This window comes from Mastigoproctus giganteus, chromosome 6 (assembly GCF_048544385.1).
Source record: "Mastigoproctus giganteus isolate SK-2022 chromosome 6, ASM4854438v1, whole genome shotgun sequence".
NCBI lineage: Eukaryota > Metazoa > Arthropoda > Arachnida > Uropygi > Thelyphonidae > Mastigoproctus > Mastigoproctus giganteus.
This window is the reverse complement of record NC_143580.1, coordinates 1,381,941-1,454,029: the sequence shown is the minus strand read 5'-3', so window position 1 is coordinate 1,454,029 and position 72,089 is coordinate 1,381,941. Positions and strand designations below refer to the sequence as shown.

At 40.2% G+C, this 72,089-nt stretch overlaps 1 protein-coding gene across 1 annotated transcript; it reads left to right on the top strand.

Moving 5' to 3' along the window:
- The first annotated feature begins 22,524 nt into the window (after positions 1–22,524).
- On the top strand, positions 22,525–41,793 carry LOC150083788 (uncharacterized). The gene is made up of 7 exons (XM_090374880.1): positions 22,525–22,621; positions 23,487–23,639; positions 27,589–27,852; positions 28,355–28,480; positions 36,445–36,774; positions 36,991–37,113; positions 41,689–41,793. Exons 1-6 carry the CDS (start codon positions 22,534–22,536, stop codon positions 37,104–37,106), a joined length of 1,077 nt encoding a protein of 358 aa, XP_090231006.1. The 5' UTR covers positions 22,525–22,533; the 3' UTR covers positions 37,107–37,113; positions 41,689–41,793.
- The last annotated feature ends 30,296 nt before the right edge of the window (positions 41,794–72,089 follow it).

The window sequence follows — 72,089 nt, the reverse complement described above, 5'->3', positions numbered from 1 at the left end:
CTGATACGCCTGAAACCCACCCACGACGTAATATATCCGAAGAGTGAATAGATGAATTTCCTTTCTTTAAGCAGAGATCAATAAAAGTAAAACCCAAAACGATCAAAATTCCACATTTACTAAAAGATTCCCTCTTTCAGATCACGATTATTATTGAGGGCTCGTTCTCTGTAACAGCACACGCAATTAAAGTCGTTTCTAAAATGCACGATCACACCAACAACGATTGCAGTAAAAGTTTAATGAATGCGGTAAATTTCATTCCATCTTCTTTCTTTCCATCATTCCATCATCTCATGGTTTGTTCCGCAAACAAGCCGCACTCAAAATTAGTTACGCGATAAAGAAACCCCGAAAAATATCCTGTTTCCTTTTCTTCTTTTCGTTAAAATCTACACGTGACCACTCGATACTGGAAAACAGTATTTGATTAAATACTCATCAAGGTCGTAGGGGATATCCAGTCCCAGAAAGATTGATTCGAAATCTCGTAGTAGCTGGTACACAGATGTTTATACTTGAAGCCATTTGCTTCACCTTTAGACTCCACTCCACTCCGTGAGGAGCTGCCTGCATTTTTCTTGGCTGTCACCAATTTCTGTACATCTATTTCCATTTTTTTTTTTTTTTTTTTGGAGCTCTATACACATGGACGTGTGTTTCAGCCGGTAATAATCGATCAGACATGTGTAGTTCCGTTTTATTTTGATTTGAAGACACGATCACAGAGACTGCGGTCGGCATGCTACTCATATATCTCAAATATTCGGGGCATTTATCTCACAAGTAAGCATTTTTATCACCATCGTTGTACTCTAGTAGCGAAGAAGTTTGGCAACCTCGGGATGTTCAACTGTTGTGGTCCCAGGACCACATATCTGTGATCCTACACTGAAGAGCGTCCATTTCAAGCTCCAGTATTCGGAACTGAATATTAGTTTCTGCTAGGAGAGAGATGCTGAGGGCCGGACTTCTGCAGCATACAGGATTCCGGGATACACTGTAGTGTGATGTGTATGCTGCTTGTTTCCCTACCACGAAGCCAGGCTTTTATTGTGAATGTGGAGTAGGTGCTGCTTCGCTCTCTGTCGAAGGCAGTTGAACCGTTTTAGGAGGTGCTCGATGTGGACGGCGAATCTGAGCTTCTGATAAAGTCTTCAACAGTTCGGTCAGGTCTCATCCAGTAAAGGTTCCTTAACCTGACGAACTCCAATGGAATTCCATCAATACCTATAGCCTTATTTCCCTTCATTTCCGTTAATTGCTTACCTTTTAATCCAAAGCGGGTAATCATCCCTACCTCGTAATTCATTATCTGTTCACTATCAAAAGGTAAATCAAATAATTCAATAGTAATCCAACAATAATTCAATAGTACCACTATTGAACGACAAATTCATTCTGTGAATACAATCGCGTACAGGTCAAAGGTTAATAGTTTAACAGCCAGCAGTCTTTGGTATCCCCACAATTTATCAAAATTTACTTCTAAAGCCATACAGTTTCTGCTTTTAAGTAATATTAATGAAACAAAAAAAAAAAAAAAAAAAAAAATGCAACGAAGGTAGGCTTTTACTGCGTGAGCCAAAAAAAAAAAAAAAAAAATTGTCTATACAACCCGTGTCGCTCACACACAGATCATACTCTTCCCACCAACAAAAGGTTCTGCTCCAGTTGTCCCTTAAATTTGACCAAACGTGTAACGCCCACCACAATGGAAGAAGTTTGTTCCAGTAGTAAATAACACAGGCTAAAATAAACTTCCTCCAAATCCAGTATTAGTTCTCCCCGATAATTTATACTTTTAAGCCCGCTGGTTTTTATCGAATTCAATGTGAAAATTCTGCCATCTTTCAATTTCGTCTTCCCTTCTTAGTGCCTCATATACATCTCAATCGGATCGGCTCTCCTTCCCCCCTCCCAAGTTACCTCGTTTTCTAGTTCTGTACTCACACCTTTCTAATCTCCCTATTTTCATATCAGTGCGCTTTGCTGCTTGCCCGTCTCTGTTCCTTTTCAAGAAGCTCAACGCCTTTTCTTAAATGCAGCCTCCAGACCGAATGCAGTCTCATTGCATTTAGAATAGCGATTTGTGTAACGGAAGTACACCCTCCTACTCCGCACGTGCAAAGGTATGGTAAAGCATTGATTGGCCTTCCTCACTGCGTGCTGTATTCCATCCAGTGTACAGGTTACGTGGATTATTATTATACACTTACAACAACGAGATGGGTGCTCTGAAATGCGCATATGTGAATACACGCCGAATAAGTAGGTTCATATAATCATTAAAAGAAATCGCACTTTAGGTGAAGGGATATTTATTCAACAGAAGGTGAACATTCTCGTAAAGAAAATAATAATGACAAAAAAAACCTGCGATGGATTGTTTCAAGCTTAGGCAGGATAAATGAAGATTCGGAGTTTAGAGGAGCTCTCAGAACTCCCAATCTAAGATCATTCCTGGTTTTTTAGAGCACGTCAGCACACTATGCCTAGGTTTCGTAAGTTAATAATGAAGACCCAAAAGCAGCTCACAGAGGAAAGCTCCAACATTCGACCAGACAACCAACAACCCTCCCAAATTCAGGAGGCTTTCGAGAATTCCTGCACTTTCCAAAAGCCAAAACCTCTGTAACGTAGCAGAGGGGACTGATCTAAAGTACAACAAAACGAGCTAACACTCTTGATTTTGACTGACATTTCTTGCATAATGGTTTTTCGGTTAATTAACTCAAAAAAATAACAAATAAAATAAACTATTACGCTTTGCAAGTACGTGCGTATTCTTATAACAAAAAAGCGTTAAATCCACTTCAGCATTAAATAAATTCAGCAGCGCCAGGGATCGATACATTTCGTTGCCAACAAGAAGATTCCGAATATTCTCAATAACTGTCCGATAATTCGCGAAACAGTTTGAAGGGTTCAATCGAATTCCGTGTGTTGTAAGCGGAAGCCACTCTCGTGTGAGGATTTGAGGGCCACAGGTTAGATTAGAGAGAGAGAGAAGCTGCGGAACCTGGCTCCTTAAGTAAATTTTTGTGCCCCCAAAATTTATTTTCATTACTAATTATTATATATTCTTACAAACTTTATTTATTTTGTAAAAAAATATCGAAAAATAAATTACTGGAAGATTTAAAAACAAAAGAATAATTCTTAAATTTAAAATAAACGACGTACAGTAAAACCTGCTCGTATGTAATAATGGCACGCGCAGAATTACGTTAATCTACCACCCAATAAAGTCTAAATTTAAAATAATTCCACGTAGTCGAAAGAAAATCGACTCCCGGCCCTGAAGAGAGCTTAAGTGAGCCCAATAATTTTGTGCCCATCGAAGTTCAATAAGCAAATCTGAAGGGTTTTGGTAGGGACGGTAGTGGTGCAGCTCGCCGGCTTCGTCAGCTACACCGCCAGCACTGCGCATGCGCAAACTAGCAATACTTAAACGAATGTCTCCTACAAGAAGATCAATGCGCGCAACATCTTCTCGCTTACACATTTTCAGGGATGCAGTCGCCCTCGCTGATGGGATTCGGCGTTTCGTCTATTGTGCCGCTCCTTAACAACCCCAAAAACCGAAGGGCATTTTATGCCCCTCTTACCGTGCCCCCCCACACATCTGCGCCGATGTTGGCGGTTTGGATTTCGTTCTTTGTCATCAAACTCAACCCGTCGTTGTCATGGCAACGGGATCGATGTCGGTAGCCGCCATCGTAGATCGTTTTCGCCCCATCGATTGCCCTAAATTTAATTTCGCGTGCGTCGCCTCCGTTGGAGAGGTGACGTGCTTCCGAGCGAGCTTCTCACGAGACGTTAAATGTTTCCGATGCCGCTTCTTCTTTCGTCGTATTTTATTCACGAGCACGGGGCCGATCCGTTAGGTGGAATGAGAGATCGCACGCCCATCCACAAACGCATCCTGTTCGCGCTCGCTGCCAACATGGCGCAGTCCTCGGTCGTGAAGCAATTTCAAACGCGATTTCTGTATTCTGCGCACGGGGGTTTAACAGAAATGAAGTCGCGATTAGGGGACGTTTCGGAGTCAGAAAAGAGCCGATCCGCTCTCTCAAAATTCTGGGTCACGTCGTTATGGATCGGCAATGGTGAAGAGTGACTTAGCTTGTCGAGGGTCAAGCGGCACGTACTCGATGATTTGTTAGCGACGCGAAACGTCCCTCAGATTTTACGGGTCTGCCAGAAGCGAGTGACCGTTGCATAGCAGTCCCTACTGTCGGATATAACGGAACGTAATGCAGATGCGTACAAATACATCTGGACGAGTTTCATCGTCTTCCGAAATTACATTGGATTTAAGGGGCGTGTTTACTTTTCTCTTATGAGTCTATGCACACTCTTCTAGCCAACCAGCTGTACAGGGGGTGAAATCAAGCTTAACAAACTGAATAATAATAAGAAGAAGACACTCCGTGGCACACACTACAGTAACCTACATCAAGATCACGTAGGTAAAATTGCTTCGAATCCTTCAGCGTCTTTCCGAGACTGAAGGATTCATGCTCGCCATCCACGACCAGGTGATCAACACCAGAAACTATAGAAAACACATCGCCAAGGAGTTCGGAGTGTCAGATGACACGTGTCGACGATGCCACGTGGCCTCATAAACGATCCAACACATCGCTGCGGGATGCAAAAGGTGATCACCCAAAATTCTGGATACAGTCGTAGTCGTGTCCACTGAGTACACTCGTAGGCACGACCAGGTAGCCAGGATAATACACGAGAAGCTAGCGAGAAAATGCCGGCTGATCAAAGAAAGTGTACCGTACTACAAGTACGAACCCCAGGCACCCACAAGCTGTACTGGGACCACGCCATAATTCATCACTATGTGCAGAGAACCTAATATTAGTGGTTGTCCGCCTTCAGTAACATTTTCAGAAGTGGATCTAATTTTGCATTGACTGTACGTACTCCTTCGCATTAATTGTTTTGTGAAAATTAAATCTCAAATTCTTCTCGAGATCTCTTTCTAATTTAAACAGATTTCAAGATACTGTCCTACGAATATTGAACTCTTACGAAGTTTTGAAACAACGGATCAAAAAACCCGACCAGGAAAGAGAACATCTCAGATTTGACCCTTTTTAATAAGGAATTCAATATGGACACGCGGCTGTACATTAACTCCGTCAGGCATTTAATACTTATGCAAATTAGTCCAAGATGCGAGTATTAAAAACAGTGCGCAGCAATTTTTGTAAAAAGGTTCTTAATGGGACGAAATAACTAGATTTTCGTCGGGGAATCAGTAATTAAAGCGGATTCAACGGATAAATCGGTGGCAGAATGAAGAGATCGTGTGGCATTCGCAACACTAAACGCAGCGGGTTCGTTGCAGATCTCAAATTAAAACTGAAACAAAAAAATACGCGATGAAACAAATATGTTGTTCCTTTACGAAGATTAAAACAGTTTGAGTCACTTCGAAAAAGAGAAAACTAAACCGAACAAAACGTATCTACAATATTTAACCTAAATTTCTGCGTTAATTTGGTATATTTGTGTGTCTACGAATGGGGGAACCTGTCTCGAGTATAACCTGGCCAAAAAGTGTAGGTACAGATACAGAAATATTTAATCGCAAAAAAATGGCGACAGACAATTCTGGAACAAAGTGTAAACTTCCTTAGCCAACTTAAAATATCACGCAATAACTACAAATTACAATCAGAGTAAGAATTGTAGGTCCACTGAAATGGCAAACGGATTAACCGATTACGATTAACCTTTTTTTTCTTTTCTCTGACCCAACAGACAGCGTGCCGACGTCATGGTTCACATTCAAGGAGAACATTCAATCTCAACATCAGCCTTCAGTCATTTACGCAATGGATTACGGAAAGGGGGAGGGAAAGGAGTCTGACAGAATCCCTCTTATATTTTGAAAGCCATGCGGGGGCGAAGAGAACTTCTTTTTCTTCCTGTTGAAATCCCTTTTTTATTCGAGGACCTGTTCTGATGAATCTACTTGTTGTCTGGAAGACACGAAGATTGGTTAGAACTCTCGCTACTATAAAATATTGGTCAGAATTCGCTATTATGAAATTGGAAATGAAATTATCTCTCTCTCTCTCTCTCTCCTCCCCCATCTGCCAAGGGCCCTTGATTTACTAAAATCAAAATTACAGATTCGTGGTATTTGAGAAACTCTATAAAAGTAGTTTTATAATTACAATCAGTTTGAGAGAGTGACAGATATGCCCTGTATACATATTCTTACTTATTTATTCACTCTTCTTTTAACTTTATTAGATGTGAAAAATCTCCATTCATTAAACCCACTGAAGGAATTTATGGAACAAACTTAAAAAAATAGAAATCTTCGAGTTTTTAATGTTACTAGTAGATATTTAATATTATTAAATAATAATGATTTAATATTAATAAAAATCTTCCTAGCCTAAAGGCAATAAAGGTTCTGGAGTGGCCATAGACCCAATATTTTGAAGGAGGCGGCCAGAGAGGGCCTCGAACAGTTGGGGCTAATTATGAGGGCACCACCGGACTGGGGAGAGATTCCTCTGAATTGGAGAAATGTATCAGTAATATATGAACGCCACTCTAAGACTGAAGAGTTTAACTACAACAAACCAGACTAACTTCGATACCAATGAGAGCAAATTCGATGCCAGTCATGATAAAGGGTGAAGTGCAAGGATTTAGATGAAAAGATTCTGAAGGCTACACAATATCATTTCGTTAAGGGAAAATCGTTACTTATTATTTGCTGGAATCTGAAGGGTTACTCACAAAAATAATTTCCAATTATTTTCGTGAGTGACATTTTTTGATTTCAGCAAAACATAGTTAGATTTGAATTTTAGAAAACATTTCACTCAGTCCCTCTGAGAGGTTAATTCTCACAGCTAGAACATGTCATCACAGGTAAGATTCTTAGACGGATCACAGCTTGGCTACTGGGCGGGAAGCAAAAGATTATGATAATATTTACTCTTCGGATTGGTCCAAAGTCCAGACTTTTGGGGTCTCCTGCCGAAGGATCGGTTCTGAGACCGCTGCTGTTTCTGATTTTCATGACATCAAATAGAGGGTGCGCTGTCAATATATGAAGATGATTTAGACATTGGAAGAGTGGTTAATGGCCAGCGCAGAGTAGCGCTCCTTAAAGATGTTTTGAACAGGATTGTCGGAAAAGGCTTCAATGATGGTTGGAATGTACCAACTGTGTTTTGATGCAGCGAAAGGCAAGATCATTACACTTAAAGAACAGCAATCCCAACATAACTTATACACTTGACAGCGCTTGAATTAAAACGAGAGAAGAGGAAAGGGATTTAGGAGTTACGATACGGCCGGATATGAAGTTTTCCGAGCAGTCTAGAAAAGCGTAGGCCCGTGGTATGCAACGCAACTGTAAGACCGCACTTGAAATATTGTGTCCAAGAGTGGAATTCATATCCCCCCTAAAAAACAAGAAGACATCGAGCTTCTTAAAAAGATTCAAAGACGCGCATCCCACTTAATGAGCTCTGCAAATAAGGATAGACTTTGATTGCCTACAGCGCTTCCAATCGGTAATTAAAGGGTGATTACTCCGGTTTATAAGGACCCCGAGAGGGAACAGGAAAGTGAAGGCGTATTTTCACTCTTATAAAAAATTCTAGAACCACAGTTCATAATTCTAATTACGAGGAAATATATTTAGACTGGACTGCATTAAGTTTGCTTTTGGCCAGCGAGTCAGTTGTTCATTACCGGGAAAAGTTTCTTCCACGAGTGGTTCAACCGGACAGTTACCTACTGAGGGAAACACATTTTTGTTGTTGTTTATATGTTTATTCTTCAAGTTTTATTTTTATTAAGAATTTTATTATTTATGTTTATATATTTTAATTAAGTTATTTGTTTTTGTGAGGGGTTGCAGCAGAGAGGCGAATGGCTTCCTGCTCTACATCATCTGCTAACGCAATACTAAATTAAAACTGGCATTTTTGCAAATCCACTTGTGCTAATCCCGCTATCACATATACAGGATATTGAATATTCAACTAATATATATGGGCAGAGCTGCCTGCAGATTTCCTTATTGTAAACACTACTTGCATATCTGTGACGTTGTAAACAGATATCATCTTTTAAGGACAGAAAATTGTTGTTGGCAATAACGATATTAAGACTAGGTCTGAAAGCTTAAATGGTTGTTAACAAGTAAAGGGAAATGCTGGGAAAAAGGAGGGAGTATATGAGGAGAACCTTGTCAATCAATTCGGTCATGGAGAGATAGCAAGGCTCATGGGTAGAAGTTTTTTCAGCGGGGTCTGTGCTTGTTAACAGGAGAGACTGCTTCTACACGGATGGGATACACTTAAATAGAACGGGAGGGTGCTGATGCTATTGAGGCAGCATTAGATGGGTCCGAAAACTGTTAACTTGGGGGGGGGGGGGGGGAGGAATCGCGGACTTAATATCCATTCGCAGTAAAAGCGAACTCATTGATTACACCCCAAGAATTACGACTTCATCCAAAAACCAGTAGTAATACATTGGTGTGCAAAACTTAAGGACTACCACTATTTCTAACGGTTACAACTACAAATCTTTACTTAAGGTACTCTTTACTGATGAAAGTAGATTTAGTCTTAGCAGCGATTCTGGATGTCAGCTAATCTGGTGAGAGGTTGGCACACGGTATCACCCCGCAAACATCACTGAAAGGGGTCGATACGCAGGTCGAGGTGGTCTGGTCTGGGGAAGCGTTATATTGGATGCACGTACACAACTCCAGATACTGGAGGGAGGTACTGTAACCGGTGCACGCTACTATACTGACGTAATCCTTCCCCATGTGCGTCTGTTCCGAGTTGACATTGGCCCAGAGTTCCTGTTTATGGATGATAACGCCACACCCCATCCCACTGCAGCTGTTGATATGGGTTTTGAAAGTGCGGACATTGTTCGTATGGATTGGCCTGCCCATTTCGCCGATCTAAATCCTATCAAACACATATGGGACGCTCTGGGATGACGCCTAGCGGCACGCCCACATCCACCAGAAAACGTTCAACAGCTGAAGATAGCAGAGCAATGGACGATGTTACCGCAAGTACTTATCAACAACATCGTTCTAAGTATGGACAGGTGGTACATCGACATTAGGGGTGATCATATCTCCAATGAGGACTACCTCTTCCCTTTGTTCCATTTTTGGCAGTGATGCATCTCTATCATGGCAGCCAGTGCCCTTTTTGAATAAAGTCCCTCTGTACCGTTTTGTTTCCGTTGTTATGTCGGTGTTGTTTCCTTCATCATTTCTGTACCTCACGAAATTCCTTTGGTATGCTTTTCCCATTTACATGCCATCCCTTTGAGAAGCTACAGGTAAAAACCTGACTGGTCTTTAAATTTTGCACAGCAGTGTACTTTTAATATTACCATTTAACAATATCCGCAGGCCGAGGTGAAAGTGATTCTTGCACTGTTTCTATTGGAACTAGCAGCCAGGAAAGCAATTTTTCAGGGATTTCAAGCTTTTCTGTGACTCATCATCAAAAAAAGTACTTATATGGGTTGTGTTAGGATAACTAAACGTAAAAACGGATGCATCTATACCAATGCTAGGAGTATAGTTAATAAATTGGACGAATTTGAAGTGCGTGTCAAGACATCAAAGGCAGACATTGCAGGAATAGCGAACAGTGTCACTCAAATATTAGTATTAGTATTAGTATTAGTAACGGCCGCATGGTGCAAGAAAGCCTATGGCTTATGCTGTACCAGCCAAAAAAAACCGAACAAAACAATGATAAAAACAAAAAAAATAATAGTAATTAATTAAAAAAAAGGAAATTAAACCTATCACCCTATGCGCTTCCCTTACCCGAAGGTACTATCCAGATGACCTTTGAATTTCCCCAAACTGTCAGCCTCTACCACCCATGAAGGCAACTTATTCCAGTAATTTATAACTCGCTGGCTAAAATAAAACTTCCTGCAGTCCAATCTAAACATTCCCCCCCCCCGTAACTTGAAATTATGTCCCCTAGTTCTAGCATCATTTATAATCTTGAAAATTTCGTCCTCATTCATTTTACTGATGCCTCTCACAGCCTTAAACACCTCAATCAAATCTCCTCTAAGGTGTCCAAACTCTGCAACCCACATATTCGAAGTCTTTCTTCATAAGGACGCCCTTTTACCGATCTCACCAGGCGAGTTACCCGTCTTTGCACCCTTTCAAGAAGCTCGATGTCTTTCTTCAGGTGCGGTCTCCATACTTGAACACAGTATTCCAAGTGTGGTCTAACATAAGTCTTATATAATGGGATTATCACGTCCCTATCTCTACTTGCAAAAGTTCGATAGATCATCGATAGGACACCATGGGCCTTCCTTGCAACCTGTTTACAATGCTCAGAGAATTTCATGTCTGACCGTATCGTAACACCCAAGTCCCTTTCCTCCAGTACTAGCTTTAGTTGAACTCCACCAAGTGAATAAGTTTTTTTGGGATTACTGTTTCCCAGGTGTAATACCTTACACTTTGTTAGATTAAAGCACAGCTGCCATTTTTCTCACCATTCCTGAAGTCTATCTAGGTCTCTCTGAAGAAGCTCAGCTTGACAGTGATCATTAACTACTCTACCAATTTTAACATCATCTGCAAATTTAGACATCACGCCCTCTATCTCTTCATCAATGTCGTTTATGAAAATTAAAAACAACAGTGGTCCTAATACTGATCCTTGGGGAACCCCACTTCTTACATCAACCTAATCTGAGGAATAGCCATTTATTACAACCCTCTGCCTCCTGCCCTGAAGCCATCCTTCTATTCATATAAGGATTTTCCCAGTGATTCCAACCTGTTCCAGCTTATAAAGCAACCGCTCATGTGGGACTGAGTCAAAAGCCTTGCTGAAATCTAAATAAACAATGTCGAAATTATTCCCTAAATCCAGCTCGTGAGTGACCCTTTCGAAATAGCGAACCAAATTTGTTAAACATGATTTTCCATTTACAAAACCATGCTGAGTATCCTTGAGAATTTCAATTCGATCCAAATGATCCTGAATTCCACCCTTGATCACTGCCTCCATGATTTTCCCTACTACTGAAGTGAGACTGACAGGTCGATAATTTCCAACTTCACTCTTAGAGCCACCCTTATGTATGAGAGATACATTTGCACTTTTCCAATCCAAGGGAATCTCCCCAGAGTCTAGTGATGCTCGCATAATTAGCCTCAATGGTTCAGTGCACTCGCTTGCCGCCTCTCTTAAGATTATAGGGTATATTCCATCAACTCCAGGAGCCTTACTGATCTGCAGGCTCGAAAGTTTTTTCATTAATCTTGCGAAATTTCAATATCATTAATTACATATTTTTCAACTTCGCTCCCGCAATTTCCCATTTTTTCATTTGTAAATATCGATGCAAAATACCTGTTGAATTTATCTGCAGTGGCAGTTGCAGATAAACTCAACTACTGATCCTTGTATTTAATACTATCCAATTTCCCTTACGTAAAGGTCCGATCTGGTTTGTCCTGCTCTTCTTGGAATTTATATATGTGAAGAATTCTTTATTCCCCCCCCCCCTCTTTGCTCTGTTTGCTAGTGATTTCTCATAAACTGCGAGAATATGATTTCTCATGTACTCGCAAGAGATTCAGAATTTGAACAAGGGAGGTACAAATGTACAAAAATGACAGACAGAATAGGAGAGAGGAAGAGCAAAATCTAAAACAGTGCATCCAGTTGACACAGGTGGACAGTGCTATTTTGAGTCAGTGTGCTATGACGTAAGTAGTGGGAAAGAAAAAAAAAATGAGAGTAGATGTGTGTTATAGGCCTAATGAATGTGATGACTATAATGAGCAATTGTGCAGAGAAACAGTGGACCAGCTACTCAGAGTGTCTTATAATGGGGGATTTTAAATTTCGAGATGTTGAATGCAATTTATGGGTCGGTCACTCGCACGCTCGCAAGGCTTCTCTTGATTGATTGGATGACTTTTCAACAGCATCGTTTTAGAGAAGCAGTAAGAGGAAGCAATGCTATTGATCTGTTTATCAGCAGCGATTCCTCATGCATAAGGAATCTGCGGGTAAATATACCCACTTGGTGGCAGTGATCACGGTGGAATTTAATTAATTAAAGGTGACTACGTGGCCTCAGGCAGGTTTTAAATTCTTTGCAGTGGGACCAACTGATGATGCTATTCTTTAGTGAAGGGGATGCCAAAAGTTTATCAAACTCTAACGGGAGCTAATGAAGAAATCGTTGAAACTAAATATAAAAAAAGGCGCTTGGAGTGGATGTAAGCAAACCCTTAGCCATAATTATCAGAGCATCATTGGATTCAGGGGAGATACCTATGGACTGGAGATGTGCGAATATATCCTTGATTTCCAAAGGGAGGGATCAAAAGGTGACATGAGTAATTACAGACCCGTTAGTTTAACTTCTGTTCCCGAAGGCAATAATGTAGTCGCTAGTTAAAGAAGTAATGCAGGGCCCTTCTCGATAGGAATGCAACTATATTGCGCACTGCGTGGATGTTTTAAAGTTCAATTGCCATTTCTCAGCCCATCAGCCCAATTTTCATAGATATTATTGCAGTATCTCACCCTGATTACTATCATTAATCACCCTAACAACCTTTGTATCATCTGTAAACTTACACATTTAGACTGATATACTTCATCGATATCATTGATAAAAATTGAAAACAACAATAATCATAGAATCTAATTAGGGTGGTCTTTTCTAGCCACTCTGATTGCATTGTATGATGAAAGTGACCGGAACTGGATGCAGAAAATAATTTTGATATCATATACGTGGATTAGGAAGGCTTTTGATACTGCTGCACGTAATGGAGTACTGTGCAAACTGGTGCAGTGGGGGCATTAAGGGAAAGTTACTGCTATGGATAAATGGCTGGTCGAATGGAAGAAGATTATCAATCGGTTATCAATCGGAATTGTCGACTAATATTATTAGTGGAGTTCCCGAGGGTTCAGTGTTGGAACCATTCTTGTTTTCAAAATGTATTAATGATATCGATGAAGGTATATCAGCCTAAATGTCTAAGTTTTCAGATGATACGAAAGGTTGGTTAATGACAGTAATCGGGGTGAGTTACTTCAACAAGATCTACGAAAATTAAGCAGATGGGCCGAGAAATGGCAATTGGAGTTTAACATTGACAAATGTAAAGTACTGATTTGGGTAACAGTAATCCCGTAATCCCAGAGTAACTTATCTACTGCGTGGTTGTACAACTCGGGACAGTGGCAAATATAAAAAAGCTTTTGGGAATAATTGTGCAGACAAGTATGATATTCTCTGAGCGGTACAAACATGCTTCCACGAAAGTCATGCGGTTTTGTCAGTGATATACAGAAACTTTGCTAGCAGGGATAAGGTGGTGATTATCCCTTTGTATAAGGCAATGGTTAGGCCGCATCTTGAGTACTGTATACATGGTGTGGAGGCTTCACTTTAGCAAGGATGTATACCTGCTGGAACAGGTGCAGAGAAGTGCAACCTGATTGGTGAAGGGAACAAATGGGTGCTCTTACCTATAAAGGCTTCAGTTCAGCAAATTGCAGCTTTTCGAGACCGGGTAACCGCGGGGGGATCTGATTGAGGAGTTGAGCCTTGGTTTGAGTAAGCTGAATGAGTTAATGGTATTCTTCCATTTTCTGAGAGTACACACATGAGGGGGAGTAGATTCAAGTTGAGGAAGGATGGTTGCAGAACAGTTGTGGGGAAGTTTGCTTTCAGTCAGCGGGTAGTTGATTGTTGAAACAGGCTTCCATCTGTTGTTGGATTGAATAAATTCAAGGGAGACCTAGGCAAATTCTTGGAGGGTACGGATGGGTGAACTTTTTTTTTTGGTTGATGCTGATTAAGCTTGGTTTCTTGCGTCATTTGCCACTACTAATACTAATTCCAAAAACAGACCCTTAAATCGTTACTTGCATAAAAGGCGATACAAAATGCGATTCCATACTTCTCGGTACACAGTTTTACAAGTTTACTTAAGAGCGTCATGCGTTCTATTTCAATACGTTTTTTATTTTATTTTATTTTCTTTTGCCGAGAATCTCTTTATTTTTGTTAATGGTGCTCCGAGTGAAAAGGTCAGTCCAGTTTCTCCGCCGAGATCTCCTGAGAGTAATTATCGTGTGTTCAAATTGCGCTAAAAATTTTCGAAGTCGGACATTTAAAAGTATTAAAAATTAATTTCAAAATGTTAACGACGTCATTTCATCGGCAATGAACAATATTTGATTAATGAAAAGCGTTCATAGGCAATATCACGTATTTTGTCATATTCGGCCAATTAACAACTGAAGAGCAGCCTGCATTGTGAAAGACAGGGGCTTTGTAGTTTAAGGCCAACTAACAATTTCTATTCTATTCACTTCGTCTATTCTATTGAAATTCACGCAATTTGTTAGCATAACTCTTAGACTCAGCCACAGAGCAAGCAAGCAAGCAAGCTTCAACCTTTTGCTGCACGGAAAAAAAAATAATAATCAATAATAATAAAAAGGAATAAAATAAAATAAGAAATACTATAAATATAACGGAAGAAAAAAATCAAAGCTATGTTTTAATTTTAATTTTAATTATTTAATTATGCGCTTCCCTCTCCACGTGAGTCACTACGCAGTTGACCTTTCAATTTGTTCATCTGTCAGCTTCAACTACGTACGGAGGCAACCTCTTCCATTAATGATCGCCTCGATGCTCCAAATGTCCACAATCTTGTTGGGGCCCCTGATGTCCCTCGTTCTTTGCAATGACACGTGGATTCCCTTAAGAAGCTCATTACAGAATTTAACCATGCTTCGAAGATTTTTTCCTGTAACATCCTCCAAACGTACAACACCCTGAAGATTGGTCCCCACAAGTTCAGTAATGATAAAGCGTATAGGTCTCAGAAGATACAGGACATGTACCACTGCCACATACAGCTGTAACAGTTTCCTCATTATTCTCTTCAGGATGGGATCTCTGTTAATTAACACTACTTTGGGAGAATTATTTTTTTTAAATTATTTGTGTGTATGTATATTATGTACATGTGTGATAGTTGTATCCCTGCACCCGTGAAGGCTGTTCAGGGGTGAAGCGTAAGTAATAAATTGAGCAAATAAATAAATAAAATAAAATAATGAACAGTTCGCTGGCTGAAAGAAAATGTGGTGTTTGTTGGCGAGCACTGATTGGAAGAATGAATGGACAATACTGAGGATGCGCAAAAAAAAAAAAAAAAAAAAAAAAACACGTTATCGGTTTATAGCAGCGAACGTATGATAAATCATTTGCTTTGTGAAGAGTTCATTTTTCATCCATCTATTAAGATGGATAAATGAATCACAGATTTATCCACCTGTGAAGAGTTCATTTTTCATTTATCCATCTATTAAATATATAAATAATGAATTTATTTAGATATTTGTTTATGTGAATCACAAATGTACGAAGCTTTTGGCAAGCATGTGGATACTTAGACACACTTCTCCCAGTGTTGTTATATATTGGGTCTCGTTGCGAGAAGAGCCTCCACTGCAAAGTCAACCCAAGCTTAAAGATAACATTCCTGCACGGTGTGCTTTGCCAGTGCCTGATAGAAGTATTGTGGGTTTGTGACTCTTGAAGACCGAGCGAGATGTTCTTTTAACCCCCCTTTTAAGATTAATGTATGGCAGCAATTCCTGTTCAAGGACAGAAATTTTCCAATATTTTTTAAGCACTTTAATGTTTACGTATTGCTGAATGGGACAGTCCGAACTGGACTGACTCCGTTCACGCAATTATTTTAAATAACCAATGGAATTAACGCATCACTTCACTTAATTTACTGCGCCTTGTTTCATTTATAACGTTGGCATTTATTTAATAGCGCAAATTTCAGTAGTAAATTCATTATTTTAAAGATATAATTGTTTCATTTATTCAGAGAAAACGTTTACTTCGCTCGATTCATTTGTAATATTCATATTAATATGAATGGGTTCGTTAAGGGAAGTCTTGTCTGACAAATTTGATTGGATATTGGAACTGGATACAAAAAATAATTTTGATATCATATACTTGGATTTCAGGAAAGCTTTTGACACTGTTGCGCTTGGAAGACTACTGTACAAATTGGAGAGGTATGGCATTAAGCACAAGCTGCTACAATGGATAAAAGGATGGTTGAGTGGGAGAAGACAGAGGGTGGTAATCAATGGGTGTTGCTCTTCGTGGACTAATGTTGTTAGTGGAGTCCCACAAGGTTCGGTGTTGGGTCCACTGTTGTTTTGTATATTTATCAATGATATTGATGAAGGTATATCAGGCTTAATGTCGAAGTTTGCAGATGATACAAAGGTTGGCAGGGTTGTTAATGACAGTAATGGCAGTGTGCTACTGCAACAGGATCTAGATAATTTGGGCAGATGGGCTAAGAAGTGGCAACTGAAGTTTAACCTTGACAAATGCAAAGTACTGCATATGGGTAGAAGTAACCCCAGAGAAAAAGTACCAACTGTGTGGTACTACACTTAAGGTGGTAGAAAATGAAAAAGACCTGGGAGTAATTGTGCAGTCAGATATGAAGTTTTCTGAGCAATGCAGACAGCCTGCCAGGGCAGGTCATGGGGTTTTGTCAATGATATACAGGAATTTTGCTAGCAGGGAGAAGGAGGTGATTGTCACTCTGTATAAAGCAGTGGTCAGGCCACGCCTTGAGTACAGCGTACAGGTCTGGAGGCCTCATTTTAGGAAGGATGTAGATTTACTTGAGCGTGTACAGAGAAGGGCAACAAGATTGTTGAGGGGTATGAAGGGATCTTCTTACCAAGAGAGGCTTAAGTTCTGCAAATTGCAGTGGCTGGAGACTAGGCACCTGCGCGGTGATCTGATTGAGGTGTATTAGGCCTTGAATGGGTTGAGCACGCTGAATTCTGATGGGATCCTTCCACTTGTTCAGATTACGAACCTAATAGGGGTTCAACCCTTAGGGGGGCATAAATTCAAATTAAGAAAAGACATATGTAGAATAGATGTGCGGATATTTGCCTTTAGCCAGCGGGTGGTTAATTGCTGGAACAAACTGCCATCTGTCGTTGTGGAAGTTGATAGGTTGAATAAATTTAAGGAGGAACTGGACAGGCATTTGGAGGGAATGGTGTGATTTTTTTTTTTTTTTTTTTGGCTGATGCTGCATAAGTTTATACACTTGCTTTCTTGCATCACATGCCACTACTACTACTACTACTACTGCTACCATTTATACTCCTTACAGCAGGTAAGGAGTATAAATGATAGAAATACCACTGAACGTACAAGTTTGAACATTTTTTTTTTTTTTTTTTTTATGAAAACCGCAGACACGAGAGGTATTAGAACCTATAGTACTTAGTACCGTGCTTGGGTTGGAGGTTGAGAAGACGAAAGAAGATATTTGTTGACATTGGACTTAATCTTCTGTAGACTGTAATTTTCAGGAAATACGTGTGAAGGAAGGTTGTTCCAGAAAACGGCAGCTGAAAAAATAAACGAGGAAGATGAAAAGTTGGTTCTGTGGGTTTGAAGTTGGACAGTAAATGGATGTTAGCTTCGGACTGTTTCGAAAGAATTAGAGAAGCCAATTGAGAAGAACAGTGTCCATGGAAGTATCTGTAGAAAAGGCATGCGACAGAAACAGAATGTCTATGAGACAGCGAGTGGACAGACTCTATATATCACTCTGTGTACAAGTTTGCGTTTTAACTCCTATGTTAGGTGCAAGTTTCTGAAAACCACTCAGCCTTAAAAAAAAGTACGCAAAGCACGCAGAGACTTTCAACGGAGAAGGTCCTGGCCTGAACCGGAAGCCACCAGACTAAAAAATATCTATGAAGGCCAGCGGAAAGAATACGTAAATTCAATTGCAAAACAAAAACTTGCCTCCTGGCAACACTTAGTTCACTCCACAGGAAATTCTGATCCCTGGGGTCTTTTATATAAAATTAGCAAAAACAAGTATCACTCTCATGAAGTGTATAACACTGTAGTGAACAAGGACAGAAAAACCACTAACTGGAATGACTCAGTTAACGCCATCCTGGATCGCTTGCTTCCCCTGGACGATCTCACCACAGAAACTCCAGAACAAATATCTATCAGGAATAGCAACTCAACTACCACTCCTCGTATGAAACGGATCTCTTCACTCTTCCCGAGCTAAAGCTGGCCCTAAGCAAAATAAATATCCATAAATATCCATGTTCAGATCTTGTGGAAAATGGTGTAATTATCAAATTTGCAGAAATCTTTCCAGAAATACTTCTACGTACAACAAATATCTTACTGAGGGGATATTTCCTAATCTCTGGAAGGTAGCTTTGATCAAAATTATTCACAAGCCGGACAAAAATAAATCTGATCCCAAAGCATACAGACCCATCTCTCTTTTGGCAACCTTGGCAAACTATTTGAAAGATTCCTAGCATCCAGAGTAGCAGATTTAATTGAAGATCAAAACTTAATGTCTCCATCCCAATTTGGCTTCAAGAAGGGAAAATCCTGTGAAGACGCCTTGGTCTCTTTAGTTAACCACATATCAGCTTCGAAGGCTAAATATGAAATGGCCATATTCGTTTACTTCGAGGGAGCTTTCGATTCCTTCTGGTGGGAGAGCGCTCTCAATCGTCTTACCAAAGCCAAGTGCTCTCAGCAACTGTTCCAAGTTATTAGAAGCTATTTCCAAAATCGACTCATCCAAGTAATCTCGAAACAGCAGTCTCTCTCAAGGACCATCTCATGAGGATGCCCCCCCAGGGATCAGTTCTGGGACCCCCTCTTCTGGAACATAGTTTTGGACAGCTGGCTCACGCAAAAACCTGACAATATCTCTGCCTTCGCCTACACCGATGATTTGGTTCTTTTAATTCCAGGTCGATCACGTCTTCAACTAAAACAATCAGCCAATATAACTCTTTCTTAGGTAATCAAGTGGTCAAGTATACAAACTGCGAATATCTGCCACAAAAACAAAACTGATGGTTTTTAAGGGCAAGTCAGATTACAGAAGACCTCCAAATATAAAGATCGACAGAAAGCAAATCCTTTTTGTTCCTGAATTAAAACATCTTGGCGTAATTTTAGATGACGGGGTTAACCTTCTCCTCTCATATTAATCACCTCGCCTCGAAGATTAAGAAGTTCACTGCAGCAGTTATCCGAATTTCAAAATTGAACTGGGGACTAAATAGGAAGACTCTCTTACTATATTATACAATAGTATTCGTACCAATAACAACATATGCTTCGGGAGTCTGGTTTCATAGAGCCGTTAATGTTAAACTCCGTTCCAACCTCATCTCCATTCAACGGATTATGCTGCTTGTCATGCTCCGGGCCTGCAGGACAGTGTCCTCTGTTGCTCTGCAGGTCCTTGTTGGAGTCTTACCACTTGACCTACATGTCATCTTCAAAGGACTATGCTATCGTCTAAAGCACGGAGTTCCAGGCGAGATTCTCGGTATCTCATGCAACTTAACTGCTAACATCAAAGACGAGAAACGGAGAATCTGGAATGAACTTATCAGTGTGTGGCAATCACGATGGGATTCCAGTACTACTGGTCAAGTCACCCACTCTTTTGTTCCTGCAGCTACCTTCCCTCTCAACAAGAACGTCCGCCAATGGTTTTCTCCCAGCCTAACAACATCGTATATACTTACTGGGTACGGCTCCATCAATTGCAAACTATTTCAATTTGGCTTGTTTGACACCAATGTGGCGTTGAGGAAACCTGGACGCACATTCTGTATCGCTGCAGCCTGTACCACGATGACAGACCTACACTACAAGCTGCTGTCAGCAACTTCTCTGAAGGAAATGAAGTAGCGCTGACTGAAAATTCTCAATCGTTCTCATCCCTACAACAGTTCTGCTTTGCTGTTTTCACCAAAAGAAAGCAACTCTTCTCAAGTTTATAACATATCAACAAGGAACCAACCCAACACCTGTCTGTCGATATTTCTTAAAACTGATATCGCCTACCATCTACTTTTTTTTTAAGCTGGTACCCCAGTTTGGGCAGCTGTGAATACAGGATTAGCTAACACCAACTGGTATAGCACTACATCCAGTGGGTGCGGGTTTCGTTCTTCCTATGACATAAAAAGGCCGCTGTCTTGTGGTCCCTGGGCCACAATTAATACTTCTGATTAGTTGCGTGATGCGATTTGCTGTGTGAACATGTTACATGTTCATTATACTTATAACATTCTAATTCTGTATGTACATAGCGGATGGACAAGCGGCCCCTAGCCAGTTTCTGGCTAGGGGCCGCTTGTTGTTTTTGTTAATAAAGAAATAAAAAAGCCTTAAATAATGACTTCGAACGGGTGTTTCGTGGGAGTTATCCACTGAGAATAATTCAAATTTCTCTCGCTCTGTACAGCACAATAAATACTTTTTTGTTCAGAAGTACGTTACAGCACCTTTCCCGGAGTTTCGATCACTTGCATCCCCAATTAAAGCCTGATAAGAACAAAATAATTCTCCGTTACCCCTGCTCTTAAAGCTGCGAAGGGAAAATTCACTTTGTATGTTAGCAAGCAATAAAATCTCTCTCTCTCTCTCTCTCTCGGTTGTGACATGTAAGAATAGTTTCTCACTTAGCGAATAACTTCGTAAGTGCGTTTGGAGTGGAACGTGGTTCAAGCTCGCGTGACTACTAAATACAGTTGATGATTGTATTCTTTGTCAAAATAATTGACGTAAAGTGGTCGTGTTGTGCTGGAGTTTAAAGCAAGGCCATTTTTTAATTACTCTTACTCTCCTGTCATGCAGAAGTTTCTAGTTATGTCAGGTCCAAGCGACTGCACACACCTGAACGTTGGAACCTTCCTCTTAATGTGTCTATTCGAGTCTGTAATGACATCCCCTCCCTATTCAAAGGGGATTTCTCAATTCGGAAAGGAAGTAAATACTTATAACATTCTTGCATCCTCATAAGCAGATTTTTGCGTCACGTTGTTTTCACCAAAATAAAATAAATAAATTTTCCGTTTATATTCCAGGACAACCACATGGTGAGAGGGGTTGCGCGTTGTTTCTGTTCACACAAACGTAGACAAAAATATTAGTATTTAATTGTTTCAGGCGTTATAAAATGTCTTCGTATCACACTTCGTCCACCAACCTCAGACATGTTTCCGCGGAACCCTTCACTCACTCACTCACTCACACTCACACACACACACACACATTGTGCTGTGACTCTACTTCACAACAAAGATCTATTCATTTATAAATAACTGTTTTTAAAACGGTGCGCGTACAATTTAATTATAAAAATCAAATTGTTGGTTCACCGAGGGCTTTCACCACTTTCTTAAGGAAGGTACAGATTAAGGAGACGCAGATTTCTATCTGTCTGCAGGCTGCGGTTAGTTTGTGAGTTCAGATCTTGGGAAGAAGTTTAAACGTCTGGAAGTGGGGATCGGAATACTTTTCTGTAGACTACTGTACACAACTTTTCAGAGTGGGAAGGAATGAGGGAAAGGTTTGAAGAGAATCAAAAGCATTTCGATTCTCTTCAAAGTGTTCTTGTCGAAGAGGGGATGCATTGCAGGTGGGTTCGGACTTTTGTGTCGGATAACATGGACAGAGTGCGTTACATTTTAGGGCCGTTAGCAAATAATTCATGACTTTTTAACCAAAAGGGGAAAAAAGCACGCGGCAACGACTTCTATGTATTTCGTGTTTGCTAATCTGCCACACTGCCCATTATTCCTTCAACCGACGCGTGGCAACTAACATAATGTCCAATGCTTAAAAGCTGCCACATACGGTAGATGGATAGCCTATGCGATACGTAAGAAAAATTTAAATAACTTTAAATTTTTCTTACGTATCGCATAAGCTGCCTTTTTACTTTCACTTTCAATAAAATGTAAGAAGACTCACTAAATCGCTTCAAACGATCTAAATATAAAACTTCTTTAAAAGCAATCAGCGGAGAGTCCAGTTATTACATGGAAATGCAAGAACGGTCAAAGAGATAATGATTAGCCGATTTCTATTAGTGAGATTTTAATAAAAGTTGACTCGGCTCAACAAATCTTTCTAAAAGAGTTAAATATGAAATTTTAGGAGTCGAATTATTACATGAGGACGGATGGACGGACGGACATGATGAGGGCAACATCCGCATTACGCTTATATGCGCTTAAAGAAGAAGCAAATAACGCAATATTAGCAACGTAAGAAATTTTACAAGGTTTTTAAGAAAGAAACAAAACGGATGTTTATTATTTGTTATTCTGATGAAGCCAGCACAAATAAATTAAATCGTCTTTTGATTAAAAGGTTAGTTACATTATAAAATAGTTTTGTTCGATAAAGTTGCTCACGTCTTCCTCAACCCCCACACCCCTTAAAAATTAACAAATTTATATTACATATTTTACACGTTTTCTTAGGTTTCGTTAACTTGTATTGCAGGTTCCTCTTCAAGGACAAACAGACAGACACGAAGGCATGAGGCAGTTCGGCGTGCTGGTGCTCTTCTTCTTGGCAGCTCTCCTCGTGGTCAGCATCTATGGCCAGAATCGACCAACGAACCTCGGTAAGAATGTTTCCTCCTCAATGAATCTGAATGCGAAGCCAACTTTTAAAAGTTGGCTTCGCATTCAGACAATTTCAAATTTAAGTCGCTTTAAAGTTCAAAACTGGATTCACTTGCATTTGTTAATGCAGCGTGAAAAATTGAAATAAGAAATGGTCCTTTGTTAAAAGTCGTTGTTAGAGCATTTTTATCGAAAATACTAATTTCCCGTTTGATTTCAGAGGGATTTTTCTCACGAATTCATCCCGAAGTCGCTTCCGCTAAATTCAAGCGTGATCGAAATTTAAAATTAAATACAAATTAAGTTACATTAGGATCACGAAATTGGAAAGTGTTTTACAGACTGTTTCAAACCCTATCTTATAATAAAAAACAAAGAGAAAAATGTTTTCGGTGAGAATTTTCAACACAGTCCACCCGCTTAATTCTTTTCATTTCAAGGATTAATTGCGAGCATCTTCAGCTTTCTGGCCCTCGTGGTTAGCACAGTTGATGGAATCGAGGGAACGTGGTTTTTTTATCCCGGAAACTGGGGATTTTCATAACAGTGCACACACGCAAATTACAGACATGTTATATACAGTACAATGTGGCCAAGTCACTGATACGCCTGAAACCCAACAACAACAACTTTCAGCTTTAAAACCGAGTAACTGACCGCTACTCGTCGGTGCGGCTTTGTAATGGTTGCATGGGAAACGTTTAAAAACCCTGCGATGGAGACTTCATCCTCGTAACAGACTTCTCGCGCCACTTGCGAACAATTTCGAAATTCAGCACAAAACACAGGCGCGCGTTAACGAAAACAATGTGTGGCCTCGTGACAGATGCTTCTTGCTGATTGATGCAACTTGATCTCTTTCAGGGGACCTCATCACCATCTTGCGGTACCAGAACACCCCTTGTAAAGGGGTACAGGGAGACGAGGGAACGTGCCTCAGTGACCAGAACGAATGTCGAAGAAGAGGAGGAACGAATATCGGTCCTTGTGCGAGAGGCTTCAGTCAGTGTTGTTTGTGTAAGTAGATCTTTAAGCTTCTTTGAACATTGGCTAAATAGTCATGTGATCGAATTTTTTGTTATTTGTTTCTCTCTCTTTTTTTTTTACTCAATCGGAATCATACATTTCTCTCCAAAATAGTGCTATCCAGTTATATACGCTGCATTGCCAAGGATATGGTCATCCTGGGATTTGAGAAAAGTGAATCACATCTGCCATTAGCGTGTGGGAAATAATGCAATTGAGTTCAAGCTGGAAGAAGCAGATCAACGGAATACAGTAGATGGGATATGGAGTTGAACTTACCCACTTGCAAACTGGCTCATAGTGAACATATTATATCGTATTAGTATTCAATAGTGGCATAGTGGCGTAGTACTTAGGGTTGGACGCCACCTGTAGTTTCCCACATCTGCACTGTATGTACTCTGTGATGGAATGCAGAAATACTGCATAAGCCAGAAAAAAGTATAGTGTCTGCTTTATGCAGAATTCTTATATTCTGTTGTTGTGTCTCTAGCTACTTGATCGCAGGGCTCCCTAGTGGAACACTACGTTGCCCGCCACCACCATTGGGAGGTGAGCCAGGCTACCTTCATACTCTGGCTGATTTCCGCCCAGGTCGTCTGAGCTTTCTGGACGGAGATCAGACAAAATCAAAAAAAAAAAAAAAGGAAGAGAGTGGGGAAATAGTACAAGTGGTGGAGTCCAAGTAGGTAAAAGGAGGAAAATGAGGAAAGAAGGCATCCTCCAGCGGAAAGAAGAGGTGGGAAGGGAGAAGTAGGAATCACTCCTGGTCTGGGAGTCCATCGAAGGCCAGGGAAAGGAAGACAGCTTGCAGAACAAGGGAGGACTGCAAAGTTGGGTAGGTGCAAATGGAAGTGTCTGAGTTCGATTGCTGTCAGTTCAGTGCCGTCATTCCAACGAGGCAACGAGGAAGATGTCTAGTTAGGTGTTCATTCAGTTCTGATAGTGGCCGATGATGAGGGAAGAGCAGGTACGAGGAGAGATCATAGTTTCAAGAACGTCTGGTGTGGGATCAGACGTGGGATCTATGTTGTAGGATCAGACGTGGAGAGATGATTCCAACGCCTTTTGAAGACTGCTGAGGCATATCTGCTAAAAGCTAAAAACGCTTCTTTTGATTTTAACTGGTTGCTCTACGAACTAAGTGTGGTTAAATTTGTATCCAGTAATAGTTGATTACGTAGGTCCAGGTAAATGTTACACGAGTGCATTACGTGGTGCCAGTCATTCAGTTCTCCACAAACACAATGGGCATCGTTCACAAGCCCAAAGTCCCGAAGTCGCTTTTTGAATGACCCATGGCCTGTCAGAAGAAAGGTAGTACGTAAATTAGGGAAGAACCAGCCAACTCTTTGTTTACTGAGGTAGGAGACACTAGGCAGAAATAGTTTGGTAATACTGCCTTTGGTGAAATCATCCTAATTTGTTTACAATGCTATGAAGACAGCAGACTTTCCCCCCTCTCTTCAGATCCTTTTTCTGAAGAGAGGGGGAAAGTATAAGAAGAAGAAGATGTTATTTCTTCTTTATAGAAGAAGAAGAAATAACATACAATCTAAGAAATGAAGCCGACCTGAAGATTCCGCTTTTCAGAAAAGCCATAGGTCAGAAAAGCATAAAATACAGAGGTGCTAAAACCTGGAACAAACTTCCTGCAAAAATCAAAAATGTCACTTCACTAAATCAATTCAAGAAACTACTAATCGAACACATCACCAGGGATGTCTGATTCAAATTACCTTCCACTCAACTCCTGGATTTTAAAAACACCAACATGGAAATAATGTACAAAGGGTAAAGGAAGCAGTTGGCAAATAGTTTGCAAATTTCTGTGCATGTATCTCATCATTTTTCTTTTCTCTCCTCATTTAATTGTAAAAATGTTCACAATGATGTTATAAGTAGTGATGCTTTTTGAAATCTTCTGTAAAGAAATGTACAAAAAAAAACTCCAATTTATTTATGTCTTTCCTGTTGAACATTACCTGTACAATTTCAGAACTGTACATTTTTCAATTGTATATTTGTATATTCATAATTTTTTTAAGGGAACACCCCCTATAAAGCCATTGGCTTATGTGTTCTCCCTCCCTTTTTGCTGTTATCTCCCAAAAAAAGTGTAAAATAAAATAGGGATAAATAAATTATTATTATTATTATTATCCCAACAGATTTTCCAGAAGGAAACAAGTTCCTGCCAAGTATACCGAAGTTCTTGTTTCGGTTCTGCATCGACAATAGTTTTTATCCCCAGGAATTCAGTTTCTTTGTTCTTTCTGGTGGCATGGGAAAGCCCTGTGAAGATCGCTCGGAGGACAAGGGGGAGGGGATACAACCTGTTAATACTTGTAGTGCTGCTGTCGTTCTACAAGCCCGAGTCATTTTTAATAGCATCAACCGTTGTATCTTCAGAATAACGTTCCTAGTGCTGATGATGGACAAACGAAGGAACCGTCAGCACCGTATGTTACGAACGGTACAAAAACAGCTGAATAAAGAAGGTGGAGCGCAGATCCCTTAAAACCCCAGTTTTTGCGGGTGAAGCGAGCAGACATATTGATATAATTTTTTGCCTTCTCTTTCATGGACTTTAGATGTGGCAAAAAAGTTCTGCGATCATCAGGGTAACACCTAAATATTTGAATGAGCGTCGATTCTTGAATGAGCGTTGATTCTAACTTTATAACTAACTGTTGTTGTCAAGATGGCCTTTGAGAAGCAGGGTTCTGCTTTTATCTATAGAGATTTCCAACTTATTCTCTTCAGTCCAAACCGACAGGGCATTCAAGACTGTGTTGGCTCTGGTCTCAATATCTACACTAGTTGGGCCCTCAACTAGGATAACCAGGCCATCTGCATATGAGGGCTGTGTGGTATGGGGGAAGTCCTTCTGGAGTCATTCATCCAGAATCATATTCCAAACAGCTGGCTACAGAACAGAGCCCTGCAGGCAGCCTCTGGTGAGTTGGCGGGTGATACTGTGAAATTTTGTTTTCATGGTAACTTCTTAGTATTCAATCTGTTCGTGTGACTACAGGGAAGCTGCAAAACACCAAATCACCGATTACTAACGAAACGACCATTTAGAAAGGTCCTAATAGCCACATTAATCTTCGTATGGATTGAGTAGCTGAACCCAGCCTTTTATTGATCTATTAGTAGGATCCGGCTAGGGTCTTGAAACTTCGCCTGTTATCAGATTTGCTTCACTGTCCCATCATATATAAACTTGTAAATGTGTCCGCGAATTGCAGAATCAAAGACCGTTGCAAAGTCATTATAAAAGGACCGATGAACTAATGCCCTTTCTTACAGAATAATGACTTAAGTGTAAAAAGTAATTTATTGTGTAAAAGTCTCCGAAACTTTAATTGTAGTAATTTGTGACACTAAACTGTATAAGTGGAATGAATTACTTACATTTTTCGTTTAGCACAGAGTAGCATTAGGATTAAGATTAACTTTTAAGAGTTCAAACATTGATTCATAAGCCGATTTGATGTCAAATAATATTAAAAAAAAAAAACGTAATAAACGATGCATGCATGCATTTTTCGGTTTCCAAAACTAAATAAACTGATCTTTTTCTTGGTATGATTCTTTAGTCGCTCTAAGAAAGATCATCTTCGAAGCGTCATTGCAAAAATGTTGTTTTCTTATGGAGTGTCAACGTTATGAAGGTTTTGCTAGTTGTACTTGCCAGTGTGACGTCATTTAGGAATCATTTCAGATGAATATTTGCCAAAAAGAGTTTTCTTTTGTTTGTAGATGGCCACCGGTTAGGGTCTTCATAATTGTCTGTGGCTATTTTTGATGACAAAACATCAAAATAAAATAAAATATATTATGTTTAAATGTTGTTTAAATGTGCTGATGCTAAATTTGACTTTCTTCGCCGAGTCCTTTCGAATAACTTCGACTTCTTTTCTTCCTCCCACAGTCAAATTCACGTGCACGAACACCACCAGCCAGAACGAGACGATCTTCGTGAACCAGAATTACCCCTACTTCGAGAACGGCACGGACACGTGTCAGGTGACCATCGAGAAACCGGACAACGTGTGCCAGCTGAGGTTGGATTTTGACGAGTTCAGTCTCTCGGAACCGGACGAGTTGGGGCTGTGCACCACAGACTCCTTCATGGTACGCACCACAGTCGGAGAGAGGTTACCGATTCTGTGCGGGGAGAACAAAGGCCAACACCGTAAGTATATGCAGCTGACACTGCGATTGTACTCCGAACACCGCGATTATTTTTAACGGAGTCTTTAAATTTACGAACTTATCAATTTTACGAATACTTAAATTTATTGAAGTCAAACTTCATTAATCCAGTAGTCCAAGAGGATAATTATTTCTTTTATTTGCATCACCTTGAGAACAAAGTTACACGCTCCAGTTGGTCCCCACCAGCTATGGCTTCTGCCACAGTTGGCTTGGATGATTGCGGAACCCACAATTTGCGAAACTGTTATTTATTTTGGGCACCCAATATCGTGTTATCGACCATTTTAGTATTTTAATTTTATTTTAATCGAAAGGAATGTATCACGAATCTGCTACATTTGAATAATTTTGCATTAATCCAGAAGTAACTTGTTTAAACTTGCAACACGATGTTGAGTTGTACTGTGAATCTACCATAATAATTATAAACGGTTCACTTTCAGCAGAAATTCTTTAATGGACGCTTCCTTGCTTTTCAGTGTACGTCGACATGGGAAGAGGGTCCGGTAACCCCGTCGTCCTGAGTGTGGTGAGCAACGGAGACAAGATGTCGAGGAGGTGGAAGGTGAAGATCAGCATGATAGAATGCGGAAGTCTGAACATGGGTAAGAGCCAAACTTCGTTTCGCTTCAACCTTTCAAAATTTTTATCGCTTCATTTCGCCCACCACACCCGCAGGATTACAAAAAAAAAAAAAAAAAAAAACAGGTGGCAAAGGCAAGTGGGCAAAATAATGAGAAAAAGAGATAAAATAAAATCAAAACACTTGGCCCTGCGAAATGTGTAAAAAACAGGAGTTCCTGCACACATCCGAACTACTGCTTTAGCTGTTGTAGAAATGTAAAGTTATTGGATTATAAAGCAGAGCCAGACAACTTCTATTTTAGAATTTTTAGACTTTATGGGTTCAGGAGGGTGAATACTTCTAAACTGAATGGCAGATTAGATGAACAAAATTTAAAATCGAAAATTTTCCAATTTAAAATGATATAATTTAGTAAATTTTGCGGACCATGCCCGAAATACTTTGTGTTTCCATAAACCGTACTCGTTTTGTGGTTTCTTGAAAAGATATTATGAATCTTGGTTTGCGGTTCATTAATTATTTATTTTATTTATCTCCAGTCCAACAATGTTGGAGCTTGCCCAATTCCAATGCCCAGTTTAGCGCGAATCCCTTCATTAGTTCTTGTTGGCAAGAACTAATGAAGGGATTCGCGCTAAAAGAGCTGCGTACGTCTAGATCCCTTAAGTAGTTTATTTCGGTATTGTTAGGTCAATCTGAGGCATCTGAGTCTGCAATTTGTATAGGGGGCTGATTCATCTTGGTTGGTATTTAAATAGGAAACTCACTAAATAATAATTAAAACAGCCCGGAAGAGTGACTAAAACATCATCAGATTGTACGACACCTCGCGCACAGTCTGGATAAAGTTCCCCATTGCTGCTCTTGTGAACGGTGCCGGGCATCATTACAACAGATGCTGTTGATATTGGGTTTAAAGACACAAGGGCATCTGAGGCCAAATTGTGTCTATTCATCGTTTAATTGCATGACCCTATCTTTATAGTTGTTAAATTATATACTTTTGTATAAGCCAATACATTTTAAGTATATTAAAAGTTCTTCAATATTTGCATTGTTTCCTCGGATATGAGATAAATCAGGTGATACGTTAAGCCTGGAAACTGATTGAAAAGTGTTTGACCAGATGGTTGAATGCAAGGGACAATCAAGCAGAAAAATGGCGGACCGTAAGCCGATTGTTACAGGATGAACACTGAGGTGGAATTTCTCCCAATAGCAAGTGGAGATGGGTATGATTCGTATGTCCAATTGTTAGCCTTGCCAACACCACTTCCTCACGTCTGTTTGGTCTGAAGCAAGAGAGCCACAGCTTTGGTTCTTGTTTTATTTGGTAAAGTTTGCTGTTAGTATTCCTTTTCCATATCTGTGACCAGTTGTAATCAGTGTATGGAACCTGAGGATGTTGTGAGAGAATGGGTTGAGGATGTTTAGAGGCAAAGTCTGCACTTTCATTTCCCGGAATGCCAGAATGGCCAGGGATCCAGCAAAAGCAGATTGACTGATTGGACACACTACAGGAAAATAGTTGGGAATGAATTTCTTTCAATGTAGGATGAGAAGAGGAGAAAGTCTTCGTTATGGCATTGATAGCACTGAGGGAATCCGTGTAAATTATTGCGGATGAGATGCAAAGTTCAATAATCTTACTAAGTGCTAACTTGATATCATAAAGTTCAGTAGTGAAGACACTGCATGATAAAGGTAGTGTGGCTGAAATTGTACATGTAGGAAAAACAGCTGCAGCACCTACCTTACTATCAGTTTTCGACCCATCGGTATATATTTTACAGGCTTCGGAGTTAAGGGTAGCATGAGCTGAGTGCAACTGTCTTATGTTATTGGGAGGTATGACATTCTTCCCCCACTGGAGAAAATGTGTGTCATGTGAGGCACAAACATACGTCCAAGGAGGAATAGGTACAGTTGTGTTCTGAAAAATATCAGCTAAATCAATGTTCCAACTCTGAATAAGATCTTTGATCCTGAGTGAAGCAGGTCGATTTTCATGTGGCTTATTCTCATAAAAGGAATCCCACCGAGTGTTATAAAGATACTCCCAACTGGGGTGCAATGGAAGACACTGGATCTTAGAAGCATAGAAAAGCAATAATGTTTTTCTACGAAGGCTCGTAGTGGAGGCTCGTGGGCTTCGATATAAAGACTTTGCATGGGAGAAGTCCTGAATGCGCCCAGAGCAGTCCTCAGGGCACTGTGCTGGATGACATTTAGCCGATCTAATGTGCTTTTCCTAGCTGAGTCATATACGGGAGAACCATAATCTAAGCGTGAACGGATCAGATATTTGTAGAGGTGAAGTAAGGAGTACCGATCAGCTCCCCACGACATGGATGAGACTGATCGAAGCATGTTCAACTGTTTTAGACAAGTAGTTCGTAGATATGTGATATGTGCTTGGAAGTTAACCTTACAATCTAGTATCAGACCGAGAAATCTGATGCTGTTTACTACTGGTATTGGACAATTGTTTAGACGTAATTCAGGATGGTGGTGAACAGCACGTTTCTTACAAAAGTGAGTGGTGGTAGACTTTTGTTCAGCTAGTCGATATCGGTTGCGTGACATCCAGGATTCAATTCTGTTAATGGCAAGTTGGAGTTGACGCTCAATGGTGTTCATGCTTTGCGATTGGCAGGAGATGGCGAGGTCATCCGCGTACATATAAGCCTCCACAGTTTTGGGGATGTCTCTAGTTATGCTGTTGATTCGAATTGCAAATAACGTTGCGCTGAGTATAGATCCCTGTGGTACTCCTTCTTCCTGAATCTGGGGTGTAGACAATACGTTCTGATAACGGACCTGAAAAGAGCGGTGGCGCAAGAAATTCTGAATTATCTGAGGGAGATAATTCAGAATTTCTTGTCCTAGGTGATAAAGGTCCATAATAATACCATGTCGCCAGGTAGTATCAAATGCCTTTTCAATATCTAAATTGACCATGACTAGATGTTGCTTCATGACAAAGGCGTTGCGAATATTCGATTCAGCTTTGATAAGGACATCAAGAGTGGATCTGTTCTTACGAAAGCCACTCTGATGATCTGTTAAAAGGTTCTCTGCTTCTAAGATCCAGGTTAGCCTCGTATGTACCATTCTTTCAAAAATTTTCCCCATGCAGCTTGTGAGAGATATTGGCCTATAATTGTTAACCAAAGAAGGGTCTTTGCCTGGTTTTGGTATGGCAAGTATGAGAGAATGACGCCAGGAAAGCGGATAAGCATTTTCTGAGAAGATTCGATTATAGAAGATCAATAGGGTACGTAAGTCCTCTTCAAGCAATTGTTTTAGCATGATGTAATGTATGTCGTCTGGGCCGGCAGCACTGTTTGAAGATTTATTTAAGGATTCTTTGAGTTCTGTTATATTAAATGGTTGATTGTATGGAAGTGAGAGCCGTGTGGAGAAGTTAATTTTGCGGCGTTCTGCATCTGCCTTGATGCGCTGAAAGGAGATCGAGTAGGAAGCAGAAGCAGATATTGTAGAGAATGATTCTGCTAGCGCATTGGCGATTTCCTTAGGTGCCGATAGATCTTTCCCATTCCAACAGAGTATTGGAGAGGGTGGTCGAGTGAATTTTCCATTTAGTGCTTTAATTCTTCTCCAAATGAATCGTGGGTCAGTGTCTTTGGTGATAGTTGAGGCAAATGAGATCCACGAGTCACGTTTGGCTTTTCTCCTAATCTGCCTTGCTTTGGCTTTAAGTCTTTTGTATTCTATTAGATTATTGGTTGTGGGAAACTTACGGAATTTGTTCCAAGCACGGTTTTTCTCACGCTTGGCATTAGAACAATCTGTATTCCACCAGTTGTTATGGTGGGAGTACTTGTGAGGTTGTGACTTCGGGATTGAATTTTTTACTGCATTTAGTATCTGATTGGTAATGTAGTTAGTTACGTCTTCAATTGGCTGTTGCTGAACATAACTTCTGTCTAACTGGACCTGGGTACAGTAGCTCTCCCAGTTTGCCTTCTTGAACTTCCAGGTGGATCGGACCTCGAGATTTGCAGTTACCCATGTTTGTAATGAGCAAAGGATTGGAAAGTGATCGCTGTTTAAAGGATAGTTTAGTACTGACCATGACATACTTGGGAGAATTGCTGGTGAGCAGATAGACAAGTCTATTGCAGAAGTAGAACCTGTAGATAGGTTAATATAAGTGAGAGACCCAGAATTTAGTATAGTTAGGTTGTTATTATTCATGAATGTTTCGATTAATTTGCCTCTTGTGTCAATCGCAGGCGACCCCCATAATGGATGGTGGCCATTAAAGTCACCAAAAAGGCAGATTGGAGATGGTAGTTGCATAACCAAATTATCAAGTTCTGTATTTGAAAATGGTTGAGAAGGGGAAATATATATAGAAGTTAGGGTAATTGATATACCGATTGAAATACGTGCTGCCACAGCTTCTAGACTAGTTTGTAACTGAATTTGCCTGGACGGTATGTTTGATTTTATAAGCACAGCTACTTCTCCGCGAGCAGGAGACTCCGAAATCCTGTCTTTTCTATATATTGTATAGTTTGTAAATTTTGGTGAAGCTTCAAATGATAAGAAAGTTTCTTGTAGACATACTCCTATCGGATGGTATTGAATCAGTAAATCTTTTATGTCATCAGAATTGCTTCTTAGTCCTCTGCAGTTCCACTGTATGATATTAGACATTATTTGAGTTTAGTTGTGGTCGATTGTTCTGACTGTTTTTTAGAAGTGGAGCATTTCGATCTGTCTTGCTTTATTTTATCTTTTTTCGGGAAATAGGGACGAACAGAATCCATGGTGTCATTTGCATGGAGTTCCAAAATGGGCTCCCCATTATCTAAACGCTCATCTACTTCCATACTGTTGGTGGGAGTTTCCATTTGTTTTGAACCTGTGTCATTACAACAGAGGCAAAATTTCGTTTCATCAGACCACATGATGGCTTCCAATCATCGACGGCCCAGTTTTGCTGCCTCTTATCCATATTGCAAAAAGTGACCTCTCATACAGCCCTTGGTCTCACCTGGGATGTTTGGCTCACCTTTCAGCCTCACTTTGCCAGGATCAGGCAGAAGACGTAGAGTGTAGAGTGTATTTAGTGTCAAGCGACACCAGGGGTTTCCCCCATCTCCGCGTTCCTTTCATTGTAGGTGTGCCAGTTCACTGGAAAGGCCAGAGATTTAAAAGTGTGTGTATCATGTGAGTGTGTTATGTTATGTACCGTTGTTCTTCTGGCCATTTAGCCGCTGGACCCCTGCTGAGGCCCAACGTTGTCCACACTCAGCCCCGTGGAGGCAGGCCAGGTATATCAGCATTATAATTAATTACTCTGGCAGGTCCTGCCACCTAATTTCCTGGGACTTCAGTGGCTAGGACCTAAAAAAAAAAAAAAAAAAAAAAAGATTTGATCTTTCGCGTGGGGGGGGGGGGGTTAAGAGCGCTAGGATTTGAAAGGCCGAAACTATTGGCAAACAATAATTTGGACATGATTAAATTTGGACGTGTAGGGCAATCGCTTGTGTACAGATAGAGTAGGGGAGGGAGACTGAAGACTGAAGACTGGGCAGAAGACGTACGCGGCTCTTTTGGCAGCGCGTCAAGAACTCGTTGGTGTGCATCAGCCAGCGCTGCTTGTTCGGCACATCCTGAGATGTATTACGTCGATCCCTCTCTAGGCATCAGAAATTTGGTCATCTGCCCCTGCCTCATACCTTAACAAATATCTCAGTTTAGAGTACTGGTTGCTTAGATGGATGAACAGGGTGGTAGGCCACCCCCTAACTATCTCCAGATCGATCCTACAGGCAAATATGGGCACCACTCCTTGGAGACATATCATCGTGACAAAAAATGTCCTCACGCTTGCAAGGCTTATAACGGGGCGAATTGATGCTCCAACATTATCCACGTTAATCTCTGGCCGGAGGAGGGCAAGAGGGGAGCATCCCGATTCCCGTCTCCTTCTGCGTCTTACGCTGTCAAGCATTGATTCCCTGAGGAACATGTTTCCAGCCAATTGTCTTCGGATCTTCAATAAAATTAGGATCCACCCTGATAGGTTCTGTGAAGACAACCCTACAGGAAGGAAATCCTCAAGAACTGCCACCAGATAATGAATCTATGATATTCACCTGCTCCTGGACATGACGGACTGTTTTTTCTTTTTTATTTACTTGTTTGTATTTGACAAAGACTTCATGCAATTATATATTGTGTATATTTTGTACATTTTATCCTGTAAATGTCTCGGGTCGAGCACGCATGTACTCTTGTATATTGTGCATGTGTTCCTCGTACTTTAGTCTGTAAATATTCACACCCTTCTGGCACAGCCGTCCCGGGGTGACCCAAGGTTTCTTGGGAAATAAACTGATTTTAATAATAATACAAATAATATTCGTCCCCATTTTATGCGCAGCTATTAACGTGGGTCTTGCACGGAGGACCCCCTATAGGTATCCACGTTACGAAATTCTCTTCGCAATGTTCTCCCAAAAATCGGCTGATGAGGTCCTTGGTTAACGGTTTCGGCAGTTCTTGTCTTCCAGGATTTATCTCTACTTCACGTGCTGGACTCAGTGATGGCAACCCGTACCTATCGTTACATTGTACGCTGTTCAACCTCCCCTGTTTGAATAATTTCTTCCCAAACAACTCATTCAACATTTTCAATTGATTGGCCTGTAACCACCCTGTGAAATACTCCGAACTCAAGCAGTACAGAGTGAAGAGCCTCTGTGAAGCGCACAGCTTACTTCAAATATAGAATGGGTGCACCCCTGATGAGGTGCTCCCGCTCTTTATTCCATTTGGGATAAAAAACGGGATTGCTCTTCTTTATCCCTGTTGGGAAAGGAAGAAGATGAAACGAGAAGTAATACTATAATTAAAAGTAATATTCTGTAACAAATGAAAATGCAACGTAAAATCGCTGTTGAACACCCACTTTTTTAAGATACCGTCAATAATCACCTCTCGTAAACATCGTAGACAGCTATTCTCGCCTTTCTGCGCACCCCTCTACGGGTCGGCTGTGTTAAAGGGGCGAAAAGGAGCAAACATTTGCTACAATAATTAATAAATGCATTTAATAATAATATCGGCTTAGGGTCGTCAGATTAACTTTGGATTACAGATTCTGGTTGTATGTTAGACAGGTGCCAGATTAAGGCACGGGTTAGCAGGGCCCTTGCCCGGGGCACCATTCTTTAAGGGGCGCTAAATTTACAAATCATGAAAAAAAAAATATATATATATATATATATATATTGGTCTGGCACTGCAGGTGCTTAAAATACGCAATTAACAGCATAGGACGGGAACCTCTCAGAGGAATCGCCACGAACAGTTCGGAACGTTCGTGGCGGTTGACGTATGTGCGGTCAAAGGAGAGTTGGAGTTGCTGGAAACATTAGAAATCCGTTTGCACCAATGTTTTCGTTGCGATGAACACATTTTTAACGAAGGCTGCGTGATTGCCTCGAACTTCGTGGAGACATCATCTCGCACCGACGAAGTCAGACTGCGTGCAAATCAAACCACTCCGGTCCAACGTAATGTCGTTGAAATGCTTAAACTGCACGTTCCCGCTTAATACAATAGAAGTGCTGAACCGATTTCAAATAAACCGTGATAAGTTAGGCTCCAGTAAGACCCGCAGAACCACCATCTTCGAACAAACGCTGAGTCACAACAGTTCTAACAAAGAACCCATAGTCTCTTGCGTGTGGTGCGAGTAAACATTGAGTTGAGAAACCTCCCGCCGTCGAAGGTGGTCCCAATGCGCAGTTGAAATCTCTGCCGCGGTTTCGTATGTCATTGTGGGGGTTGACTGCCTTTCAACACAATGAAATTGAATAAATAAATAAAAAAAACTAATTAAACTTTGCTGTCGCCAATGGGCGTTCTTAGAGGTCATCACATTGAACCTAAGGATTTAACCAACGTACATTTGATGCCAAGTTTTGTGGTTTCTTGCAGCTCCAGCGGGGTGTCTTCAGTACTACCGCAGTCCCAGCGAAGTTCTTCGCAGCTTCAACTACGGCGCCCGCGTGGATAATCGAGTTCGCTACTTGAGCAACCTCCGCTACACGTCGTGCATCAGGGTGGAGGAGAACTTCTGCTCCATCAAGTGGGAGACCGAAGTGAGGGGATCCATCTCCTTCGGGGCGCCGTTCGACGGCTCCGCCAGCGGGGCTTTCTGCAATGACGATGACTTCATCGGAATCGACCAAGGCTCCGAGGACGGAATGGGCGTCGGCGAAGACCGTTTCTGCGGTACCAAGCTGTTGGAGAGGGACATCCTCATCTGTAAGTACCTTGTCCTCTTCTTCCTCTTCCTCCTCGAACGATGCAATATTTGCGGCATTATCCGCATTGCTCTCTTTCATTAGCATCGTCACAGGACGATGCTAAAGAAAGAGAGAGAGAGAGAGAGAGAGAGAGAGAATGAAATGTGGGCAATGAATTTTTGACTGAAAGAAGAGGGTAAGCGGTGTTGTCTTTAATGCTGTGTTTCTTTTTCAGCTCGAAGCAAGCCTTTCATGCTGCGAGTGAGGAGCAACCACGACGCCACTATGAATGCCAACGCCTCCCAGTTCGGATTCTCCCTACGGTACACACAACTTCCCTGTATGATATAGACTCCAGGTAGGCTGTCTCTTCATTTGTTCTCTTTATCCTAAAAACGCTCTGTGGGAAGTGCTGCATTTCTTTTGAGGTTCATCCGGAATAAACTGATAAACGGGCATCGGAATGAAGGCATGTACAACGAAAAGTACACAACGAGATGACCATTGGTTTTGAGAGTGGCATAAAAAAAAAAAGATCAATCTCAAAAGAAAAATCAGCGCGTTACACTCAAGTGCGTTCGATATAAAACACAAAATAAATGTAAGTATAAAATTTCACGAAAATACGTGCGGTGAGATTGTTACATGCGGACGGACTAACACGGTGAAGACAACAGACGCATATAATTGTTAACGCGCTTAAAAAGTCCATTTGAAGTAATTCTGAGGAAGATCCGCTTGTTTAATACGCTTTCAATCCGATCCGTTAAAAAGTTAGAAGGCCTTGACAGCATTACCTACTCGAATGAAGCATATTAAAAGCGTAAGGAAATATAGCGCGTTAATAACTTAAGGAAAATGAAGTTGTACCAAATTGAGAAATCACACAAATCGGATTAATAATTAAATCCATTAAACAGAAAATTTAACGCGCCACAATCGGATATTATACAAAATTTGTAATAATAATAATAAGATTCTTTATTAACATAAATTTTATACCCTAGTGATTCCTTACACAGAAAGCCAGAGGAATCTTACATTTAGTTGTTTATACAAGTGATTTTGATTTATAAAAAAAAAATAAATAAATAAAAAAAATATATAATAATAATAATAACTAAATAATAATTAACAGATCAAAGCAAAGATAATAGTCAAAATGTAAAAATGAATGAAGTAGTAATTACAGCAAAAAAGGACTACAAGTTGAGCTGAACATGAAATTACATGAAATAACTATTTGCAACATTTAGCAGATCTTTAAGGAGAGTTTAGAAACATTTGAGGGACTGGTAAATGGCAGGACTTATTCCAGAATTCTTATTCGAGAATGTGGAAAGGGTGCCAGAACTCTCCGCATCTGAATCTTCCAATTATAGCAAGTGGTAGTGCCGTTGCACAACACGCTGGAAGAAGGAACTGATACGTTCGCTACGACATAGAGAGCCCGTAGTAGTATTTGTAACTGGGACAGTCGATTATGGCGACTGTCTCTTAAAAATACAGTTTCGTGTAATCTTTAACATATGAGTTAGCAGTTAAAGATGATCGGCAAAGCAGAAGCAGTTCCACCAGACTTTCAGGAGGTAACTTTCGTTCTTAAGCAACTTTCCCAGCTCGGCAACCCCTTAATGAACTTAGCTGTAGTAAGCAGCCGTCACAAGCCGGCAATTAACCCGCCCTGGTGATGGGTGGGTTGATTGCCTTGCTGGAAATGGAATATGCTGGTTGAAAACTTCCAGAAGCAAGGGTAATAGCGCGGCTGGAATCTGCAAATCTGTTTCTTACACGCGTTTCGTATGCCGAATCCCGTACTGCTTTCTGCATGTTTCAGCGGCAATTGAAGGTTTTATGTTTCTGCCTGCCAACGCTGTCGTATATAAGAACCCCTATTATTTTGATCTGGCTGCCAAGCGACGGTGTAAGTTATCTGCACACTCGTTCTGCTCTTTATAGGTCCGAAGCAACGCAGAGCGCAGAGAGCGTTGATTGCACTAAATTTTGCGCCGCGTACGAAGCCTATTTTTGAAACGCATACGAGCCATCGAACAAATCGCGCTCACCTCATACCTGCTAGGGTAGTTGCAGCCAACACGAGAGGAACGTGGCACTCGTAAGTGCGCGCCTTTGTGCTATACCTCGAGTATGGGCAGAATCCAGAAACTAGTAGGAACGAATGCTACTTTAGTATTATGTTTGATATATCAAGGTTTAAAACGTCCGAGGATCCAAAAGCTGTGCTAAGTATCCCACGATGAAGACCTGCCAATTCCCAATCACTTTCCAGAGAGGAATCTTCAGAATTGAACGACAACTAGGATAATTGTAATTACACAGCAGTCAAAGCTCAAGTTGCTCTCTATGCAGATGATCTTAAGATCTACTCAGCAGTAAAGGAAATTATCGATCCTCAACAGCTTCGATGCGCTCTCATGGGATAAATTCGCTTTATGGCTATCTCGGAATGGCTTGTCTGCTAACCCCTCGATGTGCAAAGTGATCTCTTTCTCATCCTGCAGATCTCCACAACCAATAAATACGGAGTACACTGTTGATAATTTGATAATTTATTTATCCCTATTTTGTGTTACAGTTGTTGGGAGAAAACAGCAAAAAGGGAGAACACATAAGCCAGAGGCTTTTTAGGGGGGTGTTCTCTTTGAAAAAGATAACAATAAAACCAGACCTTAAATTACACAGATGTTATTTAACAGATACATCATAAATAAATCGGACATGTTTCTACATTCCATTACAGAGACTTCGTAAACCAACCACACATGTCGCGTGGTTAACAACAGTACTTATAATTACATTGCGAGTACTTTTACAATAACAAGTATGAAAGAAAAAAATATGAAATAATTGGTAAGAGTGTTACAAGCTTTTTGACAGCTATTCCTTCAACTTGTTTACACAATTTCCAAAGTGGTATGCATTGTGGAAAGTTCAGGAGTTGAGTGGAAGGTGATTTAGATCAGACATCCCTGGTGATGTTCACTCAGGAGCTTCTTGAACTTGTTTAGTGAAATGGCATTTTTGATATTTCCAAGAAGATTATTCCAGGTTTTTGCGTCTCTGTATTTTATATTTTTCTGACCTATGGCTTTTCTAAAAAGCGGAAACTTCAGGTTCGCTTCATTTCTTAAATTATATTAACTCTGTGATCATCGAAAGGTGTGACCAAGTTAACGACTTGCGGATTCTCTTCTCCAGCAGTGCGAAATTTGATGCCCATGTCCTTAAAATCACCAGCACAGCATTCAAAACACTGGGATTTATCAAACGGAACACCTGCAAAAAAAATTCCTTTATAAAAGTATAATTCTCCCAATCCTGGAATTCAGCTCACCCATCTGGAATTCTCACACGGAAACTTTAACAAAATTGAAACAAAATTGATCCGTTACCTTACGTTTCGTAATACTCTATTCTATCACTCGGTGTACTATGAATCGCTGTGTGATTACTTTCATCTGAGGCCTCTGTGCACTAGAAGAGTTACTGCTGACATCGCCCTTCTAGCCAAAGTAATCACTGGAATTTACGAAGCATCTGATATCCTTAGTAAAATAAACTTCGGTGCTCCGTGTAGACAAGTCAGGAACCTTACACCGTTTCGTCTTGACTCTGCCACCACAGACTTTATGAAGTTTAGTCCACTGAACAGAATCTACAAATGACTCTGTCATTGACTTTTGACAACTCCCAACCACTGATGAACTCTTACCTCTTCTATTAAACTGCAAAGTAACTAGCTCTCATCTAATTATTGTCGTTTATTATTATTTTTTTTTAAATTATTTTTCTGTTCTCTAACTAATTAATTATTATTTGTTTTACCGGTAACTTAACCTTAATTTTGTACCTCTTTTGTACATATGATTTTAATGTTTGAATCTATATCAATGTTTATCTTCCTGTTGGATCTCTTATTATAGTTCAGGTACACTGTTAATGGTAACCTGTTGTGTATCTTGTTGTTAATAAAATAAAACATCTCAGAAGCCCGTTCGAGTAAAATGCTACATTTCTGTACTTAGAGAGGATAGGATAAATTTGTGGGGGACTTTGGACAAACGAAATCCGAAGAAAAGATCTTGTAAAATTTTGTTTAAAACAGTGGAATATACTGGATGCCATCTGCAGATATTTGCGATAGCACTATGGTCTTTTGGCCCAAAGAAATTTCATGGGCGGGCATTTTAGATGGTTTCAATAAATTAAACTGCTTCCTTCATCTCTGGAATAGCGAAGCAGATCAGCACAGAAGAAAGAATGGTCTGCCAGAACTGAGTTGCAGCTTGGCGCGCGCACAGTGAAATGAGCAGTCCCTTGGTGCCAAGGAACTCTCAGGTTTCCACCACTCCATATGAAGCCAGGACGGCTATACAATTTAATAAATTATTCGATCTTCAAGGTGATATCTTCAAGCGTATACAATCTGTGCTCTGTAAATTATTTGATGCAGAAGTCAAAGGGGACATAGTCTCTAATTTACGCAGACGTTGGGTTCGCAAGAACTGGAAGACAGAATGACAGATTCCGAGCGAAATTCCCGGCAGTCCTTTTACTTAGTAGTGCATCGCCTTCTTGGTAACACGAAGACTGAAAGAACCAGGTTGATAAGTTGTTTGAAGATTACGGACGAAAGGTGAAGGGATAATAAAGGTCACTCAAGCCCCATTACTTGTACTTTTAGGTGAATTTTTCGAGACCAAATTTGGGTCTGAGAAGAACTTAGGACGAACCACTAAATTTACTACTTGGGTCACCCGACCACAAAAGACAAACACGTCAAATGTAATTTTTTTACGTATTTGTTTTCATTAACTTGAGGTTTCTACTGTTTTAAGTTGTTATTTTTTTAAATCAATTGAAGAGTAATTTTATGATGTTTTTACAATAATTTTTTTTTTTTTTTGTTTAGGTGTTTCCGGAAATGACGTACTCACGATAACCGACAGGTGGCGCAAACATCTGGTGGACTCTTATTTATTTCTTCTTAAGTTATTCGACGTATGTATACACGTGTGTGCGCGTGCTGTGCTCGTAAAAACTACGTGGGCGCGATGCGCTAGTTGACCTGTGAATACTGCCCGTGTGTCTGTACTCTGTTTCAAATAAAACTCAGCTTTACTGTGTGAGCCTCTCCCTTTCTTGTCACAGAGAATGCACCCCAGTGGGGCGGCTTTTTCTTTTCTTTTTCCACGATTCTTTCTGAAAACAAACATGGCCACGGAGCAAACGATGCGTGAAAAATGGAGAAGTTCAAAAGTGGTCATTTTTACAAAATGTTTCTTTGAAATACTAAACGTCAACGCTTAAAAATGCAGAAATTGTCGAAATGTAATCAAGATCGAAGACCTCATTTGACGTCTTCATTAATTCGTTATTTTCTAAAAGGTGATCCGATGGCAGCCATTTAAAAAAAAAAAAAAATTGTTTTCAATGTTTTTAAAGTTATGCTGTAGATGGCGCTACGGTTGTACAAGTTGAAGTAACGCGCGTGTGAATCGATGTTCAATGCAGATAACTGGGGATGTACGCAGAAATTTGATTCCGGGAAGATGGAATTATGGGAAGGGGCTTAAATGGACGGGTAAGCAATCGGTGACAAAATTATACGGGGGGGGGGAATATTTTGTTATTGCAGTAATAAGTTGCATTAAAGAGGGTGAAGGTCTTTCAAGTTTACTAAAATCTTATTTCAGTGCGATACAATCTGAAAAAGCTAATACGAAACAGTGTAAAATGGTGGGAAGAACGGTAAATAAATTAGCCTCTGCGAAAGATCTTAGTTTCGGTGGGTGCTCGTGTTGTGGAACTAAATTTATACGGATGATAATCGAAGAAGACAGAGAGTGGTCATCAATGGACGCTGCTCTTTGTAGACTAATGTTATTAGCGGAGTCCACAGGATTCGATGTTGGGTCCACTGTTGTTTTGTATATTTATCAATGATATTGACGAAAGTATATTTTATTATTATTATCATCAGTTTATTTCTCTTGGGAGAACACCCGGTTACAGCCACTGGCCAGGGGGTGATATGAAATACATAATATCTGATTTATAAGTACATTTTATCTGGAATATAGAATATTTCAGTTATTAATTACTCGCAAAGGACATAATACCATGACAATTGAAGCATACCTTCTGCTTAAACACACACAAGTGGGACTTTCACCATATTTGCATAAAATTATGCAAATATGGTGAAATATTTGCATAATTTTTTCTGCACTGCTCAGAAAAAGTTTTCTGAGCAGTGCAGACAGGCTGGCAGAGTAGGTCATGCAGTTTTGTCAATGATATACAGGAATTTTTGTTACTAGGGCTAAAGAAGGTTACTATCCCTTATTGTATAAGGCAATGGCCAGGCCACACGTAGAGTACTGTGTACAGGTCTGGTGGCTTCATTTTAGGAAGGATGTAGATTTGCTTGAGCGTGTACACAGAAGGGCAACAAGATTGGTGAGGGGAATGAAGGGATCCTCTTACCAAGAGAGGCTTAAGTTCTGCAAATTACAGTGTCTGGAGACTAGGCACCTACGGGGTGATCTGATAGAGTTGTATAAAGCCTTGAATGGTTTGAGCATGCTCAGTGCTGATGGGATTCTTCCTCTTGCTCAGAATAATGGCCTGAGAGGGCATAAATTCAAATTGAGGAAACACAGTTGTTCGGAAATTTGCCTTTAGCCAGCGGGTGGTTGATTGCTGGAACAAACTTCCATCTGTCGTTGTAGAAGTTGATAGCTTAAACAGATTCAAGGCAGAACTTGACAAAAATTTGGAGCAAGTGGATGGGTGAAATGTTTTTTTTTTTTTTTTTTTTTTTGGCTAATGCTGTATAAGCTCGTGCACTTGATGTCATGCATTACGTTTGAATGTACTACTACTAGTACATTTGAATAATCCAGAAAAATTAAAGAAAAACTGGTAAAATTGCGAGAAACGTAAATTCATATTTATAAAAACATGGCGGAGCGTGAGAAATTTTGACGTAAAATTTAATACGCAGCGAAGCAATATTTGTGCATTACTTTTCCAGAACGGTAAACAACCGAGTTCGCCTTTCCCCTCGATTTGCCTTCTTACGGATGGCATTACCTAAACCTGGAAGCGTCTTCTTTTATTATTAAATCAATTTATTGACCGAGAAAATGTTCGGCGAGAGCGGCACTCCCTCTTTTGTTCGACGTACTCCAACAGACCCCCGTCCAAGTTTACACTTCCTTCGTTCGGATGAAAGAACGATCTTTCCGTGTGAACGTGATGGATGCGCGCAAACGGAAATTAAAAGAAAAAAGAAAACTTGGAGGCGAATGTTAAAATTAAGATTTCTGAGAAATTTAAGGCTGAAAAAAAAAAAAAATGCAAACAACACCCGTGTCGTATTCCACGTGTTTCTTCTTTCAGCCGACTTAGACTGACTCGGTTAATCCGCTGCCGGTTAATCGATAACAAAAGTCCCCTCCGGAAACTCGGGATTTTCGTGCAGAAAAAACAGACCCCGATCGCAGAACAGACGAAATTTGTGGACAAAATCCTGATGGGGTAGATGAAATCGTTCTCGGGCGACCATAATGTGACAGTTTTTTTTTTTTTTTTTTTAACGTCCGGATTAGTTTGATACCCAGTTGATGTTTATTTGAGTTTCCTCAGAAGAAACGAGATTGTATGTACTCGTTATTCAAGTTTGTGGGAAATGAAAGAAGCACAAATTCGGTTCAATATTTTAATTTTATGTACTGAAGAGCAATAGGTTTTTATCAATTTCATTTACAAAATGTGAATCATTAATTGAACTCTGGCCCCCCGAACTGTGATGGGCAATACTGCACTGCCATCAACCATTTAATTGCCACAAACATCAATAACGACGTGTAGGAGTTAACACACATTTTAAGAGAGCTTCATCAAACCGAAAAGTTCCTTAGGTTCAGTGTCAACGGTTCGGTCACAGCCTGTCACCCGAGGTTTCTCTTCTTTTCTGTCTATCTCAGCTCGTTATTATTATTATTATCTTTATTTCTCCTAGGAGACACCCGGTTACAGCCATTGACTAGGGGATGTAGATATGCAACAGAGAATAATATTATATACAATTTTGCATTATCTGTAACACTCGTTACTAATACACGTAGCACTTATTATCAGAATTATACGATACATTAATAATTGTAATCTGCTTAAGACTGAATAAATAAACGAGAAAAAATTTATACTGCTGCGTTTAAAGCATAACATCACCATATTTACATTAGCACGGATATTCGCAGCAGAACAGAATACAATTTAATACAGAGTAAAAGCGTAAAAAGTTCATTTTTACTGTTTCTTCTGTGGGAGTAGAGTGGGGTAGGTAAGATATATCCAGGAGAGTGTTTCCAGATGAGGTCGGGATTCCTGTCAGCCACTGTATGGAGGTTCTTAGTGCTCTTTATTTTTTCTTACATCTGTATCTGCAGGTAGCACTTTTCGAGAACTTCTTTTCTGTATGTTTTGCTCGTGCAGAGTTTTTCAGGGTTAATTTTTAGGGTATTAAACTGCTTTAGAGTTTGCTGGAAAGAATCTTCCCAGACTGTGTAAATGCGGGCTTGAGTTGCTGTTCCTTACCTGCAACTCGCCTTTGTTTCTCTTCGGGTGTTACTGTCCACTCTCTGGCTTTCGGTGAATCCAGCCATCCCGTTAAGATATGAGCAAGTTCCATTATATTCTTTGTAGTGATCGTTTGTCTTCTAGATTGGAGTATAGTATAGCTCTTGAGATGGTAAAAGGCTTAGCTGAAATTCTATTCAGCCATCTCAAGAGCCAGTATTCTATTCCTAGAAAAGCCTTGATAGTGCTTTCGGGAGCTGAAGACCAGATTTGTGACGCATATAGAGGAATAAGGATAACACATCTATTGATATACTGAAACATTTAATTGGGGTTACTAATACCGGTGAGCTCCTGCCTGGTTGTCCAGAGCAACCAGGCAGGAGGTTCTTTGAGAGTCCAAGATCAACGTGTGACTGAACCTTTTGGACAAGGATGTCGTTCATGTATATTCTTATTTTGTTTGGATTTATTTTATTTGTGAAGGTCATTTGCGCAGTCTTGTCTTCATTTAGGTGTAGCCCGATAGAGTAGAGGTATTTTGGTTCTTTTATTTTGGCGTTGGCCACTTGGTTGCAGTAGCTGGCAGATTTTTGGTCTTCTGAGGTAAATAAAAAATTTCATATTGTCCGCATATGTGATGGATTGCTTCCTGGTTTGAGCTAAGAAGGGTTCTAGAGCTATGGCAAAGAGTGTGGAGGACAATACGCTGCCTTGTAGGACTCCTTTATCGACTTGGTACGTAGCGCACACATTCCCGTTTGTTATTGTGATTTGTCTGCGCAGAAGAGTATTCGTTAAAAAATGGAGGACATTTCCCGTAATGAGGAAGTAGTCCCTCAGAATAACTACTACAGCTGGGATGGATATGTTGTCGAATGCGGCTGCCACATCTAGAAAAACAACATTCAGTTGCTGCTTGTTATTTAGCGCTTGCTGGATCCTTAGTAGTGTTCCCATGAGGTTGGTTATCGTCGATCTCTGAGGAAGTACTGAGTGCAGGTATTCAGGTCTGTGTTTGAAGCAATGTTGGATGATGATGTCTAGGATACTGTTGATTGCTCTTTTTAAGCTGTCTCTGCTGATACTGATTTCCTTCAATTCTTCGTTGTTAGTCACAATTTCATTAGTGTTGATGTCTTTAATTTTCTTGATTACATCTCGCATTTTGTTAATGTTATCTTCACTGTTAACTTCATTTTCCTTGAGGGGTGTTCCGAATTTAACTTCAGCCCAATCCTTAAAGGTTTCCTCAGTCATTTTATGCATGTAGCTTTTTTTGTTGGCAATTATTTTGCCCTTTTTTAATTTTGTTATAATCATTTCAAGGTGTGCCTGTTTCTTAGCCTTCGTGAAACGTGCTCTTTCGTGCTTGTACCGGGTGTGATCCTCTGAATGCCCCGTTCTTTTCCATTTCCTGTACAGTTTTAGTTTAATTTTGAAAATTATTTTTAATTTTGAGCTGAACCAAGGGTTTGCCCTCTCTGACACTTTTAGTTCTTTGGAAACTCCTTCTTGCGCTATATGTAAAAGTGATTGCGAGAGTGTTGTTAAGGCAGCATCGGTGCTCAAAAGGTATAGGTTTTGCCAGTTGTATTCGGTAAGGTGTTTTTAGAATTACATCATTTTTAATATATTTTGTTGAGAACATTGCCTTTGTTATACTTTTCGAATGCCAACCAGATTGTCGGATGTCTTCTTAATGTGGCTTCAAATGTGAGTGGTCGCTGATCTGACGCTAATTTCATAATGTTCTCCTTCAACGTTATATCTGAAGTGTTATAGTAAATCAAGTCCAGGCACTGAGTTCCTCTTGTTGCTAGTGTTTTCAGTTGGCTCATATTTAAGGCTTGCATTGTACCATCCAATTCACTTTTTGCCTCCCGATGTTTTGGTAGCGGCATATTGAGGTCCCCCATTACTATTGTATCTATATTCGCGTTCATGTTTGAGGCAAGCCACGTAAAAAGCTCAGCTCTGTTTTCTTTAGTATGCTCTGGGGATAGATATATTAAACATAATTGAAATCTCTTCATTTCTGTTCCAAAGATGGCAATGATAGCCTCGAAATTTGTGTGCCTTGTAATGTGGCCGTCTTGTAATTTTAGCATCTGGAGTTCATTTAGCTTGTATCCGTGAAGAGTCACAAAGAAAACTTGTTAATATTTGTGTACGTTTATTTTTGAGGTTGTTAAAACTGTTTTTGAAGGGAAGCCTATGGTCTACTTGGCCTCTTACAGCAGTTCTGGGAGATTTAATCAGCTCTGTGATGTCGAGATGTCGTGGCCAGTGCTGGTTAGCTGCCACCATCTGTTGTTTCCATGGGATAACTTCAAGATTAATGCACAGTTACGCCCTACAAATAGTGTATTTCTCATGGAATCTACGACGGGCCATCAGCACTTCGCTTTCACTCTTCACATCCGCCGGATATCTCACAGAATTCAGTATCTGGACTAAAGCACGCAAGTTTCACTTGCGTTCTTTAGTCCAGACTTCTGTTCCTTATTCGATTTACGATGACTTAAGTCGACAGTGTGTTCACACCACGGGGAAAGATACAATATTCAATCAGTTCTTGAACTATATGACCATGCTTCATCTCGCCATTTAATTGAAACTGGAATCAGAAGAGAACAACACGTTTTTCTTGGACATTTGTTTAATTAGATAGCCAGCATCTCTCAGCTGCAGGAGTGCAACCAGTAAAGGTTGGTTTCTATATAATTTCTCTATTTGTTCGGTCCTATTCCTTCCATTAAAAAGCAAAGACAGTTAAGAACAGTTTAGAAGAGTTATTATCATCTGAGACACAGAATATCCAAAACCTCAAAGTAACGATTATTTCTCCACACACACACACACACACACACACACACACACACACACACACACACACACACACACACACACACACACACACACACACACACACACACACACACCTGAGAAGATCACCAAATTTTAAAAACTTCTCCAGATCCATTTAAACTTGTGAATCTGAAGTCTTGATATTAGATCCTTCTTCCTGTCTGGCATCTCTGATAAAATCACTGAGATAATCAAGAGATGAAAAAATCATCGGATGGGAGGAAGTCTTCTTTGATTATCTTTCTTACCAGCGCAAAGTGTATTGGCCAGCAGATCGTCCTATAATCGTCTCAGGTAATTTCCCCCTTTAAATGGATTGAGATAAGTAAATGCTGTTCGCTTTCTTCCCTCTTCCTCTTGCTCACACTACGCACATGCGGGCTGAGGATAAATTCAAATTGATGGTTGTAGAGCGATGCGCGAACGTTTTCTTTCACCTATTGAGTGGTTGTTCGAACAAACTTTTATCTGGTGTTGTGGAAGTGGATAGTTTGAATAACTTTAAGGAGGAACTAAACAATTAATTGGGATGGAAGGATGAAGCAGGTAGTTTTTTTTTTTTTTTTGTCTTAAGAAAAAAAAATACAAATTATAAAAAGGAAAGAAATAAAAAAATACTAATAACGCACAGACCGTGGTTCTGTGCGTTATGTGCATTCAATGCAGCTGCAGTGTTCTTATTCTCTCTCAGAATAAGAACACTGCAGTCTGCCCAGGCGGAAACTTTCTGAAGTCCCTCCCCACCGAATTGCCAGAGACTTCAATGAAACATATGGGCGAATGAGGAAAAAAAGTGCAGATTTTGGATCCATTCCTTCAGGAAGATTTTTACAGCAGCAGTTCTCAGGACCACGACCCCCCCCCCCCGAATGGATTACAACCTCTGTCTTCTCAACTTCTGGTGTTATAAAATCAGAATTAATGCCTTTAGAGCTATTCTTCGGCTCTCAGAGAGAGAGAGAGAGAGAGAGAGAGAGATTTAATTTTCCCGAAGAAGACCTGCGCTCCTCGGAACACCAACAGGGGTGGTGTGTCTGCGCCAATCTGAAATTACAGCGATGCCACTGCGCAGCACGCGCTGATAACTTCTGCGTCTTCCACTCGCTTATCCGAAATGAGCTGTTTACTAACGGGCTGCGAGTGTTGTCATCTGCATCATCGAACGTTGCTCCGCGTGTTCTCGCTTTGCACGAGCGTGCGTGCGACTCGGTTCGTCCAGAGGATCGCGGCGATAACTTGGCCGTTATCGCCGCGAGAGAACCATTGCCAAGGTTACTGCTCGTAAACACGCCCGTCGCAATCGGCCCCGAAACCCAATTAAGTGGATGGTGACAGTTATCGAGCCATCGGCAGCAGATAATTCGGTGCAGAAAAACAGTTCAAGGTGTCAAATCTGTAATCAGGCAGCACCTGATTAGAGATTATCGGCTGATAATCACACCCCTTTGGCAAACGATAATCTCCTCTGCAATCGACAAACACAAATCGTCGCTTGTTTGTTTAATGCGTCGTTTGGTTCGCTGTCGTTGCGTCATACCGCGTTCAGCCAAGGCAACTATGGCTATGAGGCATCCGTGTATCGTATCTATCGTTCCTCACGTTTTTCGGCCCGGTGCCTTTCGGGACGATGAAAACTCACGCCCGACAGCAACAGTCACGGATTCAGTGCCGAAGCATTTAACGTTGGCGATTGCTGCTCGAGGGTTTGCTGAACCCTTGTATTGAACGGCCAAGAATTTTGTCTCGAAACCGCCTTGCGGAAGAATGAGAAACAAAGCCTGGATTACCGGTTTTGTTTCTCACGTTCTAGGCAGAAGACTACCCTTATTTGCCACACATTCGAGGACTGCGGCAAATAAGAATAGTCCGGTGACACACGCGCTAAATGAACTTCTTCCTGATTGCAGCAGCGCCCTCACTGCCAGAGCAGCGGCTACAGTCACAGTCACAGGAAAGGCGAACGTCTGATTCCCATCGGAGGAAACTTCTTCCCACAGCGTGCCTGGTCAGTTGGACAGACCCTTCCATTAAGACAAAATGATCGCCTGGGTGGTGAACTGAGAGTGAGCAACAGCAGCCTTCTCTAATGGGGAAGTGCTACTTGTTCGAAGTGTAAGGGGAACACAACTCGTTGTGGACGATTTCGCCACTCGAAATCTTATAATAATGACGCCTAAAAAAAAAAAAGTACAAACTTCTGTTGGTCTTAAAATTCAGTTACGAATAAACGGCGCATTTGCAATATCGTACTTCACCCTCGTAGCCGCCCACTGGCTGTTCAAGGGGTGAACCTAAGGTTAATAAACAGATGATAATAACAATAATAATAAAACTTTGATTTTTGTTGCTGTCGAGGGAGGTCGGCAACTTGGTACACAATGCGAGCCAGGGCGAGGTGCCAAGGGCTTACATAGCACATATACGAGCAGATATCTTAATAGTAATGTAACCTTAAAAAATGTGATGTAATTGATTTAGGATATCATTTGATGATAAATTCTATCAGTGTATAAAAGATAAATTGTAAAATAAAGATAATAATACTTCATATTGACGGCTATACGACGTTCTCGAAAGGGGCCCGCATCTTTTTATTCAATATACTGAACAGTATTTTATGAAAAGAATTATAAATTCGCGACCAGGAAACTTTGGACATTGTCATCCAACCCGTCAGCAAGTTGGACATGTGTTTATGTAAGGGGCGGCTCCTAGAACGTTTGTTCAACTCCGCTTCGTATCTCTGTGAAGAACAGAATCACTACAAATGGGCCAGATATGTGTGTGCGTGTGTGTGTGTGTGTGACGTAGGTATGTGTGTATTATGCGTGTGTTTCTGTTGTTCTGTTCTGGCCGCTTGGCTACCCACAAGCATCAATCACCTGGACAGATGATTCTGGGTACTCGTCCACACCACGGGAAGGTGGGCCAGTTCCAGTAGATGGGACACCTATGGTCTCAGAGTATGAGACAAAAAAAAAAAAAAAAAAAATAAATAAATAAAAGAAACCCGAAAGGAAGAGAAAGAAAAGAATAAAAATAATTAACTAAGATAACAAAAAAAAAAAAAAAATAATAATAAATAAATAAATAAATAATAATAAATAAATAAAAATAAATAAATATATATACTAAGTGTATATTTGTAAACTCCTCTTATTATTTTACAAATATATACTTAGTATATATATTTATATATACTAAGTATATATTTGTACGTAGAACACTTCCGTATGATACTCTCCAGAAATTAAAACGGGAAAAACGAAAAAAATCGACAACTTACCGGTACATTAGAGTAAAATATAAATAATTAAATAATTAAAAAAACCAATTTAACACAATTCAAATCAATTTAAAACAATTAAAAATCAAATTAACGCAATTAAAAGAATCTAACGAGAAGTTACCTATACTGGATTTCCTATTCGACCTATTGTTTCCTACAGGAACTCGGCATTTTCAGCCTTAGCCACACATGTATATAACATGATAAAACCCTTTAGACAGGTAATACAATTTGGGATTAAGAACTATGATACATCTTTATATAATCTTAAAGACTGTAGACTCGGAGACAATGACAAGTTATTCTCACTAGATGTTACCTCGTTATATACGAATGTAAACGTTGAATACACATTAGATATTATTTGGGATATGTTAAATAAAAACTCGACACCGATTAATTATACGAAGCTGCCTATAAAGGAGATTTTTCACTTAATTAAACTATTAGTTGAGGCTAACTACATCACCTTTCGAGACAAGGTGTACAAACAAATTTTTGGATTACCAATGGGTTTGAGCCTGAGTGGCTTAATGTCAGAGATCTATATCTCAACGATTGAGCAGATACATTTGACACCTTTTCGTCCCCGTATCACATACTATGGGAGGTATTTAGACGATGTTCTAGTTATTACCGATAGTAGTACTATCCAAGATATTTTACATTCGTTTAACAATATTCATTCTAGACTCAAATTTACACTGGAAAGGGAAGATACGGATACAAAGTCATTAAACTTTCTAAATTTCACGCTTACCCGGAACTCGAACAAAATACAATTTAGCATCTATCGAAAACCTACAAACACCGGTATGCTTCTACATTATAACAGCTATCACCCGTTCACCACCTACAAAAGATCGATTATCTTTAATCAATTTCTTAATGCCTATAAATATTCAAAGACGGAATCTGCTTTGGACTCAGAAATACAATTATTAACTAGCAGATTCTTAAACAGAGGTTATTCCATTACACAATAAACCGAATTAGGGTACAGGCTAAGGATAGGATACAAAATACTGCACCAATCAACAATAGTAATATCAAAAAATACTTTATTTCTGTCCCATATGTTGAACAGTGACACAAACAGCTTAACAGATTCTTTAAAGATACCGAATTTAAAATTGTGGCCAGGCCAATGCGGAAGTTACACACTGTACTGAACAATCGCTCGGTTCTTTCCGCGTTCGCAACACAAATTAATGATCTAGTATACAACATTTCTTGCGGTGATTGCGACTCGTCTTATCAGGGTTCGACGCGGTTTCCTCTGACTTTTCGTGTTAATCAACACGCGGCCTCAGTTCGTGCTTCTCGTTCAGCAGTGTCAGAATTAGCCTTTCATGCCATTAACGAAAAACATACTTTTTTATTTAACGAGGCCAAAATACTTAATGTTCAAAGTAACTGAACGTTGAACATTAACGTTCAACGTTATACGCGACTATTAATTGCAGAAACCGAAGAAATTAAATTACGCGAGAATTCTGTTAATGTTCGGCGGCCATATTTGATCTCCGATGCGTGGACCTTTACGCGCATGCGCGAAGACAAATAATCACAATTTAAGTTTCGGGTTCAACCCTATTCGGTAATTTTCATTCCTGCGATCACGACATACGGTCGAAAAGCGTTGCCAGCTTCAGGAAAGAAAATCGTTTTGAATATTTTCGTTAGATTCTTTTAATTGCGTTAATTTGACTTTTAATTGTTTTAAATTGATTTGAATTGCGTTAAATCGGTTTTTTAATTATTTAATTATTTGTATTTAACTCTGATGTACCGGTAAGTAGTTGATTTTTTCGTTTTTTCCGTTTTAATTTCTGGAGGGTATTATACGGAAGTGTTCTACGTAATATATTGAGATAAACTCCTCTTATAATTTTACAAATATTATTATCAACGTAGAACGTATTGAGTATTACAGCTCTGATTCATACTAACTAAGTATATACATATATATATATATATATATATATATATATTGGTTTTTAGCATATACAGTGAAACTTCCCTTTAACGGACAGCCATGGGGAATGAAAATCTGTCCGTTAGAGAGAAGTGTCCGTAACAAGAAGTCTGAGGGAGAAAAAAAAAAGAAAGAAAGAAAAATCGTTAAACGTTTAATGTAAAATTAAATTAAAATATATATACAGATTTTGAACAACATTTTTGTAAATAATATACAATTACATACACAAGAGATAAAGAATAATCGCTAAACGTTTAATGTAAAATTAAATTAAAATATATACAGATTTTGCACAATATTTTTGTAAAAAATATACATACAATTGTGCTATGCATATTATGACTTTATCTTAAGAAAAGTACATACAGTAATCACTTATTTTCTTCTACACCTTCTTCCGGCTGATAATTTTGTTTTCAACATTTGTTTGAAGTGAAGAAACCATCTAAAGTCCTTCAGTGTCTTCTTCAGCGGCGAAAAACATTTTTAAACGATTGATTTGTATGAGCGCTTCTTCTGTTTTCATCGGTGGTTCGTCGTTAATATGTTCTTCGACAGAATGACCTCCTTCCATTTCTTCATCCTCATGAGGAACTTCTTGAAAAATATCGATGATAATGTCGTTGATATCTAGAGCACCATCTTCTGTAGTGAGGTTCGAGTCTATATCTTTGTAGCCAGGGTCACTTGTAGCGGAAGTATCGTACATTATCAATAGATGTTGAAGTTCTTGTTCTTCTTGGTGCTCCACAACTTCAATTTTTGCGTTTGAGAAGCCAGACTTTACAAAACAGTTCACGACAGTATTCTAATTGCGTTTACTGAAGAGGAAATCCATTGAATCGCATCTAGGATGCTGAGTTTCTTTGCAAGGTCACTCGCACATGTTACATCGTTCATGTTTGCATTGAGATGTCTTAAAACACGTTTTCTGTAGTGAAGTTTAAAATTTTTTATTATCCCTTGATCCAAGGGCTGACACTCTGCAGATGTGTTTGGTGGAAGAAAAACGATTTGAATTCGACAATTCGATGTGCGGGTGAGATGCAGCATTATCCATGAAAAGAATAATTTTTCTGTTTTGACGAATCATGTTTTCGTTAAAGTGACTTATCCATTCGCTCATGATATCTCGTGTCATCCACGCTTTTTTATTAGACTTCCAGTCAACATTCAAAAGATTCAACTTTATGCCCTTGAAACAACGAGGATTTTGTGGTTTTCCTCTAACAAGAGGTTGTTCAAAGTCTCCCAGCATTTTTGTACAAAACAGTACAGTCAAGCGTTCCTTAGAAATTTTTCAGCCCTGGCACTTTTCGTTTTTAAGACTCGTTGTTTTTTCAGGAAGAGCTTTAAAAAACAACCCTGTTTCGTCACAGTTGTGAATATCCTTAGCTTCAAAATCACGACATAAATCTTCCAATTGGACGGTCCACTCTGTTACAACCCCAGTATCAACAGATCCACCTTCACCACTTACGGTTTTCCAAGAAATTTTATGCCGAGTTTTGAACTTGTCTAGCCATCCCACAGAAGCTTTGAACTCATTTACTCCCATAGATTTCGCAACCTCCAAAGCCTTTTCCCTAATAATAGGCCCATTAATGGGAATTTTTTTAGCACGTGCGCGACAAAACCACTCATACGTAACATTGTCAATTTGAAGTCCAACAGTTTTCGGGAATGATTTTTGAACCTGATCATTTCCGTGTTGCCAAAATTATTTGAGCAGTTCATTTTTTTTCTTTTGGATGTCGCTTACTTGCGTCTTCCCGATTTTGAATTTTGCAGCGAGAGTGCGAACACTATTTTTTTGCCGATCATGCGCATTAATGAGTTCGACTTTATCTTTTAAATTTAAATGCTTACGAGAAGACATTGTGCACTTCACACGACACTGAACAAAACTGAAAACTGAAACTGAAAAGACGAAAGGCCGACCATTTCCCCCCCCCCCCAGCACACACCGAATTTATCAGAAGTTTTACACGTGCCTTAAAAATTCTTGAAAAAGGGTTTACAGCCGCGACGTAAACCTTGATAAAATTCAGAGAATCGAAATAGAAAATAAACACACGATTAAGGCAATACATGGAAGAAACGTTCCTAGAAAAAGGGCCATGAGCTCGCCCGCTGTCCGTTATGGGGAGATCAAATTAAGTGCTAATCTAAACGAAACAGTGCAGATTGCCTGTCCGCATCCGTTACAGAGAATGTCCGCTAGACAGAAGCTGAAAACACGTTAAAACCAATAGAGGTGAGTTGGGGAATTTGAAAATGTTCGTTGTAGAGAGATGTCCGTTAACGAGAGGGTCGGTTAGGAGAAGTTCCACTGTATACACAAACATACATATATATATATATATATATATATATATACCAAAAAGTGAAAGGGGATAAACCAAGGGGGGAAGAGAGAGAGAGACAAAGAAAAGAGTAGATCTTCCAGTTGTGCAACCAGTAAGAACGGCAGCATCAAAACACTTCGGTGCCTCCAGCCAGATGGATTTGATCAACCTCGTATCACTGGAATCATACTTTTCCTTCGTTCAAATACTTCTTTAGCAAATACCTGGAGCATCTGAAACTTACTAGAGTCTCTTAAAAATATAGCTTCTTCTCCTGGAGCTATACTCTCAAGAATTTCACGTATCCTGGCATTGTCATATATTCGACAATCATATAGTATGTGCCGCCAGCCTTCCCTGGCCCGCAAAAACAAAGGTCCGTGTTTCTTAGTTCTAATGCATATAATTTCTGATTCATTGACCCGTGCCCTGTTAACAAAAATGACGACTGTAAACTAGGTGTAAACCATTGCGAACCTTTTTATCATTCAGAAAAGTCACGTTCGAGATAAACAAGTTGGTCACCCTTCCAGTAGTTATGGTATCCCATTTTGTCTGCCATAAATTGATTATTTCATCCATACATCTTTTCTTTTCACCTCTGCAGTCAGAGCGAATATTTATCTCTATACCAAAAAAGTTCTGTAGGAATTTCCCTCTTAGAATACCAAGAAGCATGATGCGTTGTATGGAATTTAGTTTAGCCCGAAACGTAGCTATTTTAATTCTATGGAACCAGGCTCCTGCAGCGTACGTAGTTATAGGAAGGAATAATGCCTTGTAATACAGAAACAGTGTTTTGTGTGATAGGCCCCAGTCAGACTTTGAAATTCTAATGATAGCACCAGAACATTCCCTGATTTTATTGCTTAAATATAATAAGTGCCGGTGAAATGATAACTTACTGTCCACAATAATTCCCAGGTATTTGGTATCGAGGACCATAGGTAACTGTACACCATTCAGCTTGATCTGAGGAAGTCGATTTCTATCTAAAGCTGTTTTAAATAACATCATTTTAGTTTTGTAAGGACTAATAGCAAGCTTAAAGCCTTGAGCCCAAGAACTTAAGTCTGTCAGCACACTACTAGCTCTCTGTTCTAGGAGTGAGCGAGATCGTCCTGCAATTATAATTGTCAGATCATCTGCAAATGCCAGCACCTTACAATTAGGGAATGTGCGAACCAACCAATTCTGTAAGACTAGGTTCCAAATAAGGGGTCCCAAGATGGAGCCTTGAGGACACACTTTCACAACCTGTTTTCGTAGCTCAAAGTGCTTGGACTTCACTAGCACATATCTATTTGAAAAGTAACTGTTGAAAAGCATATATAATTCCTTGGAACAATCAGCGTTTCTTAACTGAGCCATCGCTGCCTCCCACCAAACAGTATCAAACCCCTTCGAAATACACGTACATTGCTAATTCATATTTAGATGTAAAATTCTCAATATGCGTTCGAAATGCCACTAGACAATCTTCACAGGATTTCCCACGAGTGAACCCATATTGCTCAGGCGATATCATATCCTGTTGCACTAGCAGGTCGGTTACCCGTAATGCCATTAACCTTTCAAGGATTTTACCAACAACCCACAGAACCAACTTTTCATCTTCCTCATTTATTCATTCAACTGCCGTTTTCTGGAACAACCTTCCTTCATACGTATTTCCTGAAAATTACAATCTACAGAAGTTCAAGTCCAATGTCAACAAATATCTTCTTTCGTCTTCTCAACCTCCAACCCAAGCAGGGTACTAAGTACTATAGGTTCTAATACCTCTCGTGTTTGGGGTTCACATAAAAAAAAAAAAAAAAAAAAACAAGTTTTGCCAAAAGAGGGATAGGGCGATATGATTTACGTTCAGATAGTGTCTTCCCAGGTTTTCTAACTAACTTCAATAATGCAATCTTCCACTGCGTTGGAAACAGCCCTTCTGTTAGACATTTGTTAAACATTGTAACGACTTATAGAACCTGGTTATAAATATATTCTCGACTAAATCAATTCCAGGACATTTTGTGAGATTAAGCTTCTTCAAAACTCTTGTAAGTTCTTCCATCGTAAACTCCGCAGTATTTTCTCTAGCTACATAGAGCCGATTATCTCTACGTATGCCAGTTTGATACTCATTATCTTCCTGAGGATCGTCAGTTGGAAATAACTTACTTAAAATTATAAATAAATAAATAAATAAATCTTTATTGTGAAGTAGATTTACAGCACAATATCCCATCACGGCGACGAGCGCCAGGGGTTCACATATAGATAACATAAGTACAAATTCAAATGGCTACAAAATATAGCGAACACATACAAAAGGCTACAAAATACAGATTACAAATGCAAAAAGAAATACAAATACATCATAAAAACAAGGAGCTGAACACAAATAAAGAAAAACAAATACAAGTTAGCAGTGATTCAGGTTTCAAGAGCTTTGATAAACTTGTGTCTGTCCTTCTTTTTACTTATTATGGTGTCGATGTCGGCGTCCACACGGTTGAGGGCAGCGAGCATCTGCTTGGGCAGAAATCTTTCGGTGAGTACAAGCCTGTTGTGGTGAGCCACAAGTGCTGGTACCGACCTTAGGCTTGGCTGTGGAATCCTCCAAGAGCAAGCATTCCAAATATTTGGAGATGATATTTGGCCTGAGATGAGTTTGGCTGTGAAGACCAGCCTCTTTTCAACGATCAGGAACTTCAACCTCGGGATGTCGAGTGCTTGTGCCATCATGGTAGTTGTGGTAGCGGGAGGTAGCCGAAGCTTGTTATTCGCCCATTTCAGTAGCCAGTATTCAGCAGTGTACACCCGCTTAAGGTTTGTATGTGCAGCAGAGGCCCATATTTCTGCACCATAGAGAATGGCAGGGTAGACGGTGGAGGTGATGAACCTTTTAACAGTGGCAGGATGTCGGACGTGTAGCAGCTGCTGCTTTGAGATCCACCGTAGACGAGAAAATCTGGTACTGAGTTTGTCGATCTGGTGGACAAAGGACATCTTTTGGTCGAACAGAACGCCAAGGTCTGTGTGCGAGGGTACGTTTGGTATTCGTACCCCTGCGAGTGAAACGTTGAGTACTGTCGGCATGGATTTAAGGGAGAATATAACCTGAGCAGACTTCAGAGGGTTGATTTTTAGATTGAAGTTTGCCAGGTACAATTCTAGATCCTTAAGTTGGGAATTGATCCTGTTGCTAAGCTGGGCGGGGTCGTCGCCAGGGTTAATTGGAGTCAGCAGTTTGAAGTCATCGGCATAGCATAGGAGACCATTCGTTGAGGCAATAATGGGCACGATGATGGCTGTGAACAGGACACCAGACAGGACACCCCCCTGCGGTACTCCAGCAGTAATGTCGCAGGATAGGGTATGTTGCTGCCGATGGAGAATAAGTATTCTGTGACTGAGAAGTGATTCCAAAAAGCACAGCATATCACCTCGAATGTGAAAATTCTCCTTAAGTAGGAGGAGCAAGGCCGGAATCGACACGGCATCAAAGGCTGCGCTTATGTCGAGGTATGTGGTTGCTAGCTCAGCTCTTTGTTCGAATGCTGAGAGAATACGTTCTGTGGTGGCTGCCAAGTTAGTGATTGATGATTTTCCTGCGATAGCATAATGGATTTCAGGTGGTTTCGTCTGGAGGATTTGTTGAGTGATTGTGGGTAGCAAAGCCTTTTCAAGAGTTTTTAACAGACAAGAGGCAACTGATATGGGTCTGAACTGGCTGACGTTTGAGGCAAATTGGTTTTTGGGGATGGGGTACACTCTGTATTTATTCCACTGGGGTGGAAAATAATGCTCAGCGAGGCATCTGTTGTAGATCGAGAGAAGAGGGCCTATGATGAATGTGCTTAAGCATTTGATCATAAATTGTGGAATTCCATCCTCCCCAACAGTGGCTGTTGGGAGGATTATCTCAACGGAGTCCTTCCAACCAATAGTCTAACTGATATCCGTGGTTACAGTATTAAACACTTCCCCATAATTGAATTTGTCACGTGACAGTTTATAAAGTAAACCCCACGGGTTAGAATTTCGCGATTTTTTCACAAAAAGTGTCCATGTCGCCCGTTTCTGATCAGCAATCTTTCTACTGTAGTTGTTTTTAACGACAAATACTCATCGTGCAGCCTTGCAACCTCGGAGGGGGACCAATGTCTGTGGCGTTGATACTGGCCTCTAGCCCTCTTTACTGCTCGCCTTAATACTGTTAACTCTGAAGTCCAACAAGGACAGGATTTCGATCTAGCAACTTTCTTCTTACCAGCCTTGTGCGCTGCTTTTATAATTGAATCCTGTATAAATACAGCAAGAGAGTCAGCCGAATATTTTATTAGCTGACGTTGCCTTATCACAGAGAAGTCCATAAGAATTTCAGTGAGAACCGAACCAACCCAGGCACTCGATATTGACTAACTAAAGTTGTAACAGTTTTTACATAAAAGGAGATAACTTTATGGTCACTAGATGTCCAGTCAGAGATGACTCGCCAATCATAGATGTAGTGTCGTAGGCCAGAAGTTACTATGGTTATATTAATGTTGGACTGCCCCATAGGTCCAGAGAATGTGGCCGGCTGATTGGATATATTCATCACATATAAATTGTGATTAAATATAAATTCTTCAAGCAGACGACCTCTCCCATCTGTTGTAGAACTATGCCATAGACTTGATTTAGCATTTGCATCAGTAGTGATTATTACGTGATTAGGCTTCAACATAAATAGTGCATGTTCCAGGTAATCCAAAGAGCTATTAAAATCCATTGATGGAGGACAATATAATGAAATGAGATAAAATTGCAATGTTGCTGTTGCAATCATCACGCATGTGGCACACTGATTACACAACCTTGTATCACCACAACAACTAAATCGTTATTGGTTACCACGATTCCTGATTTGGGCTCTTCTTGTACAGGCTGCACAACTCGTGCAGTCAGAAGATATTCCAGTATCTTAAAGCTTTGCTCCGATTGAATCCTGGTCCAATACGGTTCTTTACGGATACTATATCAGTCAAGTTCTCCTCCATTGACTTCCTAATTTCATGCCACCAGCTTAGAACGTTGGCCGTTTATCTGCATGATTTTAATTCCTGAAGAACCAAGAACTCTATCCACCACAGAATCAGTTTTCACTGTATTCGCAGCTTCCGCCTCACTCATCAGAAATCCTTTGTCGTGCCAGTTCTAAAGCTCTTTTATATTCGCGGCAGTTGGGATCTTTAATAGAAAGCTAGAAGTTTCTTTTGCGCCTTTTACATAGCAAGGGGATTCTTCTTTATTCGGGTATTCTGCGTAGACATGGCCACTCTGGGCACAATGCCCACAAGATGGAGATGTGTGGGAACAGTACTGAGCCGTATGTCCGTATCCCAAGCATAAAAAACACTTGGTAACAATAGTAAATGGCCGATGTCTATGCGAGCTACAGGCTAAGAAAATCCTGTCCATAGTTGAGATACATTTATAAAGTCGAGAGGTAAAACTTATTACCCAGTGAACATTCATTGAAGATCTCGATCTTGTCGTAAATCTGAAAGTAGTTTCCTTTTTGACTTCCTCTAGTGATAATCCATTGTCACTAAGATTTTTATTGTATAAATCCTCAACGATGTCTTCTTTACTTAAATCCTTAGGTATGTCGTATATATCACGACTGCTGGATTGTCTTTCTTGAGAACCCCTGTAGATATGCCCGCAGAGGACAGGGAGTCTGAAGTAGATATGCTAACTAGGTCAGACTTGGAAGCAGTTTCTAGCACTACGCCTTTGTTACGCGCTAATCTCAAGGATTTTATTTTTACATTCTTGAACTCTGACTTTAAAGTATTAGATACTAAATTTTTTACGTCGACACCAGTTTTCAGATTACTGTTTTCAGAAGCTCGTAATATTATGACATTTTCACTCGATCCTAATGATTTTCACCAAAGTTGCTCCACGGGCGGGTCATCAGATGATCTCATAGAGGAGGCAACCTGCAACTGTGTTCCCTCATACACTGCTGTATTTGTTTCAGCAGTTTGATAAACTGAGTGCTGGCTGTGATCCATTTTATTAGTAGTATTCCGTACTGAAAAAGTTTGTGCAATTTTTTCTAATAAGTTGGCCCAGATTTCGATTTCTTTATTAGTAGCTCTTAATCTCTCATTATCAATTAAGAGGACTGTAATGACAGTCACAAGATTTGACCATTTTTCCCTAATTGTATCTTTAGCCTTTTTAGGAACTTTGTTGGTCTTCCCCATGAGGAAGCTCATTACATCTTTTCCCATATTGGATATCTTGTCATGCATGAAAGATGGATCCTGTGATTTATCCAGAATTTCTGTCTTGTCATTTTCTCCAGAGCTTACAGAAGTTCCAATTCCTTGAGTTGAAATGGAACCTTCACTATTAGGGTTTTCAGTTGACTGCGATAACGTTTCCTGATTCGAGCAAGTTGGAATCGAAATCCCTCTGGGGATCTCATCAGCCATTTTGGACACTTGTGGGCAATTTACCGAAGACCCTTCTTCTGCAATGTGAACGCTGCACGGAGATACGCGAGTCGCAGCCGAGGGATTGGGTCAACGGCAGCGTCTGAGTCGGGAGAAATCTTCGTGAGAGAAAGAAAGTCTGTTGAAGCGTGATAATAAGCACGATTTTCACGGAGAGAGCTTTGAGTCCGGTGACACACACGCGCTAAATTAACTAACTAATTAATTAACTAATCCGCCAGAACAACCAAAAATTTAGCTTCGGCGGAATTTGAACACTTTTACCGAGAAGAGCTCTTCCCTCTCACGTTACGCGTTGCGGAAGACGAATGGTGCCTACTTCTCTTTCCATTGAGGAGGACGTGCCATGACAGAAGGTGAAATTTCCAGAAAGCTCATCTTAGAAACCAGTGCGCGCTGCTCACAAGCCTTTTGACGACTGTTGGTAAAGTGTAAAGTGTGTTTAGGGTCAAACGGCACCAGGGATTTCCCCCATCTCCGCGTAGTTTACATTGTGGTGTGATCACTGTAAAGGCCAGAGATTTAAAAGTATATGGATCTTGAGGTGTGTGATGTTGTGTACCGTTGTTCTTCTGGCCATTTAGCCGCCAGACCCCTGCTGAGGCCTGATGACTGTTGGTGTAGCCGAGGCCTGTTTTTATATGACGTCCATTTCAAATGATAGGAGATTAATATTATTTAATATTTAACAGGATTATTGCATACGCTGTCTGTGGGATTTTGCACACTGTTACCGAACGTGCAGACAGACTTCCGGGACAGTTAGCAGCCTGTCTGCATGTCATGGGGTTCTGCCAATAATTTACAGGGATTTTGCTAGCAGAGATAAGAAGGTCATTACCCATTGAACACGGCGTATAGGGGAAACCCTGGAGGCCGCAACAAAGTACAAAAAAAAAAATCCCATTGTACAAAACAATGGATTGGGCCGTATGTTGAGTATTGCTTTTTTTTTTTTTTTTTTTTGATTTGGTAGTTGTTGGCGCATCGGCTTCTGTGGCCATATTGCACCTCCCAAGGTTTTTGCAGTACTTTGATCCAAGCCCGAGGCGGGAATCGAACCCGCGACCTTTGGGTTGCCGGGCAGGTACTTTACCCACTCGGCTAGCCCGGTCGGCGTTGAGTATTGCATACAGGTCTGGAGCCCTTATTTAAGTAGGATGTGGATCTATTGAAACAAGCGCAGGAAGATTGGTAAGGCTTTTATCAGTGGGATGCTGTTTTCTGAAAGTTTTTGAGAAAACTGTCCTAACAGCACTCATTGATCACTGTTTCTCTCACAAACCTAAACATCTTCATACAGTGATCCCCAAAAGATCTACGTATACTAACTTACTTGACATCCTGTTTAAAATACAACAACAAACCTCAACTGGATATATACTTTTTATATATATCTTCTGCTCGTGACAAGGTCTCAGTTCCTGCTCTGATTTACATTCTGGAGAAATCTTTGGTATTACAGGAACCCCCTATTAAAAATCGTGAGCCTAATTCTTACGCCCAGACAGCCGCTCATCAGCTATAAATATTTCAGACAAGTGTGCGTTGTAAGACGAGAAGTACCGCAGATACTTCCCGTCTAACAACGATAAACTGGATAGGACTCAACTAGAGTAAACTGGATAGGACTCAACTAGAGTAAACTGGATAGGACTCAACTAGAGTCCTATCCAGTTTACTCTTCGCTGCCGCTTTGGAACCTTTCCTCTCAAGGTAGAGTGGTCCTACGCAGACGAGTTCAAATTGTGTATAACTTCGAAGGACACTACACAGACTCACCTCTTAATTCATCGAGTCGCTACCCTAATTGACATCCTCGTAGCTTAACTATGAAAATAGGTCTAGAGCTCAATATTATTGAAATCAGCTGAAACTCACCTTTACCGAAAAGAGAATGAAGAATGACATCAGAGCCTATCTTAACGGTTCGCAGATACAGAAGGAAAAGTCTCACACCGGCTTGGCTTAACGTGGGATGAGGGTCTCACCTTTCAGAGGTGAGACCCTCATCTCACCACAATGAAAACGAAAAAAAGTACTCTTTAACGTTGGCAATCCGACACCAGCTGAAAGGCCTGCTCAACGTGGAAATAATCGTTAGACACATTCAACAGATTGCAGATGCGTAGAGTGGAACTCTACGCATCTGCAGTCTGGTGTTCTACCCCACCGTCTTATTTAAGCAGATTTCTTAATGTGACGTCCATTTCAAATGATAGGAGATTAATATTAATATTAATTGAGTACTGGTTAATGAGATGGATGAATAGGGCAACCCATTCACCCTCTTCAAAGCCGTGCTATATACAATCATAGCATTGAACAACATCCTCTTAAAATTTCAAAGATTTACCGGAGTGATTGATGCCCCTAGTCTTCAAGGTCTCATCTTCACCACACGCTCCGGACGCAGTCATGGCAACCTACACCTATCATTACGAACTGTGATAAACAACTTCTCCTGCCTAAAGAACTCTTTTTTTTTTCCTCAAGGAATACACTAAACCTATTCAATTCACTGGAAATTGATCCAACTGTAGAAATAGCGTCGGAGTAAGTAGGATAGAGTGAAGAGTGTATCCGAAGCCTACAGCTCACTACAATTATAGGATGGAGCATCCCGAAGGAAACTCTTTCAGCTTTGCTCAACCTCCACTCCTATAATTAGAAGACAGAAGAAGCAATGCTGTGCAGCAGTAACAATAACAGCGTATAATAACAGCCTATTCAAATCTTATCGAAATCAAAAATCAAGTAACATTAAATTAATGTCTGGCCACATTTTTGTAAAATATTGTAAAGAAATCTGCGAATAATTGTTTTTTTTATGCTTTTTTTGCACACCTTTCTCGACGGTCGGCTGTGTAATGGAGGTGAAAGCAAACCTTGACTGAAACAAAGAGATAAATAATAATGAGAAGAAAGACTTCCGTTCTGTAAATTATTATTAGTAGTAGCGGCAAATAATGCAAGAAAGCAAGGTTATACAGCATCAGCCAAAAAAAAAAAAAAAAAAACAAACAAAAAAAAAAAAAACAGTTCACCCATCCGTACTCCAAGAATGTGTCCCTTGAATGTATTCAACCCATCCACTCCCAGAACAACAGATGGAAGTCTGCTCCAATAATCAACCACCCGCTGCCTGAAGGCAAACTTCCGTACATCTATCCTGCAACCATCCCTCCTCAACTTCAATTTATTCCCTCTCATCTGCGTAGTCTCAGAAAGTAGAAGGATGATTTTAGCTTAATCCATTCAGCTTCTGCAGAGTACGCACCTGCGAGGAGATCTGATTGAGGTGTTTAAGGTTCTGAATGAATTAAGAATACTAAATAATGATGGCATTCTTACTATTTCTCGGACAACGCGCGCAACAGGTGTGGGGGAGGATGTGACTTGAAATTGAAAAAAGATGGTTTTAGGATGGACGTGAGGAAATTACTTTTAGCCAAAGATTACCTGATTGTTGGACCAAACTAATATCTTGTGTAAATTCAAGGAAGAATTATGCATATTATTAGAGAGGATGGACACCTGAAGTGGAAAATGTTTTTTTTTTTTTTTTTGGTTGACGCTGTATGAGCTTACTTCTTCTCAATATCCGCCTATTAATAATAACACTAATATTATGTTCGCGCTTTATAATCAGTAAATCCACGAACTGAAAGAATATGTCATAGACTAATTGTAATTATCAGAAATTTGCAGTGTTCGTTGTCTATTTACCACAATCAATCAAACTACTTTAGAAAGCGTAGAAAGAACTGGCGCAATTAATCAACAACCCTCTTCAGTGCAAAACTGTTATTTCAATAATGAGGCCGATTATAACCTGCCAAATGAGACCAAAAGTGGTATTGATTAATCATGTGGTCAATCGTTTGATCAATATTTTTAAAATGAATTAAGTGCTTCCTTTCCGATTCGAATTAAGAAACGTGATTAGACATTGTCAAAACGCGGTAATCGTCTGAATGGTCTTCTAGAAATCTTTTTTCTCTGGCAATGAAAATCGAACTGTAGAAAATCTAGTTTGGACTATTTCGAAAAGCCAGGGATAAATGGGTTTGTTTTCTTTCCACCAATTTAGTGGATTCTCGTGTTTCGGTAATTGGGGATGATATTTGAGCCCAATTCAAGTACTACAATTCTGGATATTGAAGGTAATTCTATTTGAAATTGTGCCACAGTAGAATCAAATTTCCGCGAAATTGAGTTGGATTTGTTCATAGACTTTGAAGTCAGGGATGATGTGCTTGAGCTTCTGTTGGTGGCAGTATTCAGGAAATACGAGTAAGCACTCGAGACGGACGGGTGTTCCAGGGTACAGAGTGCAAACGAAACGAAAGTTGGTGCAGCCAGTGAGGAGCTGATACGTGAATGGACGCTGGTAGGTTGACGTGTCTGCTCTGGCGCAGTTCGCCCAAATAGCTGAATTGAGCAATGACACTTCAAAGGGTAGCGCTTGCAGAGGAATCTGTAGAAAAGGTACTCAACAGAAATTGTATATCAGTGCGATGAGGAAATGGAGTGAATCGATGCAATGATGGCGATCATTGCATCGATTTATTTACAGACGTCCCAGTCTTTATTTGGGATTTGTATATGGTTAATTCAGTCTGCTGGTCATCTCCAAACTGCGAAGGGATGTCTAGTTGATGGAAGGGTGAGCAGTACATCGAACCAAATACCAAGCTTTGGACTAAAGAACGAAAACCCGAAGCAGAATCAGTTAACAAGACTAAAGTTAAAAACATTTTCCTGTGTATTAGTAAATATGCCTTAAAGTTAAATGAATATGTAGACATATTTATTTAACAGAAAGGCATAGACTGCGCACAGCATGCTTTCCAAGGTTCAGAAAGTTACGCCTACGACCATATAATCTGTGTTTAGCGAGTTAGTTGGAAGCAAAGGTGTAGTGAGAGTTACACCTTTGCCTCCAACCAGAGGATTGTGAAGAGAACAAGTGTGGATGTCTTATTACGGGTGGTTTCAATTTGCCCCTAATTGAATGTCATCATGGGAACAAACTTTTTAAATATAATCCGCCGGATGATTTTTAATTGTATCAGCATGCTCCAGGTAAAATACTCGCGGTAAAGAGTATTCCACAGCTGATCATTACTTACAGACCAGACGGCATCATGGGGCTCACACTTTGTAAATAGGCCAATGTACAAGAACCGTTGGCAGGGAGTTTTCATGGAGCCCTAAGTTAGATAATGAGGGAGTTCCAGTTGTTAAAAGAAAAGACATGGATTTTAATTTCAGAAAAGGGGAATATGACAGTAATTGCAGAAGGGAGGGCGAATACATTAGAATCATAGAATATCTTAAATTACGACATTGGCCAAGTGATTGCAAAGCTGGAGAGAAAATCATAACGTAGATGAACGCTGTATTAGAAGACCTGTGTGATTGTTGTTTGACTATTTTTTTTGTACCAAAGCAACTATGACTGAGGCCTCATAGTATTGTGTGTGTGTAAGGAGGGCGTGTCCTGCTGTCTATTTGCTTGATTTTTTGGATGGCTTTTTTGCCACATATCATGATATGTGAAAGTATCTTTCAAAATAACTTTGATATGTGCAACTCAAGGTCATAAATTTCTCTGATCCTTTTGTGGAATTTGCACCATCTTTTCACACCGTGTGGAAAAGTAGTCCTGCCTTAATTCCATCAATGACGTGAGGAACATTTACGAACTTTTTTGTTTTGCATCGCACCCAAGTTGGACAGAAATAAGGGTGGCAAGGTGATCTCTCCAAGAATCTTTTTTAATTCATAAAACAGATACACCGACCAGGTATTCATGTAACTTTACGGATAGAATTCACTTGGTTATGAGAAGTATCGTTCGGATAAAGAGACAAACAATCAGTTTGTATGTTTGCTGGATGAAAAACTTGGATTCGCACTGAGACCGTTCAAGATTTGTTGAACATCTTTCTGCTTAAAAACCAAAGGCGACATTTAGCCGAATGTGTTTAGTGTGATTACGATTGTTTACAAATATTATAAGGACAGGAATTATAAAAGAGTTTGGGTGTTGATCTTAGATGAAAGATAAATTTACTTCACAAACAGAAGTCAAGTAATAGTCTTGTTTTCCAAATGTGAACTGAAGAATTGGCGATAATTTATCAGTTATAGCAGGAAGCTTAAATGTAGCCTTTCTGGCAGCTTAGTCAGTATAACTATGAAAAATAAACCAGATATGAAGATTTGAATATCGAGGAAACTAGATTCAGTGTTAAAGAAGTTTGAATGGATAAAGCCGACTTTTGAAGAAGGTGAACAAGTTACGACTCATTTATCGAAGCAGAAAATGAATTTGGTAGCTTTCCGGTGTTACTGGTGATACCCAATTCTATTTTTTACAGATGAGCATTACTATGACTTTCAATTTTGTTATAACGTCTGGTCATTGAGATACTTAACATTTTTTACTAAATTGATATTAAGTTCCTTAACAAGCTTTAATGGAATTAATATTTATGAGTTTAAAATATTTTGACCTCTCGTTTCCGCTTGAACTTTCTTCAACACCATCGGCTTCCCGTCATTTTTCAGCAGAAATCGCAAGCATGTTCGGAGTTCCCTCGCCTTCGTAGCGTTTTATTACGCATGGTATGCTAGTGAAACCTTTCCATATGTTCATCTCTGACATCATCCAAGTAACGAGGAAAAAATAATATGCGAATGTTGAAAAAGAAATGTGGAATAATAAGAAGAAATTGCATTTAAACCTGATCTGAATTGCTAACCGGCATCGAGTGCATCATGGGTATGAAATCTTAGTTAGCCACATGTTAAACGTTAGTCGAAGAATTAATTCACTAGGCCACAGTCAGAGAACGAGTTTCAATAATGAAGGTAGTATTCTTCCACTTCAAGAGCTTGCCTAAGTTAATGGAGATATCTTGGAAGTCTTTTGGGAATAAGAACTGCATCCAGTGAGCCTCTATCCAGAGAGAGAGAGAGATATACACTGGTGTGCAAAACTTAAGGACCAACACTATTTCTAAAGGTTACTACCATAGAATCAAACGAAACAGCCTGTGGCAATTTGCGTTAATTGTGGCCGTTCAGTAGAAAGCTGGTGCACATGCAAAAATTTGAATCGTGATGAGAGGGCTCACATAAACAGACAAAAGCAGCAGTTCAGCAGTTATCTGCAAATTACCGAATGGTGAGCACGGTTCTTACACACGTTCCATTGGCTTCAGACAACGAAATAGCCAGTAGACAACATCTGGATCACTTTTTAAGCTCGAGGAAGGTCGAAGTACGATGAGTGTAGCTGCAGGGTTCGGTATCGCCCATAGCATCGTCTCACTTGCGTGGTCGGCCTTCAGAACGACAGATACAGCTGTTCGAAGCACCAGTGGTGGTCGTCCACGAAAAACAACGCCCAATGATGACCGCTATATACTCCTACAGGCCAAGAGGGACCGACACCAGACAGCGGGATCCATTGCAAACGCAGGATCTCGCGGTTTACTGTGGCCAGGCGACTCCACAAAGGTGGACTGTTTACCCGAAGGCCAGTACGCTGTGTCCCTTTAACACCTGCCAATCGGAGATACCGTTTAAGTGGCGTATCGAACACAAGGACTGGACAGCAGCGCAATGGGGTAAGTTGCTCTTTACTGATTAGAGTAGATTCAGTCTCAGCAGCGATTCTGGACGTCAGCTGATATGCCGCGAGTTTGGCACACGGTATCACCCCGCAAACATCACTGAAAGGGATCGATATGGCGGTCGAGGTGTTCTCGTCTGGGGAGGCGTTATCTTGTATGGACGTACACAACTCCAGATACTGGAAAGTGGTGGTACTGTAACCGGTGCACGCTACTGTACTGAGGTAATCCTTCCCCACGTGCGGCTGTTCTTAGGTGCCATTTGCCCCGATTTCGTGTTTATGGATGATAACGCCACATCTCATCGCACTGGAGCTGTTGATATGCTTTTGGAAAGTGAGGACATTGTTCGTATGGATTGGCCTGCCCATTCCATCGATCTAAATCCCATCGAACATTTTCTGGTGGGTGTGGACGTGCCGTCCACACCCACCAGAAAATGTTCAGCAGCTGAAAATGGCTCTGACAGAGGAATGGACGATGTTACCCCCAAGAACTTATCAACAACATTTTTCTAAGTATGGACAGGCGGTGAAAGCCTGCATCGACATTAGAGGGGACCATATTTCCTACTGAGGACCACCTCTTCCCTTAGTTCCATCTTTGGCAGTGATACATCTGTATCATGGCAGCCAGTGCTATGTTGCCATTTTTGAATAAAGTCCCTCTGTACCGTTTTGTTTCTGTTGTTGTTTCCTTCATCATTTCTGTACCTCACGAGGTTCCTTTGATATGTTTTTCCCATATCCAGGCCACTCCTATGAGAAGCTACAGATGAAAACCTGACCGGTCCTTAAGTTTTGCACATCAGTGTACTACAGCCTATATTCGATGCGTGCATTATGTCATGAAAGGGAGGATGCGTGGATTAATAATCACTATGTGATATAAGCACTCACCAGTTCTTCCACCTTTTAGATATTTTCTACTTCAGTTTGAATCTCATCGGCAGAGAAAAAATGTACAAAGTGGAGGTCTCGTTTCATAACTCGTGTTATGAAACGAGACCTCCACTTTGTACTCGTGAAAAATATCTTTCTGTAGATTTAAAAAATAAATGCTTTTCTGTTTGTACCTAATTACGAATTAGTGTAAACTAATTATAAACTTATATTATATTTCGAATGCCTACGACTCATGAATATAAATGTAAGAGTCACCCTACTAAAGAGGGCAGTCACATATGCGTCCTTCAAAATTGAGTGTGATGAAAAAGATATTAATAATGTTGCCGCCACTTCCTTTTGGCCAGTGGGAGCTCTCATCAGACCTTTTTATCACAACGGCCAGCCGAGATTAAAACTACCTCGCTATGTATATCCCAGTAAGCCAACTACAAACTCACAAGTATGACGCCAAAGGAAGGAAACCAGACCATCGCAGAATATATGTACCCCGTCAGTTACACAGGATACTGAACCGCTACCGGATCGCCATTCAGATGTCAATGGAATTTCTACAATAGTCACTACCCGACACATGATACAAAGTAAGACTATACCCCGTAGAAGACCTACTAGGACACAGATAAAACCATTATCCATGGGGAAGATTTTTTATCAGAATGTTAGGAGCATACGAAACAAGTTGGACACATTGGAACAAATGCTCTTGTCACGGTCTGCTGATGTTATCTGTCTTACAGAGACCTGGCTCCAGCCACATCAAGAGTCTCTGGTCGCTGCTGACGCTGCTGGATACGATGCCTACTTCAAATCCAGATTTGTAGCGAGGGGTGGAGGAGTAGCCCTGTTTGTACGTGACATAGCACTTGAAATAATCTCGGTCGCCTACTCAGATTCAGAGTTTTATGAGGCATTACTCGTCACTCTAAAAGTCCACTCAGCACTCTTGGATATAGCAGTCGTTTACATTCCACCTGTTCCGAGTCTAGAAATGATAAATAATGTAGTAGACTGGCTTCTCAACAAATTACATGTGTCAGCCACCCATATAGTATGTGGAGATTTCAACCTTCCACCACAGCTCAATAACCTACTGGACACCATGTTAAATAAACTACAGCCATGTTCAATCTCTCTTATAAATGACCAACCTACAAGAGGTGAAAATAGAC

Bases quoted from the DNA above. Each gene is read 5' to 3' on its own strand.
- LOC150083788 (XM_090374880.1), top strand. From the start codon at position 22,534: ATGAGGCAGTTCGGCGTGCTGGTGCTCTTCTTCTTGGCAGCTCTCCTC. The intron at 27,853-28,354 runs GTAAGTATATGC...CTTGCTTTTCAG, and splicing joins GGAGAACAAAGGCCAACACC to TGTACGTCGACATGGGAAGA. The intron at 28,481-36,444 runs GTAAGAGCCAAA...GGTTTCTTGCAG, and splicing joins ATGCGGAAGTCTGAACATGG to CTCCAGCGGGGTGTCTTCAG.